The sequence below is a fragment of the Physella acuta genome, unplaced genomic scaffold, assembly GCF_028476545.2.
Source record: "Physella acuta isolate Inbredline_101_S28 unplaced genomic scaffold, ASM2847654v3 ptg001112l, whole genome shotgun sequence".
NCBI classification, from domain to species: domain Eukaryota; kingdom Metazoa; phylum Mollusca; class Gastropoda; family Physidae; genus Physella; species Physella acuta.
Window position 1 is genome coordinate 336,800 of NW_026732629.1, and position 53,201 is coordinate 390,000.

General features: G+C 37.5%; 3 protein-coding genes and 2 long non-coding RNA genes across 6 annotated transcripts; 1 reads left to right on the forward strand and 4 right to left on the reverse strand.

Annotated features, from left to right (window-relative positions):
* Positions 1-363: 363 nt before the first annotated feature.
* LOC131955873 (uncharacterized) lies at positions 364-4,796 on the reverse strand. The gene is made up of 6 exons (XM_059320171.1): positions 4,691-4,796; positions 3,911-4,165; positions 3,156-3,382; positions 1,878-2,094; positions 700-777; positions 364-488 (listed from the first exon to the last, which is right to left on the reverse strand). The coding sequence occupies exons 2-6, from the start codon at positions 3,981-3,983 to the stop codon at positions 415-417; spliced, it is 669 nt and encodes a 222-aa protein (XP_059176154.1). The 5' UTR covers positions 3,984-4,165; positions 4,691-4,796; the 3' UTR covers positions 364-414.
* Positions 4,797-11,420: 6,624 nt separating this feature from the next.
* LOC131955888 (uncharacterized) lies at positions 11,421-14,898 on the reverse strand. Its single transcript, XR_009388909.1, has 3 exons — positions 14,772-14,898; positions 12,164-12,259; positions 11,421-11,449 (listed from the first exon to the last, which is right to left on the reverse strand). It is a non-coding gene; the product is annotated as an uncharacterized LOC131955888 (long non-coding RNA).
* A 5,790-nt stretch (positions 14,899-20,688) lies between these two features.
* Positions 20,689-22,186, reverse strand: LOC131955889 (uncharacterized). Its single transcript, XR_009388910.1, has 3 exons — positions 22,111-22,186; positions 21,795-21,898; positions 20,689-20,867 (listed from the first exon to the last, which is right to left on the reverse strand). It is a non-coding gene; the product is annotated as an uncharacterized LOC131955889 (long non-coding RNA).
* Positions 22,187-22,300: 114 nt separating this feature from the next.
* On the reverse strand, positions 22,301-23,330 carry LOC131955874 (uncharacterized). Its single transcript, XM_059320172.1, has 2 exons — positions 23,225-23,330; positions 22,301-22,840 (listed from the first exon to the last, which is right to left on the reverse strand). The coding sequence occupies exons 1-2, from the start codon at positions 23,300-23,302 to the stop codon at positions 22,301-22,303; spliced, it is 618 nt and encodes a 205-aa protein (XP_059176155.1). The 5' UTR covers positions 23,303-23,330.
* Positions 23,331-25,651: 2,321 nt separating this feature from the next.
* LOC131955891 (transcription termination factor 3, mitochondrial-like) lies at positions 25,652-30,111 on the forward strand. 2 transcript variants are annotated; one of them, XM_059320188.1, is made up of 7 exons: positions 25,652-26,307; positions 26,871-27,010; positions 27,211-27,380; positions 27,813-27,946; positions 28,221-28,288; positions 28,663-28,753; positions 29,339-30,111. In XM_059320188.1, exons 1-7 carry the CDS (start codon positions 25,680-25,682, stop codon positions 29,614-29,616), a joined length of 1,509 nt encoding a protein of 502 aa, XP_059176171.1. In that variant the 5' UTR covers positions 25,652-25,679; the 3' UTR covers positions 29,617-30,111. The 2 variants fall into 2 exon arrangements, with proteins under 2 accessions (XP_059176171.1, XP_059176170.1); XM_059320187.1 differs by having other exon boundaries at positions 26,868-27,010; positions 29,339-30,109.
* The last annotated feature ends 23,090 nt before the right edge of the window (positions 30,112-53,201 follow it).

A 53,201-nucleotide genomic window follows, 5' to 3' on the forward strand; every position in this document is an offset into this window, starting at 1 on the left:
GGGGAGAGTCCTGTGTGCTGTGGGGGAGAGTCCCGTGTGGGGGGGGGGGGGGAAGAGTCCTGTGTGGGGGGGGGGGGGAGAGTCCCGTGTGGGGTGGGGGAGAGTCCCGTGTGGGGTGGGGGAGAGTCCCGTGTGGTGTGGGGGAGAGTCCCGTGTGGGGTGGGGGAGAGTCCCGTGTGGGGTGGGGGAGAGTCCCGTGTGGGGTGGGGGAGAGTCCCGTGTGGGGTGGGGGAGAGTCCCGTGTGGGGTGGGGGAGAGTCCCGTGTGGGGTGGGGGAGAGTCCCGTGTGGGGTGGGGGAGAGTCCCGTGTGGGGTGGGGGAGAGTCCCGTGTGGGGTGGGGGAGAGTCCCGTGTGGGGTGGGGGAGAGTCCCGTGTGGGGTGGGGGAGCAGAGAAATCACTGAACAATTTGTCCTCAGAATTCTGTAATCAGCTGGTCGCACCTAACCAAGATGGCGGATAAACTTCCTATCAAGATGGCGGCGGTTCCTGCGAAGTATATGCATTGTTAGAATTAAGTGACGTCACGGCGTGATGTCAGGTAGACCTGATGTCAGGGTACATATGACATGAGGTAGAAGTGACGTCAGGATAGACTGGACGTCAGGTAAACATGACGTCATGTAGACATAACGTCAGGTAGACATGACGTCAGGTAGACATGACGTCACATGGACATGACGTCAGGTAGACAGGTTACCTGCACGAGTCTGCCAGCTTCTGTTCATTGACTGCTCAAGTCGTCGCTTGGTAACGCTGACGTCAACAGTAAAGTTCTCTGTCCATATAAGACGGAAACAATGACGTCAACAGTAAAGTTCTCTGTCCATATAAGACGGAAACAATGACGTCAACAGTAAAGTTCTCTGTCCATATAAGACGGAAACAATGACGTCAACAGTAAAGTTCTCTGTCGATATAAGACGGAAACAGTGACGTCAACAGTAAAATTCTCTGTCGATATAAGACGGAAACAGTGGCGTCAACAGTAAAGTTCTCTGTCGATATAAGACGGAAACAGTGGCGTCAACAGTAAAGTTCTCTGTCGATATAAGACGGAAACAGTGACGTCAACAGTAAAGTTCTCTGTCGATATAAGATGGAAACAGTGACGTCAACAGTAAAGTTCTCTGTCGATATAAGACGGAAACAGTGACGTCAACAGTAAAGTTCTCTGTCGATATAAGACGGAAACAGTGACGTCAACAGTAAAATTCTCTGTCGATATAAGACGGAAACAGTGACGTCAACAGTAGAGTTCTCTGTCGATATAAGACGGAAACAGTGACGTCAACAGTAAAATTCTCTGTCGATATAAGACGGAAACAGTGGCGTCAACAGTAAAGTTCTCTGTCGATATAAGACGGAAACAGTGGCGTCAACAGTAAAGTTCTCTGTCGATATAAGACGGAAACAGTGGCGTCAACAGTAAAGTTCTCTGTCGATATAAGATGGAAACAGTGGCGTCAACAGTAAAGTTCTCTGTCGATATAAGACGGAAACAGTGGCGTCAACAGTAAAGTTCTCTGTCGATATAAGATGGAAACAGTGGCGTCAACAGTAAAGTTCTCTGTCGATATAAGACGGAAACAGTGGCGTCAACAGTAAAGTTCTCTGTCGATATAAGATGGAAACAGTGGCGTCAACAGTAAAGTTCTCTGTCGATATAAGACGCAAACAGTGGCGTCAACAGTAAAGTTCTCTGTCGATATAAGATGGAAACAGTGACGTCAACAGTAAAGTTCTCTGTCGATATATATATATATATATATAAATATATATATATATATATATATATATATATATATATATATATATATATATATATATATATATATATAAAGAATTCAGTTAGTGCAAGGAACAGAAGAGAATCACCAGACTTCTCTGAAGAGTCAACAACATTGCTCCTGGAGACAATCTCCATGTCATCTTTAGCTGTCGCGTCGACCAATTTATATTCGGCCAATCGGTACTTCGCGTTCAGTTTAGTCGGCAGAAACCGGATGACGCTGGGGTTTCCCTTGGCGCATGAGCAGTGAGCATCCGGCAAACATCCGTCGTCAAGACAAGGATTCAACTCTAGGTAGCAGAACTGAAAAAAAATTTGAAGAATAATGATAAACAAGTGAGTTGTAGGTTTTAATTTTAACTCAGTAAATAGTTTTTTGTGGGTGGGCTTTTTTCTTTCAGGAAATTTGATGAAATTAATTTTTTTTTGGTATAGAGCTAAGATATTATACGCCCCCCCCCCCCACCCCACCACGCGCACGCACGCACGCACACACACATACACACACACACACACGCACGCACGCACACACCCGCACACACATACGCACGAGCGTTCTGAACTAAGAAAATGATCGTGAATATAAATGGTCCACCCCACCCCACCCCACCACACGCACAAGCACACACACACACACACACACACACACACACACACACACACACACACACACACACACACACACACACACGCACGAGCGTTCTGAACTAAGAAAATGATCGTGAATATAGTAATAGTAAAGCTCCTCTTTAGAACCTAGCGATCTGTGGGCAGATGAAGTACATATGTTTCTTGGTCACGGCATATGAAGGGATGGTGTGGTCAGCACTATGCCCAGCCCTCCTTTACTTTCCCCTACGTAAGTCAGGTATCCTTCATAGCTGGGTGGACTCAGTGACATCCTACAGCCACCAGTCCGAACCAAGATCCGAACTCGAAATCTTCGGTCCAGCTATCGAATTCTCTACCATTTGACCACCCCGTCAAAAAAAAGTTTGTCAATTTTTTTCTCTTAAAATATTTAAAAGTTATCCATTTTTCTAAAAGGCTAACTAATCTTAAATAATGAGAACTAATCACAACGTGTAACTAAGTTTACTAAAACATAATAGCTAATCAATGGAAACTAAAAAGGTGGACCTACATTCATACAGGACCTATTGTGTGTACATTGTAACTCTACTAAAAGGTGGACCTACATTCATCCATGACCTATTATGTGAACATTGTAACTCTACTAAAAGGTGGACCTATATTCATCCATGACCTATTGCGTGAACATTGTAACTCTACTAAAAGGTGGACCTACATTCATCCATGACCTATTATGTGAACATTGTAACTCTACTAAAAGGTGGACCTACATTCATCCATGACCTATTGTGTGAACACTCCGAGTCTGTAGAGCAGTACTCAAGTCTGATAGACGAGTGGGTAGCCCAGTCGGGATCCGAACACTCTTGGGCTGTCATGGCCGAGTGCCATACCTCTCCTGTCATTTCGCCAGTGTACCGACAGCCTCTGGGGTCGCAGCTTTTCTCATAACCCCCCAGGTTCATCCTGTAGGTAACGGAGGCCGCATCGACCAAGGCTTGGAATATTCGAGAAAAAAAAAGAGACACTACATTTTTTATTTTTTAAACAGTAATAGAGAGAGAGAGAGAGAGAGAGAGAGAGAGAGAGAGAGAGAGAGAGAGAGAGAGAGAGAGAGGAGAGAGAGAGAGAGAGAGCATGGTTTTATGTAATTTTGTATTAAAATATTTAAAAAAACCTTTCGGAATATAAGGCAACTGAATTTTTTTGAGATAAATCTAATTTATAAATAAATCTAGCTAATTTATTTAAGGGGAAATAACCGAGCAAGGTTGATTTATTTAATAATATTATTTGAGTTGTTTCCCCTTGCATACACAAATTAAAAACGAAACGACAAATATTGGCCAAAATTGTCTGACTTTATTTAAGAACGAGTCAATATATATATATATATATATATATATATATATATATATATATATATATATATATATATATATATATATATATATATATAGTGTGAAAAACAGTCAGTACTGTGCTTTGTTGATGTCTCAAAATCGCACGACGCTCACAAACTTACCTGGCATGTTTGATAGCAAGTATAAATATAACATGAGGACGAACGTCGTGTCGGTCTGTTTGATTACTGACATCCTACACTGGCACTTGTGGGTACCACTGTACTGTTTACCACCTTCGTGTATTCGTGAATCAGGGACCGGCAAAAACCACTGACGCACTAATGTATAGTAGGGCTCAGGCTCTTGATTAGTTCTTTGGTAATGGATATGGATTAGATTGCGCTTGTTGTTAGGTCAGGGTTGAGTTATGGCACCTGACGGATTGATTGTAATGTGAGTAAGGGACCCGATCATCATTGTCAGTGGCGTTGCCAGGATCGTCTCAGGAGGGGGGGGGTCCAATTTTTACCCGGGGACAAACTTTCGATTTGCACCCTCCCCCCCACCCTCAAACTTTCGATTTGCACCCCCCCCTCAAACTTTCGATTTGCCCCCCCCCCTCATACTTTATATATATTCCGAGGGGTCTATGGGGGGGGGTTATGACCCCCCCCCTACCCCCCCCCCCCCCCCCTGCATACGCCACTGATCATTGTCTTACAACAACGAAAAATATGGTTTTTTTTACATTTCGTTTTCTAAGTAGCTGTACTTTTTAATTAATATTAAAATTGAAGTTGGATCTAGATCTAGATTCTAATCTAGATCTGTAAAAATTAAAAAAATAAAGTATTTAAATAATAGATTCTAGATCTAGTCTAATATTAAATTAATAATTATTGTAATTACAGTTTTAGAATATATGAATCTTGTCCAAGCGTTTAAAACATTATAATTACCTCTGTATGAGAAGGAAATATATTTAAAAGAAAAAGTAAACCTAGTTCAGTTGATGTTTGCCTTGGAGTAAATCCCATCCAGCGATTGAGACAGACGAATGGTTTATTTTCGTACAAATTGTGTAAACATAAAGAACTTGCGCATATCTGTGGCGGTGAGTTTTTGGTGTGAGTATGGGGAATTTCCGTTAGATGTGAAGGGAAATTCCCGCTAGATGTGAAGGGAGCTTGTTCAATTTTTCATGTGTATAGTAATATCGTAGACCAGGGGTCGGCAACCTTTTGAGCCGAAAGAGCCACATTTACAATTTACAACATTACCCGGTTTTTAAAGAGCCACTAACATTTTTTTATGTCAATAGTATATTTGTTTAGGAGTATATATATATATATATATATATATATATATATATATATATATATATATATATATATATATATATATTTATATTTATATTTATATATAATTCTAAACAAATATCATACTATATATATAATTTAAAATAAATAGCTTTGAATATATGAAATAATCTCATTTGAATTTGTTTTGAGAGGATCTACTATGTAAGTCAGAGTACTTGCATTTGTTTTGAACAGCTCATATCTCTTAGTGAAAACACCCTTCATTTTGTTTATATTCATGCTGAAGTGATTGAATACTAGCATTGGTTTCATAACGATATTTTTTTTCAGATTTTTCATAATTAAGTAATTTACCGCTAACCATGTATTCAACAAAAAGTATTCTTTTTTTCGAACCAAACTACTTCTTCAAGCAAGACATAGACTGGGTTTTCATTTCAGTTTTACACTTAGCTCGTTTAGTTTATTGCGATATCCACTATGGAGTTGAATGTTTCAATTCGGAATGGACAATGTAATAGGAAGTACATTGAGATAGGGAGTAACTAAATATTCTAATAGAATAGTGAATGTTTATTGTTTATATCTTATGTTATATCGTTTATTACCGAATGTTGCAGACTAATATTTTTATGAGTTTTGAAAATAAATTAATTATTAAAATTTGTGCATGGAGCTGAAGAGCCGCAACTGGACACTAAAAGAGCCGCATGCGGCTCGCGAGCCGCAGGTTGCCGACCCCTGTCGTAGACCATTATCACAAGTCGCGTAGCTAGGATTTTGGGCTCTTATACAAAAATTATCAATTTGATTGGACTACAACGATTTTCCTATAAGGTACACAAATACATGATTTTACCGCAGGTGTTTCGATTATAGGTGGTTGGCACACACGTTCTATTTTTTTTTTACTGATTTAAGTTTTTAATTTATTTTTGCAGCATTTAATCGTGTGTACAAAAAATTAAAGATTTTGACAGAACTACAACAAATATATATTTTTTAATTCAATAAAAAGGATAATATATCTTGCCTAACCTCCCTTTGACCATATTATTAGAGAATCATCCTTTAAAAAGGATTTTACCTCTGTTTTATTTAATAAATTTTTATTTCCATAGTGTAATTAATTTGACTTATCATCCGCCGTATTTTGTTATGAAATTAAAATGATACATTATTTACTTTTACTGACAGCGGGGCTAATGGGAACTTTTACCAAAGTTTTTAAAGTTATTAAATGTATTTTTTTAAATTGCACTAAGGGAGGCAATTTATATATATATATATATATATATATATATATATATATATATATATATATATATATATATATATATATATATATATATATATATATATATATATATATATATATATATATATATATACACACACACATATTATAAGACTATATATATATATAGTCTTATAATATGTATATATATATATATATATATATATATATATATATATATATATATATATATATATATATATATATATATATATATATATATATATATATATATATATATATATATATATATATATATATATATATATATATATATATATACTCACACATATACACACATATTTAATATATATATATATATATATATATATATATATATATATATATATATATATACAACAGATGTGGTTTTAAGACACTCAGCAATTGGAAATTGTAAACGTTGCAAGTGATTTGATCAAGGAGTCGCTGATAGCTGTATCTTAACCCCAAATCAGTTTTGGGAGACAATTTATTTGTGTGTGTCTGGGGGGGGGGTCGTTCTAACCCACTGACACACCTCTGCCTCAGTCACTGTAGACTGAAGTAGACACAAACCTAGTGTAGGAACCATTTGTCAATGAATAACTTAATTCTAGGGACTGCGATAAATCTAACCCAAACAATAAATCTCATAGGTCAAGTCGCTTATATAAATAAAATAAGAGGCATGGCGACTCGACTCTTGTACGCCAACCTGACCTCTGTCTATATCCTGACCTCTGTCCATATCCTGACCTCTGTCCATATCCTGACCTCTGTCCATATCCTGACCTCTGTCCATATCCTGACCTCTGTCCATATCCTGACCTCTGTCTATACCCTGACCTCTGTCCATATCCTGACCTCTGTACATATCGTGACCTCTGTCCATATCCTGACCTCTGTCCATATCCTGACCTCTGTCCATATCCTGACCTCTGTCCATATCCTGACCTCTGTCTATACCCTGACCTCTGTCCATATCCTGACCTCTGTACATATCGTGACCTCTGTCCATATCCTGACCTCTGTCCATATCCTGACCTCTGTCCATATCCTGACCTCTGTCCATATCCTGACCTTTGTCCATATTCTGACCTCTGTCCATATCCTGACCTCCCATATCCTGACCTCCCATATCCTGACCTCCCATATCCTGACCTCTCTCCATATCCTGACCTCTGTCCATATCCTGACTGCTGTCCATATATATAAATAAAAAGCAATGTTTTTTTTTTTTTTGCATGTCTGTCTTTTATGCATTACTACTACACCTTTCGTCCGATGGCCACGAAACTTTGGGAAGTTGTTCAGAATACTACTACGATTTCGTACTGGCGGCGCCCCGGCAGGTGCAATCTGGCGCCAGGTGTTATCCCGTGAGCGCTATGGCGACTTCGTTCGTTTTAAACTGTGCGATAGACTATGAATAAGATGGGGCGTTTGGTCGTACTCTGAATCGGGCGAGTTTGCCGGCGCCCGACACGGTGCAATTTGGCGCCCAGGGCTAACCCGGTAGCGATATAGCGCGTAAGTTCGTTTTAAAGAGTTTGATAGAATATGGACAAGAAGAAGTATTATAGTAGTTCACAATACATTAACAGGTGCGTCCGAACTCCGAACACGCCCCGGGTGAGTTATCCTGAGACTTTGTTTTATTAATTCATCGTTGTCCCCTGAATTAGGAGATCCAAAATTTCCATTTTTGCAATGATTATGCTTCGTTAAAGGCATGCTGTGATCTCAAGTGTTTGAAACCTTTTTAAAATAAAGCTAAAGCTCTTAGCTTTAGGTTAAAGCAGGATTTTAAAACGTGGCTTGAAATATTATTATTTTTACACAATTTATATAATGAAAGTAGATTTATCTGTATGTTAACATACAATCAGATTTGTCTTGATTACCTTTTTTTCATTAGATTGCTGTTGATTTTTGTTGGCCTTAGCAATTGAATAAATTGCCTCCCTTAGTGCAATTTAAAAAAATACATTTAATAACTTTAAAAACTTTGGTAAAAGTTCCCATTAGCCCCGCTGTCAGTAAAAGTAAATAATGTATCATTTTAATTTCATAACAAAATACGGCGGATGATAAGTCAAATTAATTACACTATGGAAATAAAAATTTATTAAATAAAACAGAGGTAAAATCCTTTTTAAAGGATGATTCTCTAATAATATGGTCAAAGGGAGGTTAGGCAAGATATATTATCTAAGTGTTAGTGCTTTAGAGTATACTCCCTTGATGAAGTATTTGGTAGCACAACAAACAGAATTATAATATAATTTATATTTATATTATAGAATTGCTGGCAAGTAAAACAGGAAGAAGCAATGTACTATGGGAATACTCGGGACCTTTACAGAATAATTTATAAAATGTCTGGAAAGCCAAACAGGTAGTGAAGGCCAAAGATGTAAAAGGACAGAAGAAGAGATTTGCACAATGTTTCTTTCAGACTTTTGTCTTCAAGATATATCACCAGCAGCAAGAGACTGTCTTAAGACTGTAACCCACTCTTCAAAGGAAGAGATACACGAAGCCATAAAACAGCAGTGTTTCTTCCAGACTTTTTTCTCCGGGGGGGGGGGGGGCGGTAAACTTTCTTCGGGGGGGGGGGGGGGGGGGGGGGCGGACACTGTTAAAAGTATATATTTTCTATATAAATTATATAAATTTCATTTCGTTCGGGGGGGGGGGGGGGGCGGTAAAATTTTTTCGGGGGGCGAAGAGATGCCTGGAAGAAACTCTGTAAAACAGATGAAAAAAAGGGGAAGGTTCCAGGAATAACTGGTATACCGTAAGAAGCACTGACAACTGATATTGAAACTAGCACCGCAATACTACACACACTCTTTACTATTTACAAATTACACGCTACCAAATAAAGAACCGTATTGAGGCCAGCCATTCAGTTTAAGAACATTTAGTCATTCAAAAAGCAGCATAAAGTCTGTCATTCAACTATTTCGAAGAACCGCATTTGTTTTCGGGACCACGGTTTACGGGCATTTGCGGTCAGCTGTAGGGGATTCTATCAGTACCTACACGAAGGCTGTTCACAACAAGTAATACCTTATATAGGCCTACGTGGGGATTTTTTTTATACCAGTGTCCGATAATAACATCTTCTTAAAAAAAGGGATGTCAAGTTACTTGGTAGTTGACTAAAATACGGTGACCCGTCAAAAGAGCGCACGACAAAAGAGCGCCGACATAAGAGCGCAGACAAAAGAGCGCCGACACAAGAGCGCAGACAAAAGAGCGCCGACATACCAGCGCCGACATAAGAGCGCACTAATTTGCCGACAAAAGAGCGCCGACATACCATATTCAATAAATAGGAACAAGAAAATTAACTCAGATCAGAAGGCATTGTTTGATGTTAACTCTTTATTGTTTCATTAAAAAAATAATTGTTCTGTTTATTTAACCAAAAAAAACTGGTATTGACGATTGATATTATCTATTGTTACGAACATCATCATTCTGTAAACGTCAGTCGGTCCGGAATCCCACTTGTTCTCGTTTGAAGAGGTTTAGGAATTGTTATCTTTGAAACGTTCTGCAGATTTGGTTATGGTAGCTGCTTCGTTTTCTCTGTCTTTCTATTGCACGTTGTGAAGCGACGTATGCCGGCAAATGAGGTGCTACTTCCATCAAAATTCCTGCTCTGGCTTGTTGTATAATCTGCCTTGTTTTTCCAACCCTTGACAGAACATCATCGTTCAACATTTTCATCCGTCCTCGGCAGCCATCTTTCTTGCAGCATCTCCGTGTCGTACTTCCATCAGCATTTGATCTGTCCTTTCGATATCTGTAGCCTTCGACCAATATCTTCTCCACGTTACTTGGGTTAGAAATATTTTCAAATTGCATTCATAACATATTAACCATAATATATAAATAAACACATGTCGTTTTATCGTACTGCCGATTGTTTAATTAAAACAAGTGTTAACCATGTCATATTCGTTTAGCGTACAACATGTGTTTTTTTAATTGATTGCGCTTTTATGTCGGCGCTCTTTTGTCTGTGCTCTTATGTCGGCGCTCTTTTGTCGTGCGCTCTTTTGACGGGGTGCCCTAAAATACACACATGGCTTGCTAATGTCAATGCCAACCCTATCCCTAACCCTTATCCCAATCCTAGTCCTCCTATACGACTAAACCTAATTTCTAACCATAAAAATTATCCAGATTACAATACTACTAATAACCTAACATACCTATTTTTGGAAGAGTCTATTATCGGACATCGGTATTTTCAATAATGCCAAGGTTTTTTATGCAGTTCTTTACATACATACTTTTAAAAATAAAAACTGTCTTTTTAATGTTCGCCACACTGAACATCAATGAACTATAGCTTTTGTTCAAAGATAGGTCTGTATCAAAGTTTATCCCTTATCTACTTGGAGCTTTTCGATGGACGATCCCAAAATTCCGTGTTGCCGGAAGTTCTGTTTTGGTGTTGATTCCAGCAGCGATTTATCAAGACAACATTTCGGACAAAACACAGAACATCACCACTATCCATATAGCCATGTTGACAGTGAAAGTAGCCGCAAAACCAACGGCTCTTTTCAAATAGTTGATCTTGTAGCCGAAATAAAACGCAATGCGTCCGAAGACGAAGAACGCTACGAGAATTGGAATGTTTTTCATTTGCGGTTCTGTTAAGTAGGTCGCCAGGATCATCTGACCTACAAAGCTGACGATGAACTGCTCCACCGTATTGGTCAAGTACCTGACACTCACGGCCACGTGGTGTTCGCCTCGGCCGTTGATTGGATCAATCGCGATGGTGTGAAAGCGCGTGTGTGCGACGTCAATTATCCCACCAATCAGCGTGAGGCAGGAAAAGCTTTGTAGGCGGAGCGTGTAGACTAGCCTGTCAATCATCCCTGGTAGGCGTGGTATGGGGATGGGGATGGCGAAGTACAGTACAAAGTAGGTCAGGAGCAGACCTAGAACTGTCTTCAGGCTATAATTAGAAATGACCTGTCTTTCGATTGGCTGGGATCTAGGCATCTTTTCGGTTACTTTTTTCTTCACGTTGTGAAACTTGTTCTTAGTCCAACAAGCCCCAAACGGTGATCCTACTCACACACTTTCTGAAATAAAAAACAAAACAAAAGATTATTATAAGTCAGCGCTAAAAAAAAACTGGGCATAGTGCTGACCACTGACCACAATATCCTTCATTGACCTTCATATGCCGAGGTTACAGAAACAAGTAAACTCTAATTCACTTGCCACATAGCGCATAACAAGTTAACATGTAATTCTTAATTGTGTTGGAAGGAATCCCTTCGATCTCTAGAATAAAGAACGAAGTAGAAGAAGAAGAAAGACTTTCCACATGGACTGTCAGGTTCGAAAGGGAAACTTTCCTTTCGCTGGATGGGTGGGGGTTGGGGACGGATACTGGTTAAAGTAATTTTTTTTTTCTGTATAGGCCTACATTATACATTTTATCGAATTCGTCCAAGGGAGGGGGTGCATTGTTTCTTCCAGTATTTTTCTCCGGGGGGGGGGGGGGGGCTTGAAATTTTCGGGGGGCGGACTAAAATTTCCGGGGTGGGGGACGGGGCGGACATAGTTAAAAGTATATATTTTTTATATACATTTCATTTCGTTCGCGCCCCCCCCCCCCCCCGAAAGGATGCCTGGAAGAAACTCTGTTGATGTCTTAGCGCAAACTTACCTTTAAAAAAAAAAAATCTCAAGGATGCTTCAAGTATTTTAGCTTTGATATTCTTTAATGTACCTATATCCAAAATTAATTTCTTGCTTGTTATAGCCCCCCCCCCCCCTCTCTATCTCACCTTGATAGTTCTTTAAATCTCACACCCTGCTGTTTTACTGCTTAAAACCCCGCAACTTGTCCTCTATTTGTTGACATATCCTGGCAGGTTATTGCACTGCAACACATATAACAAAACCTCCGTTAATTTTTAATTATCGCAATTTCATATAGCTGCTATAGCCTAACAGTAGAGTCGAAAGAAACGGTTATGTCTCATCTAACTACCATCACTGCCATTGAGTCTCACCATCTGCTACCACTTAACTAGTGTCTCACCTAACTTTCTAGTGTGACACTGACAGTCTCTCACCCAACTATTTAGTGTGACACTGATAGTGTCACCTGTCTATTTTGACAGTGTCTCACCTGTCTACTTTGACAGTGTCTCACCCAACTACCTACTTTGACAGTGTCTCGCCTGTCTAGTGTGACACTGACAGTGTTTCACCTTACGATCATCACCGACTCATCGAGTGTACCATAACCTGTTTAAAACGCTACCAATTATGTTACTTAGCCTATTCAGACTGCTCTCCGATCAGCTACTGATCGATATCGATCACTAGATCAAACTTTCTTATTTCGGTTACGGCCTGATAACTTGCACTGGAGTGGTAACACTTGAAACCAAAAGTGGAATGTAAAAAAATATTCAATACTAGTTGGGGATCATCCGGCAAGATCCTTAATACGAGGGGGGGGGGGGGGGGGGGTTCAACAAAATCCTTAATACAAGGAGGGGGGTTCAACAAGATCCTTAATACAAGGAGGGGGTTCACACGATCCTTAATACAAGGAGGGGGGTCAGGCAACTGAGGCAAGATGTATTCTACAATGCAAGAGTCAGGCAAGGTCTATAATGATAGTAATTAGGGTCTTAAAAAAAGGAAAGTGACGCAGATGAGCAGAGTTTACTCCAGGCATCTCTTGGAACCCCCCTCCCCCAGAAGAAAGTCTAACGAAATGCAATTTATATAGAAAACATATACTTATACCAGTGTCCGCCCCCCCCCCCCCCCCTCCCCCGAAATATCAAGTGGCGCCCCCCCCCCCCCCCCCCGGAGAAAAAAAGTCTGGAAGAAACACTACACATAAGACATTCAAAGGGACAAATCGAGTAGTCCTTATCCCTGGCCATGTGAAGGGATCATGTGGTCAGCCGATTACTACATTACTCTACCCCAATCAGGTACCCATCAGAGTTGGGTGGACTCAGGAACGCCTTACTGACTAATGAGTGGAACCCAGGCTATGATGGCTGATGCTGGGCATGGATGTAGAGTGATTTTTGTAGCAATTGACCACAGAACTCTGCTTCGTCTTTTCATTGACGGTCCAATTGATCAATACCAATCACTGAGCTTACTGAGCATATTGTCCAAGTAATTTGGTGATAATTTAGTTGCTGTGTGGACAGTGGCGTAGCGAGGGAGGGACGGGGGGACGGGGGGGGGGGGGGGGGGTACGGACCGCACCGGGTGACACCATTTAGGGGGGTGACACCAAGGCAAAAAATAGCAAAATTTATAGAGAAAAACTTGAAGGGTGGGGGGTGCAAAGGGCTGCAACCACACATCTCCAGCGGACTCGGTTTTGATCTGCTCCCCTAATCTGTGCCCATGTGTGCCCAGCTGTTTTCGCCTCTTCTTCAACCGTTCTTCTCCATGTCTTCCTTGGCCGGCCCACCCTCCTTTTTCCCTGGGGATTCCATTCCAAAGCATGTTTTGCGATGTTTTCTTTTTCTTTTCTTAATGTGTGTCCGATCCATCCCCATTTACGGGGAGAGAAAAATGATAATTCCACTTGATTAAGTGATTAATTCGAGTGTTAAAAAGTCTTTTAAGAGCAAATTTGACAAATCCCGACAAGAGTGGTGGTGGTGGTGGTGGGGGGGGGGGGGGGGGGTGCAAATCGAAAGTTGGAGGGGGGGGGGGTCGCAAATCGAAAATTGAAAGTTTGTCTCCGGGCGCTGGGAAGCGTCGCTACGCCTCTGGGGGGGGGGTGTGACACCATGAAGTGCCGCACCGGGTGACACCCGACCTCGCTACGCCACTGTGTGTGGATAATATTGCCCAGATGGCGAGGATTTTACTGATCAATCGCGCATGCGCCGACGAGGGCGTGGCCTACGTAAAGTAAATACCAAACATCTTGTTTAAACACCGAGACGCATGATATTGATCACCCCAGCAAAGTAGATACAAATTAAAAAATAATTTAAAAAAAAAATCACTTTAACTTATAACTATAATTATAAATCAAATAATGAGGTTTATCTTACGTCGTATAGATTCTACAGCAAGACGAGGCAGAAAGATCGCTAGCAGTTTAAAATGACCCAGAACAGAACTGCTAGCAGTTGGTCCACCATGCTTCAACACGGCGTCGCTCGAGGTTCGACAACTGTGCATCGGGTTTTCCCGTTCACATTACAGCACTTTTCAGTAGATTAACGGGTTAGCGTATTGATTAAGCGGATAAACACATCTGCATGCGGATTCGCTCATAAATAACGGATTATGAAAGGAAAAAAAATCACCGTACACATTACTTTTTAAAAATACATATCTAAATCGAAATAAGACTAATATAATTGTGAAGTTACATATTTTAAAAGTAGTACTTACCACTCCACACCTCTCTGATCTAGTAATGACGTTACGACATCGAACTAGCGAAACCCAAATTTTTTTTGTCATACCCTTAGTTTTGTTATCCGATAACAAAAGTAGGTAACTGATAAAAACACACACGTTGATGACCTAGATTTCCCCAACACACGACGCTCAAGCTGTGTTCCCGTAGGCTATATATTTCCTAGCAGTGACGTCACGCGGTATGACCTAACCTCCTCCCACCCCCCAGCACTTAGTTTTAACCAGTCGGGCCAAAGTTCAGCTGAAGAAACAAAATCGGCCTCACCCCCCCCCCCCCCACCCCCCTATTGAACCTACCTGGAACCAGCAGGTAAACTGGACCTGGTACTTGTAGAGAAGAAAAAAAACTTTTCTCTCTGCAAGCCGAACGCTCTATTCAAACAAACGTTACATTGTTCTACTTTTTTACCTTTAACCTTCAACCTATTTATTGCATTAAAAATATCCTATCAAACTGCATACAATGACCTGCATTTTTCTAAATTTTATAGAGAAATAATCAGTAAAAAAGTGATTATTTTTCTTCTCTCTACTAACCCAAACTCATTATAAACTAATTGTTTACGCACATGTTTAACAAAGCTAATATCAACTCACACCCTACATAACAATAATAGGTTAAACCCTATCTATAACCCTATCAATTAATGTGTGTAGATATCGACTAGTTTTTCACAGTTTCTACAACGCATCTCTTCAGAGGTCCTAGTGCCTGCCCTCCCCCCCCCCATCCTCCCCTTCCTCGGAATGTTTAATACCTCCCATCCCCCAAAATTTTCAAATGTCCGTCCCATCCCCTCGGATAAATATGTCTGAAAGAAACACCGCAAACTAAATCCCAAGAGTGTTTGTGTGTGGGTGGGGAGGGGAGGGAAACTGCATACGAACTAAAACTTTGCTGACAATGTATGTTGCGTGGAACAACTCCCATTATAGCACTGGTGACGTAGTTTTAATTTAACTTCCTCGTTTGTGGCACATGCGAGAAATAGTAAAGGATGAAAGCTATTTATAAACTTGCGGAACGTCGATGCAGAGCTTCTTTCAGACATCTCAAAGCCCCCCCCCCCCCATCCCCGGAGTACCTCCACCGTATATCGCCAGAGGCGTAGCGACCCTTCCCGGCGCCCGGGGACAAATTGTCGATTTGCACCCCCCCCCTTGAACTTTTGATTTGTTTTTCCAATCCATTTTGGCGCCCCCCCTAAGGTCGGCGCCCGGGGACATATGTTATCCCCCCCCACTCGCTACGCCTCTGTATACCGCTGCTAATACAATGTTAGAAAAACATAATGATAACACATTTGTCTAGTCAATACAGGGCCGGCGCTACCTATAAGGCAAACTAGGCGGTCGCCTAGGGCGCCATCCCTAGGGGGGCGCAAAAGTTTTAATCGCTATTATCGAAAACTACTTAATAATTAATATCTTTTATAAAGGAGTAGCGATCTATTTCGGCACCGAGGACGAACTATCAATTTTGCACCTCCACCCCAAAATTAGGTCTATATAAGTCTATATTTATTCGCGCTGGTGAAAATGCAACCCCTCCTCTCTAATTTGGAAAGGTCGGGGCGCTTTTTACCAGTCACTTTGACCGGGGTGTTCAAAGTATTGTCACTTGTTTGGTAAGTTTTGATGACTCGTTTGGGGGTCGGCGTGGTCGAGTCGGTAAAGCTCATGGTTGCTAAACCGAAAGTCTCGAGTTCGAACACTCGGGCAGTTGAGGCTCGTTAGCTGGGGACAGCCACTCTTTTAGGAGAGACAACTCCAAAATCAAACAACTGCTGCCTTGTAGTTTATTCTTGGTTGGACAAAGGCTATGGAAGCAAATCCAAAAAGAAAAGCAGGCTGAAATCGGAGTCAATGGCGCATAACCAGTTGACACGTAATCCTTAATTGTGATGGAAGCATGGTCGAGTCGGCAAAGCTCATGGTTGATAAATTCGAAAAAAAAGTATCGAGTTCAAACCCTCTGGTAGATAAGGCTCGATCCCTCCCAACACTAAAAATTAAGAACGTAGAAGAAGAAGAAGATGACTCGTTTAGATTTGGGAGTAACGGCGGAAGGCTGTTGCTGATATGGTTTCCAGGGTTTCTTGCAGGCATCTCTTCGGGGAGAAAAAGGTCTGGAGGATACACTAATGGTTTCGTAGGTATAAAATATGTAAGTGTTAAATTAGTGTCGTATTTTTTATTTGGCTGTTGTGTAGTTGAAGGTCTAGTGGAATAGTAGAGAAATGAGAATGCAGGTGATGAAGTATTGTAGTTCTGGAGTTCGGGAGTATCGATTCTTGTGGTATCGAATTATATTGACTGTTAAATTGTAGTAGTAGGTCCAGTAAAATCGTTGTTGATTGGGAGTATCGTTTGTAGAGCTTGGTGAAGTTAAACGAGTTGGTGTCATAGTTCTGGAGCATCGAGTCTAGTTATGTTTAGATATCGAAGTCTGATATGTGTTGTGAATGTAGTAGAGCATATCGAGTAGTCGAGTTCATCGTAAGTTAAATTATTTAAATTCAGGACGGAACACACTACAAAGAAAGGTAGGCGTTCTCTAGTTGAAAAATCTTAATTTTTTTAGGAATCTTTATTACCACTCTTAAAGTATTGATATTTATTAAATAGGATAGAATTTATAACAAACTGTAAACTTTTTTTTTTCAAATTATAGTTTTTTTTTTAATATTTAATCAGTAATACTAACCATGTCTGAAACAGTTACCCGTTTTTGATTTTTTGAAAGACGTCCCTTTATATTAGGGACCCAAAATTTTATATCTAGATTCTACGTTTTGTACTTCGTGCAAAATTATAAGCGTCATCAAAATTGAATAGAAGTATGTTATAATAAAGCTACCGGTTTTATACTTTCAAACAAAACCTACAGTTTAAGTATTTAATCGGTAAAATATATTGTTTTTGCAAGGCTACATAGATAAAGATACAAAATATTTGTTATAAATATTACGTTTTGAAATTTAAAGCGTTACCTTGTGTTTTTCAAACATGTATTAGTTACTATTAGTTAATTTAGCAATTCTTGTGAAAGTTATTTCCCTTGAATAAATTAAATTTTGTTATTTGAATATTTAAATGGGAGATAATTCGTTGCTTAACTTTACATTCAGTTCAAATTCCTGCACCTTACATATAAATACAACTTTAAGCTATTATTTGCTACTGTAAAAATTATATAGAGCTTAAGTTCTAAACAAAATAGTTTGGTAGTTTGTTTTAGCATTATCAAGTTGAAAAACAAATACATCAGTAGCCGTTGTAGATTGCAATACTTAATGTTAGTAGACATACAGTCTTAGTAGTAAATTAAACATCTAATTAATTGTCTTTTCATATTTTTCACCCTCTCCTAAAAGATTCATATATAACAAGTTATATATATATATATATATATATATATATATATATATATATATAACATTTATAGCCTTTTAATTTTCAAAAACAAAAAAATCGTTACATAATCACACAATATAGACATTTTACAATTATAACTAAGGACATTTAATTCCGTTTTGGAACTCACCTTGGGAGGATTGAAGAGAGTCCAACAATGCAAGAACTTTTTTTAGTTTTTTTTTCCAGACTTTTTCCCCCCGGGAGGGGGGGGGGGGGGGAAAGCACTTAAGATTTTTTAAGGGGGGTAGGGGGGCTATGTCGTAAAGTACAAACTACACTCGTGGACTTAGCAACAATTTCAATAAAATGTGATTACGCTTCCACACTGGAATTGAAGGAATGAGTACAGACTTTTGAGACGATGGAAGCACGTAAAATTTGATTTTGATGTCTACTTACAAACGTGTATGCCATTGATAATAAATTGATATGTCACTTCTAATGAATTGTTTTCTTATACATATGTTTTTGTAATATTTTTGTGAAAGCATTTTTATAAGTTTTGCCTAGGGCGCTAAATAACCTGGCGCCGGCACTGAGTCAATACTTCAGCATTAGTGAAATAATGAGAGTACGTTTAGGCCCTGGTTGATAAAATCTAAAGTGCTGATAGAACATTAATGGTTATCTAAATATCACTGGTGTAATATTCAGCTTTTGTATCAGAACGGTCATGTTACGTCACTGCTATATATATATATATATATATATATATATATATATATATATATATATATATATATATATATATATATATATATATATATATACATATATATACATATGCACAAATATGCAGTGGCGTAGCGAGGTCGGGTGTCACCCGGTGCGGCACTTAATGGTGTCACCCCCCCAGAGGCGTAGCGACTCTTCCCGGGGACAAACTTTCAATTTTCGATTTGCACCCTCCCTCGAACTTTCGATTTGCACCCCCTTCAAATCTTTTTCTATATATTATACTATTTTTTGCCTTGGTGTCACCCCCTAAATGGTGTCACCCGGTGCGATCCGCACCCCCCACCCCCTCGATACGCCTATGCATATATATATATATATATATATATATATATATATATATATATATATATATATATACCTTCAGAATGCCCAGGGACTTTACTCGTAATTATTCTTCTCGGGGATTCCAGAAGCATTGACGTCACTAGGTCGGGTGCCACTCAATGCGAGAACTCAGGGTCTCACACCTCTCCCTTTATTATTTTTTAAAATATTTACTCAGTAAAACATGGTTTTACAGTAAGTGTTATGATTTTTCGTCGTGGTTTCACCCCTAAAAGGTGCCATTCCCCCCACACCTTGTGACTAACACATCTGGCAAAAATTCCTACTTATTACCAAATATTTAAAGATACACATAAAAACAGACAACAACTAAGTTTTCGTTTATTATCACCGAGTTTAAAGTTGAGACAAATAAATTGTGTCATTTCTTACATTAGGGCTATCTGTAATCAAAATTGTGTGCAGGGGGGGGGTGGGGGGGTGGGGGCGACGACTTGATATTTTCGGGGGACGGGCTAAATTTTCCGGGGAGGAAGGGGGGGGGGGGGGTAAAAGTAAAGTTTCTATACAAATTCCATCTCGTTGAAGAAGAAACTCTCATTGTGAGTACTGGTTTTGCATTTAATACATAGTAGGGGAGGAGGGAAATTGTTATATTATATTGTGCAGTATTTGGTGGTGCATTAAAATGTTTTTTGTATTATACAAGATGTACATGATCCCTGATACTTATGTAAAGACAAGATTTTCTGGTCGCTACTCGTATTCTTTGTTAATTATAAGTGACGGATTCCTTACTGTTGTTCCTCGTTGTATTACAATGGCTAGGTTCAAGGTCGGGGATTGGTTTTGATGGTCAGCTCCAAGGTCAGGGAATATTTAAGGGAACCCGCTACACGGGCCCCGCTGTGTCAGTGAGGGTCTGTGCTTTTCTTCTCAGGCATCTCTCGGAGGGATCATGCAGGCACAGCAGTGTGAGAAGGGGGTCAGGTGGTTGTCGTCAAGTCCAAGAGAGGGCATTTGCCAGTCCATTCATTATGTTAACCCTCCCCCCAAGCTTACATTGACTGTACAACAAACACTAAGTCTATGATCACTATGGGTACAGATAAATACCACCCCCCCCCCCAAAAAAAAAAAATAAAAAAATTAACCTCAACCCAAAAAGAAGAGGAGGACATTATCACCATGTTGACTACAAATTGACCACAAACCTCAACTAATCCTAACCAACTCTATGGTTAGGGCTAGGGTTATAGAGGAGATTAGGTGTTAGGAACTATTCTGTGTGGAACAAGTTTATTGTACTCTCCCATGAGGGAAAAATGACAGGGGGTTAGTCTTAGGAAGAAACCAATCCAGACCTGATTACTACTGCATTATAAACATGTATTGAAAAAAAAATGATGAACAGAATCTATTTAATTTTTTTTTTAAACAAATTATTATCACAAACATTAAATCAATTTATTAGTATTAATTATGTACATAAAATTTTATTAATAATTATTTATACAAATGTACAAAAATAGATAATTTTGATAACTTGTGAGCTCTTGCCATTTCACATTCATCTGGGTCACAACAAGTTGTCTACATCAACTCATGCTTCATCCGTAGATACTAAATAATAAACAATTAAAAACTTGGATTAGAAAAAAATTTGATTAAAAACATTTTACACACACATTTTTACAGTCTAGTGAGCGTGTTCCAACAACAGGTATTGTGATAGATTAGAATAAATTAAAAGTTTCATGATTCAGACAGTAAAGATTCTTATACAAAAAAAAACCCCACTGTACATAGCTCTAAAATTCTTTAAAACTTCTGAAAAGCTCACAATAAAATTTCATTTATGTTGATTAAAAAATAGGTAAAATTTCTAGGCTTTTCTAGAAAAAGAAACTAACCTTGTAAATTGTAATTTTTTTTGAGCAAAGTTAAATTTTAAGCTAAAAAAACTAGACATTTCAGGTTTAGAGTATAAAGGTTTATTTAAAATACTAGTTTATTAGAGTATCCAATGAGCCTATGAAAGTGCAAAAAGAAGGAGGAAGTGGCACTGAGTGGGACACACGCTACAAAAGTCTCACCCAAATGTGACACACCAAGCGCTTGAGTGGAACCCCCAGGGAAAGGGGAAAAGAGGGCGCCCAAGACAGACCTGGAGGGCGGGTCTTCTAGAAGAACTGAAGCCAACAGGGATGTCTTGGAAGACAGCAAAATTAATAGCCGGGGATCGGATGAAATGGAAGGAAATGGTGGAGGACCTGTGTTCCATAAGGAACAGAGAGGACTAAGTCAAGAGTATCAAATATTCACAGTGTACCAAGCTTCTTTACACTGCGGATAGCCGTAGTTGTGAGCTTCACTACAATACTTTGCTTCACCACTGTGCTGCTAGCTTCACCACTGTTCTGCTAGCTTCACCACTGTTCTGCTAGCTTCACCACTGTGCAGCTAGCTTCACCATTGTGCTGCTAGCTTCACCACTGTGCTGCTAGCTTCACCACTGTACAGCTAGCTACATAAAGCACAAAACCTTACATGTTTGCGGCTGTTGATGGCTTGTTGTACCCACATCAGCTCCATCACCATTGTATTTTTCAGCTGACAGAGTTCATCCTTGTCCCCAGGGAGCTCATACTCGTCTGTATCAAACAAGAACAATATTAACATGGAAAGTGACCTTACATAATAAGAGAGCTCCCATCTCCTCAGTCCACTTTATCTCAGCAAAAAATATAAAAAATATAATGTATCCTTTCCCAAATTATGTCTTATTATTTGAAGAAATTATTTTTTAATAAAATTTTAAGAAATTACTTCTATCCATCAAATTACATCTGAAATTTTTTTTTACCTATGTCTAGTACCCCATCTCTGTCCTGGGAAAGGCCAACTTTTTCCACAATCAAGTTCTGATTTTCATGGTTTTCATCTGTTTCTCTTTCTGTAACAAAACATTTCTCTCATTATTTGAACCACGTAGTCAGTTTATGAAAGTAATTAAACATAAGTAATCGCTAATTTTAATTTAACAATGAATAAATTTAAAGTTTTCTACCAGAACATTCTGAAGCTGGATGACTGTTTATATTTTCAACTTCTTCATCTTGAACATCACTGGTGGCAAAATGCTTAGGTAAATCTCTTTCAGCAGACAATATAATATGATCTTTTTTAAGAAGTCCAGTTTCTTTCTCACTCTGAGCACCAGCCACTGTGGGTTCTGTGTATTCTGTCTGAACTTCTCTTGAGATGATTGAATGAACTGTTTGTTTATCTTTATTTCCATTTTCTGACAGGTCGCAAAGAGGGTGGGGAGTCTGTGACTCTTGGTGTGATTGATGAGTTGGGGCTACAAAACTGGCCACAGATCTTTGGAAGGATTTAGAATTGTGATCACATGAACTGTTCTTGAAATCTTTAGCTGGGTGTGCTGCACATCCTTTCTTCACCACTGGCAAAGATAAGGAATTTCTTGACCACACAACTTCCATTCCTTGACCATCAATATCTTTTGATATATTTTCATAAAGACTTCGTAACTCATTCAATTGCTTTCTGACACACTTTCCACGAATGATAGCCTGTGCAAGGCAAGATAATTAGTGAATTGTCAACATAGACTATAACTTAACAGATTTTTTTAAAAACAGAAAATGCAATAAGAAATCTGTAATGTTAAATTAAATTTCTTATTTTCCCCAGCCACCTTAAAAGCTTGTTAATGTCACATACTAACAAATCACATGTAGCCCACTGCTGCCTTCTACTACTAGAATCTAATTAGTAAACTAGATCTAGATCTAACTATTCTTAGTATTCTAACTATAAAAACAAAGTAGTTAGGCTAACTGTTAAAAGTTTAAAAGTAATAAAAGTTAAGTAAATTACAACCTAAATAAATTGTATGACTTAAAAACAACAAGTAATTATTCATTTTGGGTTTACAATAGAAAAACTATACTCACTTGCAATTTAATGATTATGCTAACAAATTTATCGTTTTGTGATTCCATAAATTCAAAAAATGATTCTTCGGCAGCCATTTGTAAGCGATGTTGTTGTTAAGAGGTCTAGATCTAGAAAAGTAAAACTGCTACTCAAAATAAAATGGGACAAAATGTTAACATGATTAATAGATTAACAATATATTTAAACAACTTACTTAGCTTTAAGCTCATTAAACCTATCATCATATTTTATGAAATGTTGTAATACAATTTATTTGGCTTAACTGAACAACACCTAATCATAATCGTATGAAACAATGAATAATTAATTAATTAGCTCGTGCCAAATAAACTATATTGATCTCTATTTTAAAAATTTTACAAAAATAAAAACATGGAATAAATTTTGCGAAAGAGTAAAAAATATGTGTGACATTGCTGTTTGAGTATTTTAGTTAAGTTAGTATTTTAGTTTAATGATAAGCCTCTAGTAAATATTAAATATAATTTTAGTAGATCTAGAATCTAGATGTATTCTAAATAATTTGTTTTGATTTTACCTTTCGTTAGACTCCGTAGTCTATATAATACTAGATCTATATTAGGCTTTTTGATGAGAATTACAGAATGATTTTTTTTATTAAAAATGTATCAATAATAGCTTGCACACTAGTAAACTAAGCCAATTTAGCATATTTTAACTTTCTGTGCAAAGTCATTATTACTGAAAAAAATTCCAAAGTCAGGTCAGCCTGTGGCACCCTCCACTGAACATAACAGAAGGAAAAAAAACTTGACCCGTGACCTTCATTAAAACAGAATTTGCTTTTGTTTTTTTTTCATTTTTAGTAAATATGTGCTTAATCTTACCCAATAAGTGATAAAAATTTGAAAATTAATTTTAATTACTGTTGTAAAGTGAGATAAACAGCTTAATAAACACGTGTTTTCTTGAGGGGGTGTGGCACATCCCGACATCGCATTGTTTGTAACTTTATATTTGTGTTTTATGACTATATTTGTTCACAATCAGCATGCTATGCTTTTAATTTTGATAAAGGGTAAGTATACCAAGTTACAAAACCTGAAATCTAACTAATAATTCATACTTTCAGTTTAAAAACATAATGAAAACGATCATCAATGAAGAAAGCGTAAACATTCTATTTTTAGGTGTGACATAAAAAACAGTCATAAATCTAGCCGAATGATTGGATTCTTGCGCGTCACACATTTTCCCGCACTTCGTGTTCACCAAAAAAGATTATAATAAAATGGCATTATTATTCTTACAGAGCATATCTCATGCCTACCATAAATTATTACCAGTTTATTGTAACGTGTGTAAAATTAATGCTTTCAAGTAAAAAATAGCAATAGTCTGGTTAAAAATACCTGCGGTATTTTATAGTTATTTGATTCGAAAGATAAGAATTATATAGAGCTACTTTCACTAAGGCGCCGCTTGCGAGACAAACATAGAAATTAGGCCAAAAGTAGATCCGACAATTCTTAAATAACAGACTTAAATAGAAACGGATAGTTCCGATTTCTTAAATTAACGATGGCTTCGTAATCATTAGTTTTATCGCTCTACCCATTAGTGAAAGCGAAACTGGTCGCCATTTTTGGTAAGCGCATGAGCCGTGAGATGGCTTCAAAACAACAAACCCGGAAGCTGTGAATTCGAACGGCCTATCTATATAGATCTATTTATTTTTATAGTAGTATCGACTACACTACACACTTACACTACTGACTACTGACTACACACTAGTCACTAGAGTTGACTAGAGTCACTAGAGATCTACAGTCTACACTCTACAGTCTACACACTACACTCTACAGTCTACACTCAGTAGCCTACTGAAGAAGTTTGATGACACTAGTTTTACTCTTTACTTTAATAAGTGACTTTAATTTATTATTAGTATTATAATTATTAGGCCTAAATTCTAGATTCTATTACTTTATTTGTTGCATTTTAAAAACACTTTAGTGCTTTAGGCCTATTTGAGAAATGGTTGTATATTACTTATTACTTAATCTTAGTCCTTATAGGTGTGACATTTTTTAGGGGTGAGGACTTAGCTTTTTGTGATCCTGATGGGTGTCAGTGGGACTCAATCAGGGGTGATGTGGGGGGGGGGGGGGGGGGGGGGTGGGCTGTAAAAAATATAAAAAAAGCGTACTAGATTCTATCATTTAGGCCTATTATTAGGCGATTATTTAGTATTTATGGATGAGCCCTTAACATAGCCTATACAATTTGAAAAAGATATCTATAATTTTATAATAAAATTAGACCTACAATACAATTTTAAATTTAGAGGTGCCAAAATTTTATACTACACTAACAGTTGAATTAAAGTATAGATTTACCTAGATAATGTCTCCTTCTAAACTGTAGTTATAATACCTACATATTTCTTCAAACAGATTTGAAACCTCAAGCAAAACAGTATCATTGAATATGGCCTCGCTGTTCAAGTCTAGTTTTCACAACAATTTAACCTTGTTCTGTGTATCTAGATGCCAACAACACATATTTGATTTCCAAAAGTTGTTACCCCGGTGTACAAAAAAACAGTTTATACACACATGTACGGGCACACATAGTCCAGAGGAATACCCACAGACGGCAGGCATTGAGAAATCATTGTGTTCATCATTAGGTTTAAAAGTTAAATACGTTTGTGGACATTGTAAAACAATGCACAGTGGTTTTTCTGATGATAAAACCTTTGTATTCAGTTCTTCAAGAATTGATGATGGTCTGCGGAAAATAAGCCACAAATCATTGTCTAGTCTGAGAGGCTTTTTGGATTTTCATAAAAGTTGTAATTACCTCCAGAAACAGTCTATTGTGGGAAATTTTTTTATTAGATCCTACAGGGGTCAGCATAGACTGAGCACTGTTGAAAGTACTGACAGGGCAGGTAAAGGCCTTGAATTTGCTGCTCATGATAATATGAGTGAAGAAAAAGATGTATCTTACAATATGTCAGTGCCAGCTTGGTCAGATGTCAAGGAAGAAGACTTTGCTAAAATCTTTCAAGAAGAAGGAGTGTATGGATTGCAACATGATCCAAATGACAAAGGTAAGGGTTTATTATTTAATGAGTAATAACAATAATATACAGTGTAATTTCAGCACTGCAACTAAAAACATCTATGCAGAAATAATGACAATATGAATATGTTCACTGGGAATATGAGATCTCAGTTTATTTATTTTAGACATCACACAAAATAAAATTAAGATCTAAATGTAAAGATCCCCATTCAGACCAAAAGACCATAGTGCATACGACTTTGGCATATGAAGGGATAATGTAGTCAGTGCTATGCCCAGCCACCTTTACTTTACTAACTTGATTCAGGTACCCATCAGAGCTGGGTGGACTACAGCCATCATCATGAGTCTGGGCTAAGATCTGAACTCCAGACATTCAGAATAGCAATCAATGCTCTACCACTCAGCCCATAAGATCTAAATGAGATTCCATTTTTCTATAAACTAATTATATAATTTTGTTTTTTGCAGATCGTTTTTGTTATACCTGTGTTTTAGTTTCTTACTAGTTTTTTTTTTAATGTTAAAAGCTAACTATATTAACCATTTTTGTTTGGTCTAAAAGTGAGTACATATTTATTCCAGCAGTTGTAAAGAAAGTTTCTGTTGATGATTTAAGCTTACCAGAGCTGTCTCGGTCAGCTTTCAACATTGTGCCTTATGTAGCCAGATCTAAGACTTTGCAAAATCTGGTCAAGATTGGGGTCAATTTGGACAAAGTTCAAAAGGTGAACTTGCAATGTAGTCATTTAATTTGTTGTTGATTAGCCATATTTATATTAGAATATTAATTCTGTTCCTAAACTATGGGTCAGTCTTTGTTGTTGAACTAACTTTATCTGCTTGCTTACAGTACAAATATTTGATTATGGTAATGAACAAGATTTTTTAACTGTTAAAACATAATTTATTCTTTTTCTTTCAACAGCACAAACGCATTGCAGAGCTTTTGATAAAAGCTAACTTTGACAAAGATATTTTGCCTATGTTGAGGTTTCTGGCGTTTATGGGTATCCCAAAAGAGTCAATGGGCGATGTTTTCACCAAAAACCCCTTGCTGTTTAAGGAGAATGTTTCTGACTTGGAGCTCAGAGTTGGGTGGGTGATATAGGCTCTACTTCCTTTTGTTTACATGTTGTGTTAAGTAAGAGCTAGAGGTTTTCGCAGCTGAGTATGTTGATGGTGGGTATCTCAATAATTACATAGTGGATTTGTGTCTGCCTATGCTGATACTCTCACTTGCTATGTTGATTTTGCGACTAGTTTTGATGATAAGCCCTAAGTTGAGTCATTGTGAGTTGTGACTGGTTATGAATATGTTAATTCTATGCCTGGCTATGCTGACGAGTAGTTTAACCATTGAAATCTGTTGTGTTGATAAGTGAGCAGTTCACACTAACCTTGTAAGGAATATCATAATCATCTGACTTTTGTTTTTATTTTATTTTAGTATTTCTTTTGCATAATTTCCATACAGATGAATTAATATATTGCAACCAGAATTTTCAACTTTACCTTTCTTTTGTCTAGGTACTTAATTCACAAGAAATTCAAATTGGAGGAAGTGGTCAAAATGGTGGTCCACTGCCCTATTCTATTATTGATGAATTCCTATAGGATGGATGAGAAGTTTGCGTTTTTACAAAATGCATTTCAACTAACTGGTATTTATAGGTTTTCTTCATTTAAAAAAAATAGTAAACATACCATAAAGAAAATAAAATTAGCATGCTTGAAATAATTACTTTATATGATAATTTTATGCTAATTTATTTTTATGTAGTGATAAAAATCAACTGATTGTAGACATAAAATGTTATTATTTTTATTGAAATTAAATTAGAAAAAGAACTTACAAAAATGTTTTGTTAAAAATACAGTGTTGCCAACATTGTCTGCTGGCTTGATTTGAGCAAAATATTTGTTCCCTTTTTTTAGATGCTGAACTTCGAAAAGTCTCCATTGATTTCCCCAAGATTTTAGTTTGGAGGAAAGAATTAATTGCTGTAAGAATTACGTTTGTATTTTTAAATTTATGTTGTAAAAGCTATAGCCTACATGTTAATCTAAGTTCTAAGTTTCTTCTTAACTCAGCTTAGTAGTTTACATTTAGGATTGTAGACTCCTATTGAAATTCTAAATAATTTTTTAAGTTACAATAAAAATCAATTCACAACTTGTTATTTAAGTGGGATATCTTAACCTTGTCAATTGGCAATTACCTATAAAATATATGAACAATAAAGACTGAGGTAAACACCCACAAAATATGTCAACAATCAATATTAAAATAGGATGAATTTTTTTTATCTATGAGTTTTAATAAAATCTATTTTTTTTTTCAAAATATTTAAAAAAAAAAAAATTCTTTCTGTCTTAGGATGTACGGTTTCACATAAAAGAATTCCTTGGGTTCACGGATTATGAGCTTAAGCAAATTTTATTGACCTGCCCCAGGTTATATTTATCTGGTAAGTAGCCAATGTAAGCAGTGTGTGGGGCGTGGGGGTTGGTGAGTGTGTGGTCAGAACAGTAAGGGTGTGATGACAGGGAAGATGGTAGAAACAGACTATAGCTTAGTTATAGAACATCTTGAATTGGACTTGTGTGATGGATCGCTTCATTATTCACCCCCACTCTCACAAAGGGTGTGGTTGGGTTTTACTCTGATTGAATCATACAGCCAATGGGGGTAGAAAGTCAGTATCTGGGTTTGAGTACTTGTTATTATAGGATGTCATGTGAGCAAGCTCAGTTTTATTAGGTACTCTGCAGTAGTTCGTGAAATGTAAAGGTGCTGTGACATGGTTTTTTACATCACAATATGTGTATGTGTATATATTTGCTATGTCCATATACAGCCACAAGATCCTGAGGCATACTAATCAACATCAAACATCTTTTTTTCACAAAAATAAACCATTTTGAAATTATAAATGTAGATGCAGACTGTTTTAGACAAAAAAATATTTAAAAAATGTTCATTTGGTATTTAAATAAGGAAATATATGTTGTTTGATTAACAAACAGCTGTATGAAGTATTCCATGTTCCCAGATAAAAATCAGCTGTTCAAGACCTTCGACTACCTCCACAACACCATGCAGATATCACACCGGCAGCTGCTGATGTGGCCAGATATTCTGGACACCCGGTTGTTCATCATCAAAAACCGCCACCTGTTCCTGGTGTCACTGAACCGCGACCAGTACAACCCGCGGCTAGAGAACTTTGTCCCGCTGGCAGTCCTCGGCAGTTTGCCAGACGAAGAGTTTTGTAGGAAGTGGGCCAAGAGCACTGTCGAGGAGTTCTATAACTTTTGTAAGACAATTTAATGGAGGTAGTTCAACATGATTTTTGTAAGACTATTCTGCCTCTGAATGACCAGCTGAATTAAAAAATATAATGCTTGGTCTGGTAAAATAAATGGTTAAAAATATCTGCTTTTAAAATATTCAGGAACTTGAACTAATACAAGATACAGGCATTTCTCATACTCAGCTAAAGTTTTTACATTTACAGCCTAGACATGTGGCCTTTTTAATTATTAATCGTTTTAAAATAAATATAAAAAATAAATATAAATCAAGCTGCTATACTTAACAAAAACACCATAAAAATAAATGTTGTGCAATTTTTGCCTCCCCTGTTCAACTCAAGTTTTCTACAAATAATGAATTGATAATTAAATAACTGTATATTGGTCCCAACAACCACATCTGGCCTGTAATCTACACGTTGTAGATGCCTGCTTTATTATTTTTTATATGGATCTTTTCTTTTACTGAAATTGCTTTTTTTTTTAACTTTAATTTTACCTTTGATTTATTATGTAAGTGAAAAAAAAACTATTAAAAAGGGGAAGTAACATTGTGTTTGGCTTTTTTAAAAATTTAATTAGTTTTTAATTTTAATTAATTAACATAAGCTGGTATAGTGTGAAATTTTTAAAGTTAAAAAAATTGCTTGCAATCTTCAATATGTGATGGGCTGAAGTAGTTATGTGTGTAGTGTAAGCCCCCATGATACACGTATCATCCTATGAGAGGGGTTTTTTGAATGACAAGCCCTGGCTCATTGAATGCAATGATTTAGTGGTTTTGTTTAACATTTAGCTGGCTCTACCCTCTGAGTAGTTATCGAAATACAGTCACAAGCTTGTCACTGGTTAGACGGCCACAAGCTGGTCACTGGTTGGACGGCCACAAGCTGGTCACCGGTTGGACGGCCACAAGCTGGTCACCAGTTAGACGGCCACAATCTGGTTGCACGTTGCCATTTATTTAACTTGGACGGCCTCAGACTCTCATGTTAATAAAATTTTAGACGGCTTCTGAAACTTGATAGACGGTTGGTTGGACGGCGACATGCTAGTCGACAGTTCGGGAGTAAAGACTCAACGCCATTTGGACGGCCTCAGCCTGGTCTGGATATTAGACGGACCGGTTCCGCCACGTCACGTGACTTCACGAGACGGCTTTGTTCAACTTTGAATATTCCTATAGTCATCAAAACTTCATGCCTGATCAACCATTCAGACATGAATCACAAACAGACTCGAACCACAAACTGTGAACACCATACAAGGTCATGATTCATTCCCCACCTGGGCATACTACGCTGAAAACAAACCCCGCAAAGGAACGGATAAATAATTATAATCTAATTCTCTATTGAAATTTGATAAAGCACATTGTAACCGAAAACTGCACAATGAAAAACTGCGCTAGTGAATTTAAATTGATCATTAAATACTATTAAAGAGGTCAGCGAAGAATGACCACATTAACATTGTAGCTTAGAGACATGACAATGTGAAAGTGTATTAGTAGAATTAGTTTGTAGTTGCGCATTTTCCATGTTGAAGGGTATATGATGTAATTTAATGCCTATCTACAACTTGGGGCTCTGTTTACAACTTGGGGCTCTGTATAGGGCTGTGTCTACAACTTGGGGCCCTGTCTGGGGTTCTGTCTACAACTTGGGGCTCTGGCTACAACTTGGGGCTGTCTACAACTTGGGGCTCTGTCTACAACTAGGGGCTCTGTCTACAACTTGGGGCTCTGTCTACAACTTGGGGCTCTGTCTACAACTTGGGGCTCTGTCTACAACTAGGGGCTCTGTCTGGGGCTCTGTCTACAACTTGGGGCTCTGTCTACAACTTGGGGCTCTGTCTACAACTTGGGGCTCTGTCCGGGGCTCTGTCTACATTTTGGTGCTCTGTCTACAACCTGGGGCTCTGTCTACAACTTGGGGCTCTGTCCGGGGCTCTGTCTACATTTTGGTGCTCTGTCTACAAACTGGGGCTCTGTCTACAACTTGAGGCTCTGTCTACAACTTTGGGCTAAGTCTACAACTTGGGGCTCTGTCTACAACTTGGGGCTCTGTCTACAACTTGAGGCTCTGTCTACAACTTTGGGCTAAGTCTACAACTTGGGGCTCTAAGACTGCACCGGCTCACACTCAAGGTCACGGGATGTTTCTAGAACAATCGCCGGCTAAAGTACACCAGGTTCATCTCAGCTACCCTCGACTGGGATTAATAATCGTTTCCCGTTGTCATGACAACGCAGGCAACCATTGTCCCCCTGACACGATACACCATGACGTCACACGAAACCATACACGTCCCCTGAGCCGTGACTAGCAGGTCGGGGGGGGGGGGGGGAAGGTGTGTCGGGGGTTGTCACCAAAGTTCAGCCGTGTGATCGTGGTTTGTGAACCTTGGTATTGAAAAAGAATGCATCGATTAAGTGTTCGATTATAAATCGTTTATGCTAAAGATGGCGTGAAGCGTACACTGTTAGTAGGGTTTGGGTGCGGCGGGGGTGGGGGAAGGGGGGGGGAGCTTGATGAGAATTATCGATTATAGTCAGATTAGTTTAATTTTTTTTCCTAAAGTAGGAAATATTATATTTTTGTGATTGCTTCAGCTTGCGAACAACCAAGGCTACATATGTTCGGGTTACGAACAGTTTCATTGAAAAATTACTTAGATTATAAGGGAAGAAGTTAAAGCCGGCGAGGCATAGAGATTATTGAAACAGATGAACTCTACTTCATCTGCCTCGCGTATCTTAGGCACGAAAGGAAAAGATTATTAATTTTCTATCTAAATATATAATATTTTTTTTTATTTTACCCGGGATGGGGTAGGGAGATTTGGATATGCTCCTGGGGTCAATGTCCCTACACCGGAGCTATGCCTGAAAGAAACACAAAGTTAGCGTCAACCTTAACGCTAATTAGCCTAATTTATCCACGTTGAAAATGTTGCTTTGCCAGACAATGAGTTACGACGAGCAATGGCCGTCTGGCACCCTGTAACGGAAAAGAAACAAAATAATGTATTTAGATGACAGAAGGTGTGAGCTGTGTTGTAGACAGCAGAACGGCACCACAGAAAACATTTCCTGCTGTCGCCAGGGTTTGACCTGCCAAACGGGTGCGAATCAATTTCTGTCAAATACTAGCCAACCCGGCACAACCATGAAGAGGCAGTCTATTTTTAGATACGTTGTGCTTTCGGGCTGTTTAAAAAAAAAGATGATTTATGATGGATTTATGGGCCCTAAGGGATCTGTATTTTCGGTGTGGTATCGGGTCATGTCGTGGGGGTTCAATGATCACGTGATGTGTGGTTATGTCACATAGGGTCACAGTCACGTGATGTAGGGTGATGCACTGTAGGTTCACTTGTCACTTGATTAGGGGGTCGTATTTTAGAGGTTTGTTTATCGTGTGTTGTAGGATCATAGTCATACAGGCCTATGTACAATATTATGGTAGATGACCTCCCATATATCACAGTGTACAACATTAGTTGACCTTCCATACAGCCCAGTATACAACATTAGTTGACCTCCCATACGTACAACATTAGTTGACCTTCCATACAGCCCAGTATACAACATTAGTTGACCTTCCATACAGCTCAGTATACAACATTAGTTGACCTCCCTACAGCCCGGTATACAACATTAATTGACCTTCCATACAGCCCAGTATACAACATTAGTTGACCTCCCATACGTACAACATTAGTTGACCTTCCATACAGCCCAGTATACAACATTAGTTGACCTTCCATATAGCCCAGTATACAACATTAGTTGACCTTTGACCTCCCTACAGCCCAGTATACAACATTAATTGACCTTCCATACACCCCAGTATACAACATTAGTTGACCCCCATACGTACAACATTAGTTGGAATAGTTGACCTTCCATACAACCCAATGTACAACATTATGGAGGTTGATCAAGCGTGACAGATGAACATCGAAACGACTTGGGTTCTTGTCGTATCGCTCGATACAGACGGCACTAAAGAACGCATTAACCTGCGTAGCGTGTATTATGGTCAGACAAACTGCTGTTCTGTACATGTCGAGGACAGGTCAATGGGTTAGGTCACGTGTCTGTCAGATTGTCAGTCCGTCAGGTTAGTTCTTCTTTGGGTCAAATTGTGTCAGTCAAGCAGCCATTCTTCTTTGGTAAAATTTTCTGACTCGCGATAGAACGCTAGTCTGTCTTTCTGTCCGTCCGTCCGTGTCTGTCTGTCTGTCTGTCTGTCTGTCTGTCTGTCTATCTGTCTGCCTGTCTGTCTGCCTGTCTGCCTGTCTGCCTGTCTGCCTGTCTGCCTGTCTGCCTGTCTGCCTGCCTGTCTGTCTGTCTGTCTGTCTGTCTGTCTGTGTGTCTGTGTGTCTGTGTGTCTGTGTGTCTGTGTGTCTGTGTGTCTGTCTCTCTCTGTCTCTCTCTCTCTCTCTCTCTCTCTCTCTCTGTTAAATTTCATCGTGTTAAATGAAAGTGAAACAAAACGTTTGAGAAGATTCTAAGGATTTGAACTCTTGTCTTCCTATTATAACTCATCAGCTGTACCACTTAGACCACTCACACTACAAGGCTGTGAAAAAAAATCATTATTTATCACACATAGCAAAAAGTAAAAATCACTATTGCAACCGGCGAAACGTTAAAAAACTTCATTTAAAAACCGATTAATCTTTTTTTAATCGTCTTCTTGACCTGGAGAGTTCTAAATGTAGCGCGCGACTGACGTTTGCCACTAGACGAACGAGCGATCGCGCGCAGATTTCAATGGAACTTTATTTTCAAAGGCTCGAGTAAAAAGCCGCTTACGTCATTTAAAACAACACCCGGCGTCTTTAGAAAAGATTGTGATTGGATTAAAAAAACAGACGTTTTTTGTACTGTTGAGTTGAGTTGACTATTCCCTTTAGAGTTAAGCGCGTGAGATGAAATAAACGTCAAGTTAAAATTGAACGTAATCAACTTGATGTTTGATACGGGTTAGAGTTCATTTTGAAGTCATTTTACTTTTTAAAAATCTTTATTTTTACCTTATTACGACACTTTTTTTTTAAATAGTACAGTGCCCCTCGAATGGGGTGGGGTTTGGGGGGGGTGGGGGGGGGGGGGGTGGGGTGGTGGTGGTAGGGAACACCCTAATAGAAAAAAACGTACAAACAAAATGTAAAGAGAAAACGGTGTAGCTAGATAGGGCTCGAACCCGCAACTCACAACTGCTGAGAAGAGCGTCTTATCGATTTGACCAACCGTCGGTCATCAAAACTACCGTCAAACTGTGTTCCAAAAACTCAAGAATAAAAGGTAGCCCGTTATAAATTTGCCTACATAACAAACAACAATTACGCAGTAGCGTAGCGAGGGGGGGGGGGGGTGGGGACATATGTCCCCGGGCGCCGACCCCTGGGGGGCGCCAAAATGGGTTGGAAAAATAAATTGAAAGGTTGAGGGGGGTGCAAATCGAAAGTTTGAGGGGGGGGGGTGCAAATCGAAATCTCAAGGGGGGGGGGGCAAATCGAAAGTTTGAGGGGGTGGGGTGCAAATCGAAAAGTTTGTCCCCGGACGCCGGGAAGGGTCGCTACACCTCTGCAATTACGATGTAAAACATAAAAATAAATTAAACACAAACAACAATTACGATGTAAAAAATATAAATACATTAAACATATCCCTTAACATTGGCCTTTACATTCAACCAATTGATATCTCACTATTATGTCGGCATTAGACATTTAATAGTGTGCATAAGGCTTGGTAAACCATACATCTGTTCTGATGTTTTTTACGTTAAATTTCGTACCTCTACTAGAATGTGCTTATGAAAACTTGAAAAACGTATCTAATGAAGTTCTAGACATTGTTCTAGAACTGTAGTGGCGTGGCCTTGGTATGTTGAACATGGACAGCACTGTCTGTTCCAATACTTACCTGGCTACTATGTACCTGGCTGTAGAGTGGATGATACAAATGGTGCTTCTCCGTCTAAATTTCAATTTTTTTAGTCGTCCGTAGTCAGTGGGGAGCTCACCAGAACTAGATAGGGCAGCCGCACCCCTCCCCACCCTTCCCCACCCTTTACCCTCTACATCACCCACCCCAGCCCGCCTCGCAGTGTTAAACCAACGGTCACGGTTCACTGAATGATGGCAGTTTCTCCTGACTCGGCACTGACAGAGCGTGCCGGCATTATGCGGCCGGATTAAGCCGGCACAGTGCTGCCAGACAGACGAGGAGCCGGCACCAGATTCACGCATCAGGGAGTTTCTCAACGGGTTTTTAAAAAAAAACAATTTCAGCATTCAAAACCGTTTTTAAATCGAATTTTTTAAAAGTCGTATCTAATTTAAAAAAAAAAAAACAATTCTACTTTTGTTCTTTTTTCAAAGGATTCTTATTTTTAGATACGAAATTTTAGCGGAAAGTGTGATAAACAGTTGATATTGTTGTAGGTTGGTAAATGTTACATGTTATTGTTGGAGGTAGGTAAATTTGAACATTTTTTTTCGTATTGTTGTAGGTAGATAAATAAGGGCAATTTTTGTTATTGTTGTAGGAAGATACATGTGGGCAATTTTTGTTATTGTTGTAAATGTGAAATGTTATTATTCGGATACCTGAGTCGACCCAGCTCTGACGGGTACCTAACTCACGTCAGGGAAAGTTAAGTCGCTTGGCAAAGTGCTGACCACACTATCCCTCCATATGCCGTGGTAAAGAAAAAAAAGAAGAATATTTTATCTGCTCCGAAATAGAAATTTTATTTTTAAAATTGTATTATTGCGATTTGTATGGTATCTGTATTGACAACCTACATGCATGTTTGTATGGTTTCAAATTAACTTAGGATTAATTAAATGCAATGTGTGTAGGCTGTATACGCATAGTAATTTTTATAATTCATCTAAAAATATTTAGTATGAAGTATGTAGATTGTAATTATGTTAAACCTAAGATTAGTAGCGTTTAATAGAATGCTCCAAAGTCCACGGTTTTAATCCTGTTTTTTTTTAAATACCAACATTAAATTACCGTGAAACGGTAAGTTCATCTGACTTGCTGCCCTCAACTCATGGCAACAATAGTTATGTTTAGATGTTTAGTTCAACCACCTTTACTGCCCACATTTTTCACGCTCATTACATAACAAAACTTAGGATCAAAACAGAAAGCCGACAAGGTTCAAATGCTGTCATTGACGCATGACGTCAACAACACAAAATATGTTCGGACCATGCCTACTGAGGAGAGGCCGACCAGAGAATAGCCTACGGCCTAAATTTCTTTTATAATTAAATTTTCTACCGCGTTTTTAACTAAATACGTAACAAATGTTGAGATTGTTGTGTAAATTATATTAGAATATTTTTACTTACAATTGTTATAAACCATAATGCTTTTAACGTCTATAAATAATTTATGCTATAAAAAATACAACCCACAACAATAAAAATACACAATTTTACAATACTAAACAAATAAATAAAAATATTTCTAAAAATATTTTTGTGACTTTTTTTCTGTGACTTTATTTCTGTGACTTTTTTTCCGATAAAATTTTTCAACTGTGACTTTTTTTCTGTGACTTTTTTTCCTAGCAAAAACTGTGACTTTTTTTCTGTGTTTTTTTCCTGTGACTTTTTTCCCGTTTACCTTTTTACCACCCCCCTCCCCTCCGTCACACGTCGTCACAAAAAGCCAGACCCCCTTAAAATGACGTCACACCTCAGCCTACAACCCCCCTCAAAATTGCAGTTGAAATTTTTTTTAAACATCGATATTTTTCCAAAATCTTGTCTAAACTCAAAATAGAGTATTTTAATCAATTCCTATTACAATTTATTAAAACAGTTTTCTAAACCGCGAAATAACGTCTAAAATTCGTTTTCTAATATTGCTTTTTTTATAATGAAAAAGTGTGACGTCGCACCATCTGAACTCCCCCCCCCCCCCTCTCCTCCTCATCACACACCGTCACAAAATTACGGACCCCCTCCTCCCCCTACGAGTGTGACGTCATTTATGGACGACCCCCAAGACAAAGCGCGAGACTTTAAAAAAACCTGGCATAGAGGCATTAACATTATTTTTAAAAAAATTGGAAAGAAATTGAAGTAATATACAACAAAGGAAGAAAGGCATACGATGACGTTTTAAATGGCCTATGCTACATTGATAATTTAAAAAAGACAAAGAAGAAGAAGACATAATTATTCAGACAAAGCAAGGATGTGTAGACCGAAAGATATATTACGCACACGAAGACGAATCAAAAGGTCAAGAAAGGGAGATCATGCATAAATGTTCACATTTGACACAACTTCCGGCTTACCCGCCCGTGTTTGCCATTCATTACCATTGTTGTCCGTGGCATTAATGATCATTGTTTACCCTGATCTACTCTCTCATTGTTGCCCACAATGGTCGCGGTACGGGCAGATCAATGATTGCGATCGGGACGATTAAACCCGTTTGGTCGATTCTGTTTTCTCTCGCCCTACGTCATCATTCTTTCGTTACATCAGGACTTGGGTCTAAATAAGGGGAGGGGGGTGGATTTTTAAACGTACCTACTATAATAAGATCAACTAATCTAGAGCTAATATCCCAGTCATTGCCGTTTTTATCTTTTCATCTTGATCGTCGTTTCGGTTAGGCTATTTTTAGCAGTGGGGGGGGGGGGGGGGGCAAACATAGACCACGAGACACATAACTTTACCGAATATTTGCTCAAGATGGTGTTATTAAGACAATCTTAATTGTGTTTCTAATGAGATTGTGTTTAACGCCTGCTATTCTCTGAACTGATGTCAGTTGTTTTGTAAAAAAATTCAAATGTTTAAGTATGTGTTTGAAGTAGTCTTAAATCTGGAACAGTGGTTCTTAGCGTTGTTGGGGGTACCGAACCCCACCAGTTGCATATGCGCATTCACCGAACCTTTCTTAATAATTTTTATCGTCCACACTGACACATTCCGATAGTGAACCATATGAGTCGGGTGTGTGTCTTGACCTCCGCCGAACCCCTGAGACTGACTTACCGAACCCACGGGGTTCGATCGAACCCAGGGTTAAGAACCACTGCTCCGGAACTTTAAGTTTAAAACACGAATTAATTTTTGCATTTTTACTTTCTCGTATATACGTAGTATAGAGAAAGTATTGTAATCGTGCAAAAAAAAAAAAATCGAGATTTTTACAAATCTCGACGTTTTACACCTCACTGATACGGAAAAACATAATTTTGCAATCTTGTCCGTATGTCTGTGTGTGTGTGTGTGTGTGTGTGTGTGTCTGTGTGTCTGTCTGTGTGTAAACACGATAACTTGAGTACCGTTACAGCTAGGTTGATGAAATTTCATATATAAGTATTATATCAAAATCGTAGATCCGTATCAACTTTTGAGCGATTTCCGACAACCGGAAGTGGTACTTTTTCTACTTTCAATTTTTCAAAAGCCTATAACTTGAGTACTATTTCAGATAGATAAATGAAATTTCACATGTAAGTAAAAGATCTAATTCTCTTCGTTCTGTCAAATTTTGAGTAATTTCCGTTTACGGGAAGTACTAATTTACGATATTTCCGATTTCTCAAAAACGCATCTAAATTTATAAAGTATTAATAATATTGCGCATCATTATGAACATCTTTATTCGGCGTTCGCTCGGTGCGCAATACTTTTTTCTATGAGATTCTATTCTATTTTAAAAAGTTTAAGTATTTAAAATGGATTAAAAATCATAACTATATCCCGAGTTCCCATCCCCTGTTGGTTTATATAAGAATATTCGAGAAAGTTTAGGGGAGATCACTCCCGGTTTATTTAAAGTCACAATTTAAATTAATTCATAATAAATCACACATGATTTATTTAAAGAAGTTAGGGATTTCAGCTAGAGTGTTTGACACAAACGTGTGACATGAATATATGACATTACAATATGACAGTGTGCCCTAAATGACAATATGTCAAGTATTTATAACAATATTCCATGCATGAATGCCAGAATGACATCTGTGTATGACAATATGACATTTATGTACGACACTGTTTCATGAATGTAAGATAATATAACATGAATGAATGACAATACGTCATGATTGTACGACACCAATGTCTGGCGTGCTGGTATGTCATTAAGATATCGCATTAAGGTATGACATTAATCGAAGATATATTACCGCCATTACATTATGTAATTAAAAACGTGTATTTGGGTTCGTGCAAATGTTGACAACACCGTTATTGGTTTAGCTGTTACAATTTTAAGCTCTAATGTTTATTTGCTCGTGCATGACAAAACGATGTATGATCCAGCAGAATGATAATTATCTGTTGTCTAGGTTACGCGTGTCTGTAGAGGGAGGGAGGGGGAGGGTTGGACATAATGGCGAGTGGTGTCAATGACGTCACGTTTCCATGCAGTTTCGTAATGAAGCAGCTGACTTGGCATTTACTTCATGGGTGGCTGATATTTAATCGCTATCGTTTGCTTTAGGCGGAGATCTTTGCTGAAAACGAGGCGGTGATAGATTGCGAATTTAATGACATAGTAGCTTAAGTTGACAAGAATCCTTCCATCTTTATTGTTGACATGGATTAAATCGTGTTTTTTTGTCAATTTAGCCATCATAGCGGCCGTTAAAAAAATAAACATGAAAAAATTTCAAATATTAAATATTTTAAGAAGAAAAACAGCAAATTCTTAGAACTTAAAAATAATTATTTGAGTTTAATGTTTTTAACGATGCATTTCTATTTATTTTCATCTAGTTATAACCTAAAGTCTTACTTTCATAAGACAAACATTGATTTGCTGCATTGAAACTCCGTGATTGATCTTCAGAAAACCTAACTTTCCAATAGTTTGTACACAAATCTTCGCCGATACAATTTTTTTATTAAAAATTATACTTTTTCAAAACCCATGGCCTATTTATTCCATGTTTATGCACATTTTATGACAAAATGTAAACAACAAAATTGATTTTGTCTTTTAAACATTGTGTTTAGTTTCCAAAAATACTAAAAACATCAAATATATCCAAACTTTAGTAAAGTCCGACAAAAACAAGTCAGATTTTTATAACCATATTTATTTTTATCACACCGTACATGATTTTAAAAATATTTTTATCTGTCTTTCGAATAATTTCGCTACTATTCTATGCTGGTTACATTGAACAAGAACGATTGTTGTAATTGTTATTTGCAGCCTTTTCAATGGCTGTCCTCTCGGTTTTATAAAAAGCCTTAGGCGAAAACATTTTTATTCAAGTAAAAGCTCAGGAAAAGCACTTTGTTAAGAAGTGCGACTTTAAAACGATTAGCTCGCTGGTAGTTTTTTAAAAATGTTAGTGACGTAGCTAAGGTATATGTTGTCTAGTATGGCATAGCAGTGACGTAACTAGGGTAAATGTTGTCTAGTATGGCATAGCAGTGGCGTTGCTAGGGTATATGCTGCCCTGTATGGCAAAGCAGTGATGTAGCTAGGGTATGTGTGGTCTTGTGTTATATTGTTGTTAAATAGTTGAATAACTCTACCGATTTAATGCTTTTACCCACACATTTGATATGATTTTAGTACCAGCAGCAAACACGCGAGCCTACTGTTACACGTAGGCCTGCTAAATGAGAAATCTGTTTTCCTCACCAGTTTACAAAATTTCTGTTTCTCCAATACATGAGAGTATTTGGCAACAAAAGACAACTGAGTAATTAAGGTATATTTTTAACCCAGTGTCCGATAGTTCGCCACTGAGCATGCGCCACCCACCCCTTACTTCCTCAGACCGCGCTTCACTTCTAAACATAACAAGGCGACAACTCTCGAAAACAAAATGATTTTCCCTTCAGGCCAAACTCGCGCGTCTTTTGTTTTCCAACAACATCAACAACTACATTAAAAGTACATCAATACTAGCGTCACTGTGTTTTTTAAAAAAAATATTTTTTTTGTTATTTTACAATAATTTTACACTACTAGTCTGTTTATATTCAAACATTCGCCATTTATTTAGAAACACAGTTGTGTTTCTATTAACAAATTCACCATAATATTTTATAATATTATATTCTTTTCGCAGATTATTACAGCATGATATGTGATAGCCGATAGCTGTTTAGAAGCATGATAAGGTGCAGGCTAAACAAGGATAAATGGAATGGATTGAAAAAAAATTAACGCTAAGAAATTTAACCCTAACCAAATGTGCCGAGTATAGAAGTCAATAATCAATTGATTTCCGGTGGATTTAATAAAAACATGTTCCGGCTTTGGAGGTGGACCCAGTTGCTGGTGCTGATGACTTACATACACCTGATGGTGCTGCTACCTTACACCCACAGTAAAACTAAAGACAGGAACACAGCAACTCTATACTACTCAGGGGACTGTAAGTACAAAATGTAGGCATACAAACATACATTATATATATATATATATATATATATATATATATATATATATATATATATATATATATATATATATATATATGTATATATGTATATATATATATCTATATACATATATATATATACAGTGGCGTAGCGAGGTCGGGTCTCACCCGGTGCGGCACTTAATGGTGTCACCCCCCCCCCAGAGGCGTAGCGACCCTTCCCGGGGACAAATTTTCAAACTTTCGATTTGCACACCCCCTCAAGTTTTTCTATATATATTTTGCTATTTTTTGCCTCGGTGTCACCCCCCTGAATGGTGTCACCCGGAGCGGTCCGCACCCCCTCGCTCCGCCTATATATATATATATATATATATATATATATATATATATATATATATATAATAGATGTATATTATATATTTATGTATATTATATAATTTTTATATAACATGGGCCTATATAGTAAAACTGTATATATGTATATATGCTTCTGTAGATACAGGTGTAGCTTTAAAAATCCAAATTTAGAAATATAAAAAAACAGAACATTTGATATAAAATATAAAACATTAACACATATGTAAATATATGTGTGAACTACTTTTAGGTAAACATCTTTCTAATTTCTCCCTACCCCCATCCCACATTCGACAGTACATTTGATCCTATATTGTATATTTTGTGAAAGCTCGCAGTTTACCTACAAAAACAAACCTTATCAAATATAATTAAAATAAAATTCAAGCCAAAACAATTGACATGAACCTATTGATTGAGTTTGAAGTTTGAAGGAGTCATATAGCACCATCATTGGTCGACTTTCTACCAAATGTCTTTCAGACGAGGACACCAGTTGTGACGAGGAAATCGTGTACACGTTGGTCAAGCAGACGATGACGTGGAACCAGGCCGCCTACGTCTGCTGGTACAACTTTGGTGCCAGATTGGCTGCACCAAACAGTTCTGATACTTTGTTGTACCTGGCCAGCCAGTTGGCAAACCCTTCGTAGGTTACTCTCTTTATATATATATATATATATATATATATATATATATATATATATATATATATATATATATATATATATGTATGTATGTATATAAGTATATATATATATATGTATGTATGTATATAAGTATATATATATATATATATATATATATATATATATATATATATATATATATATATATATATATATATATATATATATATATATATATATATATATATATATTTTACTACGAATGCGCGTCGTTTATATTGCATAGGATAATTATATGTACAAGCTACGATGTAGAGATAAAGGGGGGGGGGGGGCATCCATTAAATGACGTCACGCTTTTTTGGACGATTTTTATGCCCCCTTCCCTCCGTCACACATCGTCACAAAAAGCCAGACCCCCTCCCTAAAATGACGTCACACTTCAGCCTTCACCCCCCACCCTCAAAATTGCAGTTGAACTTTTCTTAAAAGTTCGATATTTTGCCAAAATCTTGTCTAAACTCCGTCAACATAGATTAATTTAATCAATTTCTATTGACATTTATTAAAACAGTTTTCTAAAACACGTTTTCTAACATTGCTCATCACACATCGACACAAAATTACTGACCCCCTCCCCCTTCGAGTGTGACGTCACTAGGTAGGGTGTCACCTGGGGCTATACGCACCCTTACCTCACATTATAATGCTTCTCTATGCTTGTAGTGGCGTTAGTGTGTAGTGTACATACCCCTACCAGCACCATATTATGTTCCTATTTGCGTGTGATGTATGAAGCATCAAATCCCACCAAGAATCACAACGATCGCCTCAAGTAACTCACCCAACCTGTAATATTTTCTATGTACCATATTTGTACCATATTTGTACCATATTTGTACCATATTTGTACCATATTTGTACCATATTTGTGCCATATTTGTACCATATTTGTGCCATATTTGTACCATATTTGTACCATAAGTAGTATATTAGGTCCCTTTTGGACCGCAGGCGCAGGCGCAGGCGGATGTGGGGATGCGCAAAGGATATATAGTAAAATACTCGGATGCGGATGGGGAGGGGGATGTGGGGATGCGCAAAGGATATATAGTAAAATACTCGGATGCGGATGGGGAGGGGGATGTGGGGATGCGCAAAGGATATATAGTAAAATACTCGGATGCGGATGGGGAGGGGGATGTGGGGATGCGCAAAGGATATATAGTAAAATACTCGGATGCGGATGGGGAGGGGGATGTGGGGATGCGCAAAGGATATATAGTAAAATACTCGGATGCGGATGGGGATGCGGATGGGGATGGGGAGGATGCGCAGGGATGCGGATGGGGAGTAGGTCAGTAGGTCACCGGTGGTGACCTTGTGACGTAATCAGTAACCTTGTGACGTCATCATTGACCTAGTTACGTAATTTTAATGCGTTTTTAATGAGTTTTAATGAGTTTTTTTAATTAGTTTGAATTTAATTTTTAATTTTTAATTAATTTTTATTAACTAGTTACGTAATTTGATTTTAATTATTTTTATTTTGTTTATTTTTAATTTTATTTTATAATTAGTTTGAATTCAATTTAATTACTTTGTTTATATTGTGTAATTTTTTATTGACTAGTTACGTAATTGGATTTTAATTTTTTAAATTTTTAAATTTAAATTTTAAATTTTAATTGATTTTAATTACTTTGTATTTTGTTTGTTTATTTTGTTTGTTTACTTGTTATTTAATTTGATTACTTTGTTTATATTGTGTAATTTTTATTAACGAGTTACGTAATTTTATTATTAGTTTACTTTTTAATTATTTCTTTTCTTTGTTGTTTACTTGTTGTTTATTTGTTTGATATATTTCTTTTCTTTGTTGTTTAATGTTGTTGGTTTGTTTGAATGTATGTATGTTTTAAATAAAAGACTAACACTATCATGTACTAGAACAGTCTTTGTATACCAGCCTTTAACCAGACATGTAACATCTGGTACTTATCGATCCGCGATCCTTTGTGTTTAGAACGCCCGTAAAAAGGGCGAGTTCATATTGATCGCAGCTACAAGTCATTAGCATAATGGGTCGCCTAATTTAAGTTGGTCACGCATCATGCGTTTTATGCGTTGTTCACCGAACCGCATTTAATTGAAAGAGCTAAGTGGTTAACCACAAAGCCCGCGTTAAGTGTGGGAACATCTGTTACCACGTTAATCGATTTTACCGATCGCTTTGATAGGTCATGATGATTAATAGCTTTTTTCCCCGCTCGGTTGACGGGTTATGGTAATTAACGACGTACATTAAGTACGGTGCGTTGGTACGTAGGTATGCGGGGTAGACATATTTTTTACAAGTCTGGAAAAGTAATTACGTTTTTTTTTTTTTTTTTTTTTTTTTTTTTTTTTATGACCGTTCCGATTTTCTTTTGATCTGACCACCATTTGACCACCCTGCACCGGTGACCTTGTGACGTAATCACCGCAGGTGACCTAGTTACGTAATTTTAATAAGTTTTTAATTAGTTTTAATGACTTTTTAAAATTTTAATTAATTAATTTTTATTAACGAGTTACGTAATTTGAATGTGTTTTTAATTAGTTTTAATGAGTTTTTAAAATTAATGGATTTTAATTTTAATTTTTTTATTTTATTTATTTTTTTTTTTTTTTTCATTATCTGTTATGTTAACTTTAAGGTTCTATAACTCTATATATTTAAATACATTTTTTGATTCAACCGAGTTTACTTTTCCTAACATAAGTACATGTAAAGAGGGGTTTCCAATAGGTCTGTAATGAATTAGGCCTTTTTGACTATGACTTGTTGCCCACGTGTTGACATGCTACGCTTTTTTAGATATACGTACACACACACACACACACACACACACACACACACACATGCGCGCGCGCGCGCGCGCGAAATTCATACTAGGTCGGTAAAGGCGGAGAGAACTTATAGGTATACACTATCATGGTGACAACAAAAGCGACCCTTATTTTATTTACATGAAAGCGTGTTTTCCAAAAAGTGTCACCATGCCATTGTCATTTTCGCACCGGGGTTTATTTTAAGTGCACCCGTGCACGGTTGTTTACATTTTAAAAGAAGTATCACGTGTCTTCTCCATAGGTCTTCCCTAATAGAGAAACGAGAGGAAAGACAACTGTTCTAAAATTAGAACAGCCTTGTCTACAGACACGAGTATCGTCCCTTGTGAAAAAATTCGCGTCAGAATCCTTAACTAAACAGTCAATTTCTTTAACAAGTTAAAAATAATTTAGGAAGACAAGGGTTAACAAAATATATATCTTAGTCTTGCAGCAGATTACATTCCCATGTTCGCTTTAGTATTACAGTTTTCATCAATCTTCTTTTTGACTTGAACTTCTTTAATTTTTAAGAAAGTTTACTTATACATAATACATTACGTCTAATGACAATTTTTTATTTTTACCACTCAATGTATTTTCTTTTTCTATATCTTACATTGTCATCTTAATTTTTGATCACCTTAGGTGGTGGTAAGGTGGTGGTAAGGTGGTGGTAAGGTGATGGTAAGGTGGTGGTAAGGTGGTGGTAAGGTGGTGGTAAGGTGGTGGTAAGGTGGTGGTAAGGTGGTGGTAAATTTGCTTAAGATTATAAACTTCAAGTTTTAAAAATCAACAACGTTATAGTACGTCGTGTCAAATGACACACCGTTTAAAATGTCTACATTTAAATTTCACCAAAATAATGATGTATAAACTAAATATGATATGACGTTAGCATACATATCATTCAATCTAATCATTCTAAAGTACAAATCAATATTTTTTATTGATTAAGGGGCCGTGTTCATACTAGGGTCGGTGAAGTTTTCACCGATGAGTGTGTTGGGTGGTACATAGGTTTTTTGTTGCATAGACTCTAATATACGAGGATCCATTAAAAGCATTTTCCTGGCCATCCTTAAAATCCCAAGACACCTTTAAGTACACCGAGGACTGGTCCGAGTAAAGCACCTAGGAAACCACCGGTCTGCAAAATTTGCTTTCGTCTTTTGACGGTTAATTTCTTTTTGGTAAGTTGTCTCAAGTTCACTTTGTGACGACGCAAACGTCTCTTCTGACCAAAACGTCTCTTCTTAAGACATTGTGACAGCACTCGCATAACGTTTTTACGAGTTGTGGGGTAGCATTTTCGACAACGGCTTTCACGGCGGGTGGTTTGGCCCGAGCCAAAAACCTTAACATCTCACCTTGTCGTTTTACCGACTCAGACATGGTTGCTTTTATTTCGGGACGTAAACGACTTGCTGCTCGTAAGAAAATATACTACAGCGTAATCTCAGATTATCCGGTGTTTCCTGTCGAAGGTCGATCAACAAATAACCATGAGGGGCCGATGTTGCGTCCTTAAAACTTTCCTGGACATACGAAACGCGACCGGGATACATTTGTTTTGCCAAATTTGTAATTTGTGAACCGTCTCTAGGGTTCTTGAACAACACGATGTAATGTGAATTGAGACTGATGGTTCTTTGTTCTTTATTTTTCCCGAATAGGTTTTGGACAATATACATCACACTAATATTACGATGGTGACTTCCTTTCGTAAACAATTTTGTAATCCGATCATCTGTTTCCGCCATCAAATCATCGATGACGATTAGACGTCGACGTTTTCCATCCCCCATTGTTCCATTTTCCAAGTCAGGAAGACCTTCCACAAACTGAACGTTCTTCATGGTATCAAGCAAAGGCTGCCACTCCCCGTAACAGTAATAAATTTCCTCAGGTGCAGGATCCATCATCTCTGACACCTGGGATAAAAATGTTTTGACAAATACTGTTTTACCACTCCCGGTTGGCCCTGCGATCAGGGCGGTAAAGGGATGTTTCCATCTCGGATCCATCGTTTTAAATGAATTATTTTGATTCCAGTCATACGAGTTAGTGTTGGTCGCAGTATACTCTGTTTGGATCGCTGATGGCGGTTGACCGGTTTGTCTGTCGACCGGTGATGGGGTGTCCCTCAGTATAGTTTGGTTGTTGTGTGTTTTCTTATAGTGGGTTGTCAAATTGTCAAGTCGTGTAAATAGTTTCCCGCATGTTGAACACGAATGTCTCTGTCGTCCGTGTACAGAGTCGTGATGTCTTGTCAAAGCGTCTTTGCGGGTGAATACCCGGTCGCATATGTCACACTTGTTACGGGACATGGCTGGGTGGGTGGTAGGTTGGGCGGCTTCCATTATTGACGACTTATCTAGTGTGTGGATCAGTTGGTTGCTTGGGTAGGTCGGTGGCTGTAGAATAAAAATAAATACATAAAATAAAAAGCATAAAATAAAATACATACTTAAAACAAAATTAAAAATGAACCATACCTATGGGTTTGAACGTCTAAGCTGAACGTGTAGCAAACTATAGGTGGAGAGCCGAAGTGGTGTAGTTGGTTGTAGCTGGAACGTTTGGTTCAGTGGATGCCTCGGGGCTGTGTGGGTAGCTCAATAGGTTCGGTCGATGGAACAGTTGTGTGGAGGGTCGGTTGTACACTAAAAAGAAAATTCAATTGACTTCTTATTTAGATACATATTTATTTAAATGTTATTTTAAATGGTTAGTTCCCTTAAAACAATTCATACTATTAGCCTTACATCGGTGTACGATACAAAAAAGTAAAGTAAATATCTGTGACTACATATTTAGATACATAATTATTTAAAGGATATGTAAAGGCTAATTCATACTATTAACCTTACCTCAGTGTATACAAAAAAAGTAAAGTAAATACATGTGAGTACTTATTTAATAAGATTTTGGTTTTACTGGGGTTAGCTCCCTTAAAACAATACGTACTATTAACCTTACCTCGGTGTATGATACAAAATTACAGTAAATACCTGTGACTACGTATTTAGAAAAAGGTTTAATTAAAAGGGGTTAGCTCCCTTAACACAAAAGAAATATTAACCTTACCTTTAATAGAATAAACACGCACAAAAGATGTGGTCCGTGGAAGGATTAGGTGGGTGTGATGGTTGGTAAAGCTGACGTGGGTTAGTTTCAGGAGTCAACAGAGGTCTCAGGTAGGATAAGTCGCTGTGATGGTTGGTTTAAAGTCCGAAGTCGAAGTGATTAGAACACAATTTGCGCGGTCATTTATACGGTTGGACACTCTAATTACAGCCCACACCTACCGAATCCAAAACATGTATGTTCCGAGTTCAAAACCAACCTCGGTGAAAACTTCACCGACCCTAGTATGAACACGGCCCCTTAATCAATAAAAAATATTGATTTGTACTTTAGAATGATTAGATTGAATGATATGTATGCTAACGTCATATCATATTTAGTTTATACATCATTATTTTGGTGAAATTTAAATGTAGACATTTTAAACGGTGTGTCATTTGACACGACGTACTATAACGTTGTTGATTTTTAAAACTTGAAGTTTATAATCTTAAGCAAATTTACCACCACCTTACCACCACCTTACCACCACCTTACCACCACCTTACCACCACCTTACCACCACCTTACCATCACCTTACCACCACCTTACCACCACCTTACCACCACCTAAGGTGATCAAAAATTAAGATGACAATGTAAGATATAGAAAAAGAAAATACATTGAGTGGTAAAAATAAAAAATTGTCATTAGACGTAATGTATTATGTATAAGTAAACTTTCTTAAAAATTAAAGAAGTTCAAGTCAAAAAGAAGATTGATGAAAACTGTAATACTAAAGCGAACATGGGAATGTAATCTGCTGCAAGACTAAGATATATATTTTGTTAACCCTTGTCTTCCTAAATTATTTTTAACTTGTTAAAGAAATTGACTGTTTAGTTAAGGATTCTGACGCGAATTTTTTCACAAGGGACGATACTCGTGTCTGTAGACAAGGCTGTTCTAATTTTAGAACAGTTGTCTTTCCTCTCGTTTCTCTATTAGGGAAGACCTATGGAGAAGACACGTGATACTTCTTTTAAAATGTAAACAACCGTGCACGGGTGCACTTAAAATAAACCCCGGTGCGAAAATGACAATGGCATGGTGACACTTTTTGGAAAACACGCTTTCATGTAAATAAAATAAGGGTCGCTTTTGTTGTCACCATGATAGTGTATACCTATAAGTTCTCTCCGCCTTTACCGACCTAGTATGAATTTCGCGCGCGCGCGCGCGCGCATGTGTGTGTGTGTGTGTGTGTGTGTGTGTGTGTGTGTACGTATATCTAAAAAAGCGTAGCATGTCAACACGTGGGCAACAAGTCATAGTCAAAAAGGCCTAATTCATTACAGACCTATTGGAAACCCCTCTTTACATGTACTTATGTTAGGAAAAGTAAACTCGGTTGAATCAAAAAATGTATTTAAATATATAGAGTTATAGAACCTTAAAGTTAACATAACAGATAATGAAAAAAAAAAAAAAATAAATAAAATAAAAAAATTAAAATTAAAATCCATTAATTTTAAAAACTCATTAAAACTAATTAAAAACACATTCAAATTACGTAACTCGTTAATAAAAATTAATTAATTAAAATTTTAAAAAGTCATTAAAACTAATTAAAAACTTATTAAAATTACGTAACTAGGTCACCTGCGGTGATTACGTCACAAGGTCACCGGTGCAGGGTGGTCAAATGGTGGTCAGATCAAAAGAAAATCGGAACGGTCATAAAAAAAAAAAAAAAAAAAAAAAAAAAAAAAACGTAATTACTTTTCCAGACTTGTAAAAAATATGTCTACCCCGCATACCTACGTACCAACGCACCGTACTTAATGTACGTCGTTAATTACCATAACCCGTCAACCGAGCGGGGAAAAAAGCTATTAATCATCATGACCTATCAAAGCGATCGGTAAAATCGATTAACGTGGTAACAGATGTTCCCACACTTAACGCGGGCTTTGTGGTTAACCACTTAGCTCTTTCAATTAAATGCGGTTCGGTGAACAACGCATAAAACGCATGATGCGTGACCAACTTAAATTAGGCGACCCATTATGCTAATGACTTGTAGCTGCGATCAATATGAACTCGCCCTTTTTACGGGCGTTCTAAACACAAAGGATCGCGGATCGATAAGTACCAGATGTTACATGTCTGGTTAAAGGCTGGTATACAAAGACTGTTCTAGTACATGATAGTGTTAGTCTTTTATTTAAAACATACATACATTCAAACAAACCAACAACATTAAACAACAAAGAAAAGAAATATATCAAACAAATAAACAACAAGTAAACAACAAAGAAAAGAAATAATTAAAAAGTAAACTAATAATAAAATTACGTAACTCGTTAATAAAAATTACACAATATAAACAAAGTAATCAAATTAAATAACAAGTAAACAAACAAAATAAACAAACAAAATACAAAGTAATTAAAATCAATTAAAATTTAAAATTTAAATTTAAAAATTTAAAAAATTAAAATCCAATTACGTAACTAGTCAATAAAAAATTACACAATATAAACAAAGTAATTAAATTGAATTCAAACTAATTATAAAATAAAATTAAAAATAAACAAAATAAAAATAATTAAAATCAAATTACGTAACTAGTTAATAAAAATTAATTAAAAATTAAAAATTAAATTCAAACTAATTAAAAAAACTCATTAAAACTCATTAAAAACGCATTAAAATTACGTAACTAGGTCAATGATGACGTCACAAGGTTACTGATTACGTCACAAGGTCACCACCGGTGACCTACTGACCTACTCCCCATCCGCATCCCTGCGCATCCTCCCCATCCCCATCCGCATCCCCATCCGCATCCGAGTATTTTACTATATATCCTTTGCGCATCCCCACATCCCCCTCCCCATCCGCATCCGAGTATTTTACTATATATCCTTTGCGCATCCCCACATCCCCCTCCCCATCCGCATCCGAGTATTTTACTATATATCCTTTGCGCATCCCCACATCCCCCTCCCCATCCGCATCCGAGTATTTTACTATATATCCTTTGCGCATCCCCACATCCCCCTCCCCATCCGCATCCGAGTATTTTACTATATATCCTTTGCGCATCCCCACATCCGCCTGCGCCTGCGCCTGCGGTCCAAAAGGGACCTAATATACTACTACCATATTTGTACTATGTTTGTACCATATTTGTACCACATTTGTACCACATTTGTACCATATTTGTACCACATTTGTACCATATTTGTACCATATTTGTACCAAATTTGTACCATATTTGTACCATGTTTGTACCATATTTGTACCATATTTGTACCATATTTGTACCATATTTGTACCATATTTGTACCATGTTTGTACCATGTTTGTACCATATTTGTAGAGAAAGTGCCTGGCTTGGGCTGTACTGGAACACTGATGGTCAACTCGAGTCCAACTGCCAGACAGTGAAGGTCTTTGATCAGACCTCTCTGGGGACCTACGATAAGGTCAGTGTCTATAGGCAACCTCGCTACAAGGCACATCAAGTAGTAACATGTCGACTTAAATTTTAAAAAAAGTATATATATATATATATATATATATATATATATATATATATATATATATATATATATATATATATATATATATATATATATATATATATATATATATATATGCATGTATAAGTATATATTTACAAAAACTAAATTTATGTTTTTTTCTACGTTCCTTAATTTATTTTCACATATAACGATTCAGCAGATTTAGCCCATACACTAATCAACGCTTACGTGAAAATAATTTCGTCAGCTGACATGTGTATGTGTATTCAATCACATATCGTGATCGATTTGTTTAATCCCGTCAATACAGCATGCATGTCTAGCAGGTGGAATTGATTTTAAGATATAAGAATAAGTGCATCAACGTGAGTCGAGTCGATTTATGACTCCATGCATGACTTGTCGATATAATGACTCCATGCATGACTTGTCGATTTGAGACAAATCAAGACGCTAGCCGTATTCACGCTATATTGATAACTAACAAAATGATTCCATACCCACTTGTCATTACAGATCTCCCCATAGTCCACCATTCCATTACATACCTCCCCATGTTCCCACTTAATCTCCCCATGGTCCACCATTCCATTACAGATCTCACCAATGTTCTCCCTTGTGATAACAGATCTTTCCCTGTTCCCACTTAATCTCCCCATGTTCCCACTTACCATTACAGACCTCCCCATGTTCCCACT

Bases quoted from the DNA above. Each gene is read 5' to 3' on its own strand.
- LOC131955873 (XM_059320171.1), bottom strand. From the start codon at position 3,983: ATGTCAGTAATCAAACAGACCGACACGACGTTCGTCCTCATGTTATAT. The intron at 778-1,877 runs GTGATTCTCTTC...TTATATGGACAG, and splicing joins TGACTCTTCAGAGAAGTCTG to AGAACTTTACTGTTGACGTC. The intron at 489-699 runs GTAACCTGTCTA...TATACTTCGCAG, and splicing joins AAGCTGGCAGACTCGTGCAG to GAACCGCCGCCATCTTGATA.
- LOC131955874 (XM_059320172.1), bottom strand. From the start codon at position 23,302: ATGGCTGCCGAAGAATCATTTTTTGAATTTATGGAATCACAAAACGAT. The intron at 22,841-23,224 runs GTGAGTATAGTT...TGCCTTGCACAG, and splicing joins GCATAATCATTAAATTGCAA to GCTATCATTCGTGGAAAGTG.
- LOC131955891 (XM_059320187.1), top strand. From the start codon at position 25,680: ATGGCCTCGCTGTTCAAGTCTAGTTTTCACAACAATTTAACCTTGTTC. The intron at 27,381-27,812 runs GTGGGTGATATA...TCTTTTGTCTAG, and splicing joins GACTTGGAGCTCAGAGTTGG to GTACTTAATTCACAAGAAAT. The intron at 28,289-28,662 runs GTAAGAATTACG...TTTCTGTCTTAG, and splicing joins GGAGGAAAGAATTAATTGCT to GATGTACGGTTTCACATAAA.